The sequence below is a fragment of the Lissotriton helveticus genome, chromosome 2_1 (genome assembly GCF_964261635.1).
Source record: "Lissotriton helveticus chromosome 2_1, aLisHel1.1, whole genome shotgun sequence".
Lineage (NCBI taxonomy): Eukaryota > Metazoa > Chordata > Amphibia > Caudata > Salamandridae > Lissotriton > Lissotriton helveticus.
Genome location: NC_136059.1, coordinates 359,825,190 through 359,897,278, shown reverse-complemented (window position 1 = coordinate 359,897,278; position 72,089 = coordinate 359,825,190).

The window sequence follows — 72,089 nt, the reverse complement described above, 5'->3', positions numbered from 1 at the left end:
CTCATCTTCATTTATCAATCCTTTAGCTTGCCAGGTTTGTAGCTGTTCTTTTAAGTCCGACATCATTCTCACTATCGGATTGGTTTTCAATTTGCTGTAATGTTCTGGAATCTTTAACTGCCGTTCAGCTTCTAGGATATAATCCTTGGTGTCCAGGATAACGATATTTCCCCCTTTGTCGGCGGGTTTTATCGTTATGGTTGCATTGTTCGTCAGATTTTGAATTGCCTTTCTTTCCTTGATCGATAAATTTTGTTTCTTGTTGTCTTTAACCTTTATCAGGTTGTCTAGCTCTTCCATCATGGCATCCGAGAAAACGTCAATTTTATTTCCTGGCGATAGAACTGGACAGTATCGAGATTTATTCTTTAATCCAGTGCTTTTACTTAGATTTGTTTGAATGTCCATTTGTTCCAGCATTTCTAAATCCGTTATGATGTTGCAATCGGGATTAAACATCGCTTCAAAAGTCTCTCTTAGGTCAGGCAGTTGTTCCATAGTAGTGGTGCAGCTCTCCTCGATTGCTTGTACAGTTGGATCATTGTCATGGTTTGATGTCACTTTGTTGGCATGAATTTGAGCCAATTTTAATTTTCTCACGAACTTGTACAGATCAATTTTCGTCTGTGGATAATCGAAATGGGCTTCTGGGCAAAAGGATAAGCCTTTATTAAGTACGCTTTGTTCTTCCTGTGTTAGTTGATATTGCGATAAGTTCACGATTAAATTGGTCACTTCCTGTTGCGTAGAGGGTATTGCCTTCTTTCGTTGCTTGGACCTTCGGGTTTTGCGGGTGCTGGTGAGGGATTTGGTTGGTTTTGTGCACCTCTTCCACTCCCTCTGGTCTGAAAGTGCATTCTCCCTCTTCCTCTCCCTCTGGTAATATTTTTCTCTAAATTCACCATTTTTACCTCGTCTAAAATATTGACGTTTTTTGACTGTTCGCCTGTCATTTCTATTAGGCTTGCGTCTGATTCACTTCCACTGGATGGTTGTGTGATGGGAGGAAAGCTCTTTTTTAAGTTATCGTAGCGTCTCGCAAAAGTCAGGATTCGACCATGCAAATAATCCAATTCGTCTCTCTTGAACTTTCGCTCCTTGCGTTCTTGTATTTCTAATTCATATGCATCTAATCTCGCTTCCATTTCTAGTCTTAACTTGGTAATTTCCTCCTGTTTTATTTCTTTGGAAACAAGTTCTTCAAGTTCTTTTATTTTTATTGTGATGTCATCAATGTCCATTTTGGCATGTTTGATGAGAATGCGCATCATATTTAAAGAACATATCGTGTTGTTTTCTAACCATTCCAAAATCAAGTCCTCCTTAGTATCTGGGTGTGTTGGCATAGTGAATATCCTCAGTCCTCGTGGAATTCGTTTGACTTCCACATAGTTTTCAAGCGTTATGATTTCCCAGCTTTTGTTCACTTCCTTTTTATATAAACGTTCCAATGCATTCATTTGTTGTTTTAGCGTGACATTGCCGTTTTCAGGTGCCTTTGTTTTGCGTGTCACGTCTACCCCTGTAGCTCCTGATTTAAACATTGTGGACGCCGTTGTGGTCCGTTTTGCAACTCGCGCTTCCATTTTTGTAGTTCTTTCACAGTCTTTAATCAGAGCACACCTTTACTGCAAGAGTGCTCTATTTTGGGTGTTTTTCTTAAATAACGCTTCTCTTTATCCAGTTTGCTTCACAATAACCCGCCTTGCGTATTGTATACGCTATGACACATTTACCGTTATCGTTTAGCAACCACTTCGATTACCCGCTAGCTCACTCATTCATTGTTGAACGGGATCGCTCACCTCGTAGTGGATTCCTTTGACAGCCGCAGCCGAGCCCGCCGCCTCATCCACAAAATCCGAGGGCGTATCCTTCGGGTTCCAGCAGGTTTGCTTCTCGCAGGTAATCGGGCGCTTCTCGTAGCAACGTATTATCACAAGATGATCCTTAAGCCTGAGTTCGCTCGACAGTGTGTGCTCGGCCCAGGGGCTGGATCGTAGCCCAATAATTAATTATGAACACAAAGAGGGCGGCACAACTGGATACTATTCAGAAGCTTTTATTTCACAGACACTCCACCGACGCGTTTTAGCCTCACGGCTTTTCTCACGGTCAGCAAGTCCTTTTTTACTTTTGGTTTATATACTGCCCCATCATAGCCATAAGGTGGCATTGTGGGATACGTGGTCTGTCAACCAAAATAATACATTAAAAACAGGCAAAGGACTGGTGTGCTCTGATTGTACAAGTATAGTACTTAGCGCCCTTAGTTAATTTCCGTATATAGTATTTTTGCTTAAAGAAGCCCCTATTGAAATTAACTAAGGACGCTAAGTACTATACTTGTACAATCAGAGCACACCAGTCCTTTGCCTGTTTTTAATGTATTATTTTGGTTGACAGACTACGTATCCCACAATGCCACCTTATGGCTATGATGGGGCAGTATATAAACCAAAAGTAAAAAAGGACTTGCTGACCGTGAGAAAAGCCGTGAGGCTGAAACGCGTCGGTGGAGTGTCTGTGAAATAAAAGCTTCTGAATAGTATCCAGTTGTGCCGCCCTCTTTGTGTTCATAATTAATTATTGGGCTACGATCCAGCCCCTGGGCCGAGCACACACTGTCGAGCAATCTCAGGCTTAAGGATCATCTTGTGATAATACGTTGCTACGAGAAGCGCCCGATTACCTGCGAGAAGCAAACCTGCTGGAACCCGAAGGATACGCCCTCGGATTTTGTGGATGAGGCGGCGGGCTCGGCTGCGGCTGTCAAAGGAATCCACTACGAGGTGAGCGATCCCGTTCAACAATGAATGAGTGAGCTAGCGGGTAATCGAAGTGGTTGCTAAACGATAACGGTAAATGTGTCATAGCGTATACAATACGCAAGGCGGGTTATTGTGAAGCAAACTGGATAAAGAGAAGCGTTATTTAAGAAAACCACCCAAAATTCAGCACTCTTGCAGTAAAGGTGTGCTCTGATTAAAGACTGTGAAAGAACTACAAAAATGGAAGCGCGAGTTGCAAAACGCGCCACAACGGCGTCCACAATGTTTAAATCAGGAGCTACAGGGGTAGACGTGACACGCAAAACAAAGGCACCTGAAAAAGGCAATGTCACGCTAAAACAACAAATGAATGCATTGGAACGTTTATATAAAAAGGAAGTGAACAAAAGCTGGGAAATCATAACGCTTGAAAACTATGTGGAAGTCAAACGAATTCCACGAGGACTGAGGATATTCACTATGCCAACACACCCAGATACTAAGGAGGAATTGATTTTGGAATGGTTAGAAAACAACACGATATGTTCTTTAAATATGATGCGCATTCTCATCAAACATGCCAAAATGGACATTGATGACATCACAATAAAAATAAAAGAACTTGAAGAACTTGTTTCCAAAGAAATAAAACAGGAGGAAATTACCAAGTTAAGACTAGAAATGGAAGCGAGATTAGATGCATATGAATTAGAAATACAAGAACGCAAGGAGCGAAAGTTCAAGAGAGACGAATTGGATTATTTGCATGGTCGAATCCTGACTTTTGCGAGACGCTACGATAACTTAAAAAAGAGCTTTCCTCCCATCACACAACCATCCAGTGGAAGTGAATCAGACGCAAGCCTAATAGAAATGACAGGCGAACAGTCAAAAAACTTCAATATTTTAGACGAGGTAAAAATGGTGAATTTAGAGAAAAATATTACCAGAGGGAGAGGAAGAGGGAGAATGCACTTTCAGACCAGAGGGAGAGGAAGAGGTGCACAAAACCAACCAAATCCCTCACCAGCACCCGCAAAACCCGAAGGTCCAAGCAACGAAAGAAGGCAATACCCTCTACGCAACAGGAAGTGACCAATTTAATCGTGAACTTATCGCAATATCAACTAACACAGGAAGAACAAAGCGTACTTAATAAAGGCTTATCCTTTTGCCCAGAAGCCCATTTCGATTATCCACAGACGAAAATTGATCTGTACAAGTTCGTGAGAAAATTAAAATTGGCTAAAATTCATGCCAACAAAGTGACATCAAACCATGACAATGATCCAACTGTACAAGCAATCAAGGAGAGCTGCACCACTACTATGGAACAACTGCCTGACCTAAGAGAGACTTTTGAAGCGATGTTTAATCCCGATGGCAACATCATAACGGATTTAGAAATGCTGGAACAAATGTACATTCAAACAAATCTAAGTAAAAGCACTGGATTAAAGAATAAATCTCGATACTGTCCAGTTCTATCGCCAGGAAATAAAATTGACGTTTTCTCGGATGCCATGATAGAAGAGCTAGACAACCTGATAAAGGTTAAAGACAACAAGAAACAAAATTTATCGATCAAGGAAAGAAAGGCAATTCAAAATCTGACGAACAATGCAACCATAACGATAAAACCCGCCGACAAACGGGGAAATATCGTTATCCTGGACACCAAGGATTATATCCTAGAAGCTGAACGGCAGTTAAAGATTCCAGAACATTACAGCAAATTGAAAACCAATCCGATAGTGAGAATGATGTCGGACTTAAAAGAACAGCTACAAACCTGGCAAGCTAAAAGATTGATAAATGAAGATGAGAGAAAATATATGACAACGGAATACCCGATCACCCCATGTGTCTATTTTCTACCCAAAATTCATAAAACACTAAACAATCCACCAGGGAGACCTATTGTGTCATCGTGCAATTCACTATATGAAAAGGTCTCGAGGTATGTTGATACTTTTCTCGCTCCGATTGCCCAAAGTATGCCATCCTACTTGAAGGACACTGGAGACTTTTTGAGAATCCTAATGGATATACCATGGAATTCAAGTTATCTTTTAGTGACAATAGATGCCGTGTCACTCTATACGTCAATAAGACACGAAGTGGGTCTGAAAGCATGCAAATATTTTTTGCAACAGCGCAGCATCAAAGAAATGCAACACACAGCTATGCTTCTGAAGATGATAGAGCTATGTCTGACCAATAATGTATTTCTTTTTAACACTGATCTGTACAAGCAAGAGTGTGGCACAGCCATGGGAATATCTTTCTCTCCCAACTACGCCAATATCACCATGGGGTATTGGGAAAAAATGATAGTGTGGAACAACAGTGAACAGGAAGATCTTGATCGAATAATTCTTTGGGTCAGATACATTGACGATCTCTTTCTGATCTGGAATGGGACCAATGATCAATTCCAGAAATTTTTCAGCATACTGAATCATAACGAAATTGGACTCAAATTTACAAGTACAACCCACAAGAAAGAAATAGACTTCTTAGATACTAAGGTCTACATTTCAGAAGGAAAATTGGAAACCACTTTGTTCCGAAAAAAGACTGCAACTAATAGTGTTCTCCACAGCACAAGTTTCCATCCGAAATCGCTACTAAAAAGCATTCCGTATGGGGAATACATACGACTAAAGAGAAATTGCTCAAAATCTGAAGATGCAGAAAAAATGATACTAGAAAGCAAAATCAGATTCCAATCTAGAGGATACAAAGACTATGTATTGAAAGACTGTAAAAAGAAAGTTGACAAAATCAACAGAGCTGAGACTCTGACCGAAAAGAAAAAACCCCCACAAGACAAGGATCCTCCAAGATTCATAACCACTTACAACAAAGAAAGTGGACTAATTGCAAAAAAAAAAATGAAAAAGCACTGGCATTTGATCACCAGCGATCCAGATATTGGGCCATTAGCAGGCAAACAACCTTCCATCACGTACAAAAAAAATACATCCCTTCAAAACCTATTAGTCAAAAGCCACTTTCAGATCAACCAACAACCGAAATGGTGGACGGAACAAAATGTAGGCTTTAAACCATGTACAAAATGTAAAGCATGCAAAATAGGTAAAAAAATGAAGAGTGTATTAGAACCAAATGGAAAATACATGATGATCAAGCAATATATCACATGCACATCCAAAAACGTAGTGTATGTGATTGAATGCAAATGTGGGATGAAATATATAGGGTCCAGCACATGTATGCTAAAGAAAAGAATATTGGAGCATATCCGGGCTGTTAAAAATTCGAACATGCTATATGCCACAGCCAAACATCTGAATATCTGTCAAAATGGGGACTGGCGAGCCATGAATTTCTATGGATTAAAAATGTTGACCAAACAAGAGAGAGGAGGAGATACAGTCCGTCTCCTACGACAGATGGAATCACGTTTCATAATCCAATTCCGAACAAAACACCCTAGAGGCATGAACTTTGGAGAGGATCTCCACATACACCTCGAGTGAACTTGAACTCAGCAAAATTTGAACTGACTGTAATCGGGTACTATACCCAACACTGCAGTATTTTTGCATAAAGAAGCCCCTAGTGAAATTAACTAAGGACGCTAAGTACTATACTTGTACAATCAGAGCACACCAGTCCTTTGCCTGTTTTTACTGTATTATTTTGGTTGACAGACTACGTATCCCACAATGCCACCTTATGGCTATGATGGGGCAGTATATAAACCAAAAGTAAAAAAGGACTTGCTGACCGTGAGAAAAGCCGCGAGGCTGAAACGCGTCGGTGGAGTGTCTGTGAAATAAAAGCTTCTGAATAGTATCCAGTTGTGCCGCCCTCTTTGTGTTCATAAATATATATATATATATAGCTATATATATGTTTTCACATATATTTTTTTATATTTTCCAGGGTCCCCGCACATGGGTGGAAATATTCAAGTGCTTATGACTTTGATGAGGATACCCCTGGAAGAGAACTAGGATTACAGGTAAGTAACTTATCATTTTTGGTCCTACAGTCAAAGTTTCAGATCAACCTAATAGGTCCTACCTCTTGTAGGAAATGATGCAGGAATTCTTGTGAGATGAAGGGTTTTGCGTTGGGCTGACCTCCTGATCCAGAGAAGAGCTGCATGATCTTAGATGCCCTACTTCCCTTCTGCTCCGTTTGTTAGTCATGTATGTAGAATTAATAAGATTAACCTTATCGGTATGCTCTGTATCACATACCAAGGGGGCCATATCAATGTTGACAAGGTCCAGATGTCCCTAGAGAGAGCCTGGCACCCGAGATATTAACTCACTGAGGAGCCTTCCTTCACTTCCGGTCACATTTCATTGACTTCATCGCAATTGTCATTTTGGGATATCCTGTGCTTCAACTTGTTTTACTAAATTTCAAGGTTTCATCCGGCTCTAGCTCATTTGATGTTCACTTCACTTGCAATACAAGTCACCAGTCGAGGATGATATCATCTCACGTAACAGCTTTTTTGATTCCTGGAGCAGAACTACACTGGCTTCAGATGAGCTATGTATCTATACACTGACAATCTCCAATCAATTAAGTCCACACCTAGCTGTGTTAGTACTGGAAGTCCCTAATCGGTACCTGACCAGCTTTTATTGTTTTTTAGCATCACAGCAACTCTAATTGGATCTAGGAGCTAAGCTGCACAGTTGCGCCTCTACGTTAGGCCTCGGTATTTCACTCCTATCCTGAGGCCTCTACGGTGCTCCAGGTGTGGTGCCTCGTGACACCTCTTTCAGGGGCGTGTGCGGGCCAGAGCTTGGCTAAGCCACATCTCTGTACCATACCACAGGTCAGCCCAATTCTCCTCACCTCCCGGCCAGACCTCGCACATACGATTTCTGTGCCAACATTGTCTATTCTGGACTCTTTTTTTCTTTGAGCTGCCACTGGGACTGCATTCACTCTTCCACAATCATGATGCGTGATTTTGCACCTGATCCAGTCTCCAATCCTTCTCTATACCGGTGATTCATGATGGCAGACGTCAGATGACTTTGTAGTTTCAGGACTCCAATGCAGGATTGTGGAGTGCAGAACTTCAAACTGACAACAGGGCTCTACTAAGAGTTAGTGGTGCCACTACTCTGACATGGCAGGAGGCCTCACCGACACCCAGGTGACCCTCCTTGCAAGAGTTTGCTCCAATTTCGATGGAGGAATCTGCTCAGTCCCTCAGTATATTCAAATCCGTGTCTCCAGATGATCAGTGTCCCCCGCCCAACACCTTCTCGTTTCCAACTGCGCAGCAATAAACCCCACCCTAAACCAACTGTTAAATCGGTTGTTAAAGACTGCCATTGTTCCTAGATATTGGAAACAGGCAAAATTAATTCCTCTCCTAAAAAAGCAGTCAGCTGAACAATCCAATCTGTCTAACTTCAGACCCATTTATTTGCTGTCGGTTTTTGTCACGATATTGGCGAAACATATTAATTAGCAATTCTCTGGCATTTTAGAGGGAATAATCTGATTCTCCTCTGCCCTTCAGGCTTCAGCCCTGGATTTAGCACTGAGCAGTGGCGTAACAAAAGTTGAGGGGGCCCCCCGGCAAAGTACATGGAGGGGGCCCCCTCCCCGGGCCACCACCTACCACTTTTGAAGAGGAGGCCCCCTGGAGCTTGAGGGCCCACCCTGCACCGAGGGGGCTGTGGGGGTTTATTTTACAACACTGTGAAGATGCCAGAAATGCCTCTTATTTCAGTTATGGAGTAATCTCATTAGAAAAACAACAGACCTACCACTTCGGGCCATAAGTCCACTTTAACACTGGGTAAAAAAGAGAACAAATTCATTTTGCATTGACATAGCAACAATAATTAGCCCATAGTAAGCTTATTCTATTTTGGCCACAGCACAAACATAGAAAAACGTTCTCATGTGCCCCGGCGGTGAGGTCTGTGGGACTGGCAGGTTTCTGTGCTTGGGGAGGTCTGTGGGACTGGCTGGTTTCTGTGCTTGGGGAGGTCTGTGGGGCTGGCAGTATTCTGTGCTTGGGGAGGTCTGTGGGACTGGCAGGTTTCTGTGCTTGGGGAGGTCTGTGGGACTGGCAGGTTTCCGTGCTTAGGGAGGTCTGTTGGGCTGGCAGGTTTCTGTGTTTGGGGAGGTCTGTGGGACTGGCAGGTTTCTGTGCTTGGGGAGGTCTGTGGGGCTGGCAGGTTTCTGTGCTTGGGGAGGTCTGTGGGACTGGCAGGTTTCTGTGCTTGGGGAGGTCTGTGGGGCTGGCAGTATTCTGTGCTTGGGGAGGTCTGTGGGACTGGCAGGTTTCTGTGCTTGGGGAGGTCTGTGGGGCTGGCAGGTTTCTGTGCTTGGGGAGGTCTGCCGCGTTGGCAGGTTTCTCTGCCTGGGGAGGTCTGTGGGGCTGGCAGGATTCTATGCTTGGGAAGGTCTGTGGCGTTGGCAGGTTTCTCTTCTTGGAGAGGTCTGTGGGGCTGGCAGGTTTCTATGCTTGGGAGGTCTGTGGGACTAGCAGGTTTCTGTGCTTGGGGAGGTCTGTGGGACTGGCAGGATTCTATGCTTGGGAGGTCTGTGGCATTGGCAGGTTTCTCTTCTTGGAGAGGTCTGTGGGGCTGGCAGGTTTCTCTGCCTGGGGAGGTCTGTGGGACTGGCAGGTTTCTATGCTTGGGGAGGTCTGTGGCGTTGGCAGGTTTCTCTTCTTGGAGAGGTCTGTGGGGCTGGCAGGTTTCTGTGCTTGGGTAGGTCTGTGGGACTGGCAGGTTTCTGTGTTTAGGGAGGTCTGTGGCGTTGGCAGGTTTCTGTGCTTGGGGAGGTCTGTGGGACTGGCAGGTTTCTGTGCTTGGGGAGGTCTGTGGGGCTGGCAGGTTTCTATGCTTGGGGAGGTCTGTGGGACTGGCAGGTTTCTCTGCCTGGGGAGGTCTGTGGGGCTGGCAGGATTCTATGCTTGGGGAGGTCTGTGGGACTGGCAGGTTTCTGTGCCCGGGGAGGTCTGTGGGGCTGGCAGGTTTCTGTGCTTGGGGAGGTCTGTGGGACTGGCAGGTTTCTCTGCTGGGGAGGTCTGTGGGGCTGGCAGGATTCTATGCTTGGGGAGGTCTGTGGCGTTGGCAGGTTTCTCTTCTTGGAGAGGTCTGTGGGGCTGGCAGGTTTCTGTGCTTGGGGAGGACTGTGAGACTGGCAGGTTTCTCTGCCTGGGGAGGTCCGTGGGGTTGGCAGGATTCTATGCTTGGGGAGGTCTGTGGCATTGGCAGGTTTCCCTTCTTGGAGAGGTCTGTGGGGCTGGCTGGTTTCTGTGCTTGGGGAGGTCTGTGGGACTGGCAGCTTTCTGTGCCCAGAGAGGTCTGTGGGACTGGCAGGATTCTGTGCTTGGGGAGGTCTGTGGGTCTGGCAGGGTACTGTGCTTGGGGAGGTCTGTGGGACTGGCAGATTTCTATGCTTGGGGAGGTCTGTGGCGTTGGCAGGTTTCTCTTCTTGGAGAGGTCTGTGGGGATGCCAGGTTTCTGTGCCCGGAGAGGTCTGTGGGGCTGGCAGGTTTCTGTGCCTGGGGAGATCTGTGGGGCTGGCTGGTTTCTCTGCCTGGGGAGGTCTGTGAGGTCTGTGAGGCTGGCAGGTATCTAAGCCCGAGAGGTCTTTGGAACTGGCAGGTTTCTCTGCCTCAAGAGGTCTGTGGGTCTGGCTGGTTTCTGTGCCTGGGGAGGTCTGTGGGGCTGGCAGGTTTCTGGGGCAGGATGCTGGGTGATCTTGTTACACCCACAGGGTCAGGGATTTGGAGACATTTATGGACCAGAAACATTGATCCTTTTACTGGTACTGAGCGGAGTACAATGGCTTCAGGGCGGAACAGTGCACGGAGCGCCCCACAGTTCAAAGGTCGCAAGTGAGGTAGATTGTGCTGGTGTTAAAAAAAAAAGTCCAGAAAGAGAAGAGAGTTACACGCGCTGGAGCCTGTTTCCACGCAAGTCACGAGCAACCTCTGGTAGAACATGCTTCGTAACGTAGAAAGGCTGTAAATGTTATTTTTTTCCTTTCCTATCAATGGGGTAGTATTGGTGACTCTTAGTGACAGCAGTAAACAAAGGGGAATTACATGGTATGCAGTGCCATGAGAATTATGATGCAGGTACTCATTTATGCAGCAGGAAAAGGCAAATTATGCGGTCTAATGCTGCACATTTTGTGATACTAATACTTAATTGTTTGTAATTTTTACACCTTTTAACCCCTTCGCCGTGGGGCTAATTCCCCCCCGGCGCTGGGTGTGAGGGGGCGCGCGCAGCGCCACGGTGCTTAGCACCGTGGCGCTGTGCTCATGACGAGCTGAGCTCGTCATGACCACGCCCGTTTCCGTGGAAGGTTCAGCACAGCAAATTCATAGGTAAAGGGTACATTTTCTTGCGCCCACAAATTTCAATAACGATTTTTGAGTTTTCTGTAAAATCCACAAATCAACATAAATCGCAGGTGAAACTGATGACACGCACTTTTAATCTTTAATGTGTAACATAAACCCCCCTCTTTTCCAAACAACCTTCATGTACCAAAGGTGCCTTTCTTTTACTAAATGACTTCACTCTAAACTGGAGACCTTACGCACACAAGTGGTCGTCGCAATGAATTTTGGGTGGAGTGCACTTGTCTGCGGGGGGTGGCATAGACTGGGGGAACAGACAGACTCACCTGCGTGGGCAGCAGAAGACAGGGCAAACAAGGCTAGCCAGAGAAATAATTAAATTACCGTTAACTCTCAATTGTCTCCACTCTGGCCTCTGGGATGCCTCCTCGCTTCACCAGTCAGCAATGCGCATGACAATTGGTCACCAGCCCCACCCTAAGGGTGAAGAGTAAGACCGCGCAGACGTGGCGGTGGAGACATATGCACGCTGCGCAGTGTGCACCATTACCATTTTGTTACATTTTACCATTTAATTACTACCTATATTAATTAATTACCTATCCCAGACGGTCACTGATGTGTAGTGCTTGCTGGCACCGATTAGGGGGCCCCTGGAGCACAGGGGTCCCCCACAACACGGGGGCGGCGGGGGCCTGTGTTACGCCCCTGAGGCCTGTGTTACGCCCCTGCTTATAATTCCACGCCACACAATTCAACTATAAATAATTTAACCCTACAACATTCCATACCACATAACTATAATCCTAAAAATACACATATTACCACTTCACTCCATACCACATAATTCCACATCACAGAATAACATTCCACACAACTTAATACCACTCCCAACCACATAATTACACTCCACACAACTCAACTACACATATTTCAACTTCTATCTATATAATTACACTTCACACAAAATATTTACACTCAACTCTAAAACACATCACTCTCCACAAAATACAACTCTGCAACATGTTGCATAATTCCACTCCGCATAATTATACACCACGCCACATAATTCCACAGGTGACACAATTCCACAATTCATCCACATGCCATTTATCAGATAGCATAATAACACTCCATATTTACCACTCAGTTCCACATAATTATGCTCTCCTCCCTGCTGCATACATACAGTCCACATAAATCCAGCCTATGCCACGTATCAACACTCCACATAGCTACACTTCCCCCATGCCTCATACCACTCAATATAATTTCACTCAACACCGCAACTTCCACGTCACACAATTCAACTCTACACATTTCCATTCCACACCACATAATTCACAACAAACTACATAATTCAGACTAACACCACAAATGCACAACACACCACATACATCCAATCTACACCACAAAATTCCACATCATGCTGCAATATTTACCAGCACGCCACATAAGTAAACTCTACTACATACCACTCCACAACACAAAATACCATTCCAGATAATACCATTCCAAGACACACAATCCCACTCCACTCAATACGACATAATTACACTGCACACCATGCCACATTATTTCACTACACAGATCCAATCAACGCAACACAATTCCACAACTAACAATGTCAATCCAAACCATATATGTCCACTTGTCACTACACACATTCCCTCTACTCTAAACAGAAAACGAATAGGTAAAACGCATAGGTAAAATGCATTGTCCCTTACAACATTAATAGCTCTAACTCTCACCTTCAAATGCCTCCCAGCAGATCCTGTTTCTGGAGCTGCAAACTTTCTGGCCAAAGTCAGCTCTGTGCTGCCTCAGAGGAGCAGAGCCCTGTGGAGAATGCTGTCTCTGGGGCTCCCACCCCCATCCTTTCTCCTGTCAGCTCTCCTCTGTGCTGCCTCCTGCACTGTCTCTGTGCCCCCCTTCCTTTCTCCTGTGAGCTCTCCTCTGGGCGGCCTCCTGCTCTCTCTGGGGCCCCCATCCTTTCTCCTGTCAGCTCTCCTCTGCGCTGCCTCCTGCGCTGTCTCTGGGGCCCCCACCCCCATCCTTTCTCCTGTCAGCTCTCCTCTGTGCTGCCTCTTGCGCTGTCTCTGGGGCCCCCACCCCCATCCTTTCTCCTGTCAGCTCTCCTCTGTGCTGCCTCTTGCGCTGTCTCTGGGGCCCCCACCCCCATCCTTTCTCCTGTCAGCTCTCCTCTGCGCTGCCTCCTGCGCTGTCTCTGGGGCCCCCACCCCCATCCTTTCTCCTGTCAGCTCTCCTCTGCACTGCCTCCTGCGCTGTCTCTGGGGTCCCCACCCCATCCTTTCTCCTGTCAGCTCTCCTCTGTGCTGCCTCTTGCGCTGTCTCTGGGGCCCCCACCCCCATCCTTTCTCCTGTGAGCTCTCCTTTGCGCTGCCTCCTGCGCTGTCTCTGCGGCCCCCACCCTCATCCTTTGTCCTATCAGCTCTCCTCTGCGCTGCCTCCTGCGCTGTCTCTGGGGCCCCATCCCATCCTTTCTCCTGTGAGCTCTCCTCTGCGCTGCCTCCTGCTCTCTCTGGGGCCCCCACCCCCATCCTTTCTCCTGTCAGCTCTCCGGCGCTGCCTCCTGCGCTGTCTCTGGGGCCCCCACCCCCATCCTTTCTCCTGTCAGCTCCCCTCCGCGCTGCCTCCTGTGCTGTCTCTGGGCCCCCCACCCCCATCCTTTCTCCTGTGAGCTCTCCTCTGCGCTGCCTCGTGCCCTGCCTCTGGGGCCCCAACCCCATCCTTTCCGCTGTGCGCTATCCTCTGCGCTGCTTCCTGCCCTGTCTCTGGGGCTCCCACCCCCATTCTTTCTCCTGTCAGCTCTCCTCTGCGCTGACTCCTGCGCTGTCTCTGGGGCCCCCACCCCCATCTTTACTCCTGTAAGCTCTCTTCTGCGCTGCCTCTTGCGCTGTCTCTGGGTCCCCCACCCCCATCCTTTCTCCTGTCAGCTCTCCTCTGCGCTGTCTTCTGCGCTGTCACTGGGGCCCCCACACCCATCCTTTCGCCTGTCAGCTCTCCTCTGCGCTGCCTCCTGCGCGGTCTCTGGGGCCCCCACCCCCATCCTTTCTCCTGTCAACTCTCTTCTGCGCTGCCTCCTGCGCTGTCTCAGGGGCCCCCACCCCCACCCTTTCTCCTGTCAGGTCTCCTCTGCGCTGCCTTCTGCGCTGTCTCTGGGGCCCCCACCCCCATCCTTTCCCCTATCAGCTCTCCTCTGCGCTGCCTCCTGCGCTGTCTCTGGGGCCCCCACCCCCACCCTTTCTCCTGTCAGGTCTCCTCTGCGCTGCCTCCTGCGCTGTCTCTGGAGCTCCCACCCTCATCCTTTCCCCTATCAGCTCTCCTCTGCGCTGCCTCCTGCGCTGTCTCTGGGGCTCCCACCCCCACCCTTTCTCCTATCAGCTCTCCTATGCGCTGCCTCCTGCGCTGTCTCTGGGGCCCCACCCCCATCCTGTCCCCTATCAGCTCTCCTCTATGCTGCCTCCTGCGCTGTCTCTGGGGCCCCCACCCCCATCCTTTCCCCTATCAGCTCTCCTCTATGCTGCCTCTTGCTCTCTCTGGGGCCCCCACCCCCAACCCCATCCTTGTCCTCTTCCCTCTCAGAGGTTGTGCCCTGTGGGGAATGCTGTCTGAGGGCCCTCACTCCCACCCTTGTCAGGGTCCTCCTGAGCAGTGCTCTGTGCTGCCTCCTGCTCTCTGCCCCCCCCCATCCTCTTTCCGGGCTCTGACTGAAGAGAAACGATTTAACTTGAAACATTGTTTCTCTTCAGCCCTGGGTCAGAGTGGAGGGGCTCAGAGCAGGCTGCAGACACTGCAGCTGCTTCAGAGCCTCACAGATCTCGACCAATGTGCTGAGGGGCCCCCATCACCTATTGAACCCTGGGGGCCCCCGCACTGCGGGGGCTGCGGGGGTGTTTGTTATGCTCCTGGCACTGAGACCACTTTGCTGGAGGTTGCTGACACTATTAAGCTGCCAGTGGATCAGGTGGTCCCGATTCTCCTCGATCTATCCTCCGCTATCAACACTGCTTTGCACCCTGTATTATCACAGCGTCTAGCCGACATCGGTGTGAGTGGCCCTGCACTGGCCTGGTTCTGTTCATTCCTTTCTTTCAGGCAGACATCAATTTGTATGGATGGATGGCTCCACTCACTTCAGAACTGAAGACTCTGGATTTTTCGGGTCTGCATTGAGTCCCACACTCTTCATTCTTTATGTGACCCCACTGGTGACCCTTCTAGAGTCCTATGGAGTACAAATAGTTCTGTTCGCGGATGATACCCAACTGCTTCTCACTCTACATAAAAAAAAAACACATGCGCTGAGCAATTTCAAAGCTTGCATTGCTGCATTGTTTATCTGAATGAGCGCCAGTAACTTGCAATGCAATGCCAGTAAAATCGAAATATTGCTCTTTGGGATTCCACACCCAGATTGGAATAATAACATCTGGCCTAATGGGGTCCCGCCTCCACCACCCCCTTCTCCAGTGGTCCACAATCGGGGAGTGAAATATGATAACTCTGACACCTGCGCCTCGTGGGAGAGGATGTAGCCTAACGGTTAGGGCAGAGGACCTCAAATCTGGGGAACCAGGTTCGAGTCTTGGCAACAACGCTCAGCATGGGTAAATCACTTAATCTCCCCATGCCTAACAAAAAAGACTGTGTCTTCATGTAACACAACTGGTGCTCATGTAAAGCGCTCTGATACCTGATTTCGGGTCAAGTTTGCGCTATATGAAATTTCAAGAAAAAAACATAGCCAGTGTAGTTGCCTCCTGTTATGATTACTAAAAAGTATAAAAAGTTTCCCTACCATCTCCCGCTACAGCAGCAAAAAACAGTGATCCAGGCCCTGATCACCTCAAGGCTAGATTACACCAATGCCCATTATTTGGGCCTACTGAGAAGACTTCAGCTGGTGCAGAATGCTGCAGCACTGTTTCTGCTGAGACTTTCTAGGAGGACAAGCATCCCACCGTACCTGAAAGAACTTCACTGGCTTCCCATTAAGGAAGAGGTAAGGATTAAAGGACAAAGCCTTTTACCACTGGCCCTCAATACCTGTCCAAGAGAATCATCCCTTTGCACCCACCAAGACCACAAGCTTCTTCTAGTTTCCTGCTGGTATTAGTTCCCAAATTTAGAAGGAAAAAGTCGGACGGCTGCTCCTTTTCCTACCTGGCTACTAAAGACTGGAACACCCTGCCACAACAGCTTCACGTTACAGATGATATATTGGTCTTCAGGCACCTTCTCAAAACTTGGCTTTTCAGTTTTGCATTCTAAACTCCAGGACACTCAGGATTGTTATATTCCATATAGGTACATTATATAGGCGCATGTAACGCTGCAACCTTTCACCTATATCCCTCCCTACATTTCATACATAACTGTTCATAGGGACTTACCTTTTACCTAGATATGACACTGTATTCAGAACGTAGGTTTATCCCTGGTTCGATACTCATATATTGTGCATGAGGGTTCTTGGAAGCACAGCAGGACTCACAAAAGGATGAACATCTCCTGTTTAATATCTATGTGAAAGTTCAAACCCGACGTCGTCCTTTAGGCAGACACAGTAACACAGCAAGGTAGGACCCCCATAGGAGACCTGTGGGTATATATACATCATGTGTTGCTTAGACAGACAGAGGAGATCGTGACTTCCTGGCTGACACACTGACCAGAGACGCTGAAGCTCCTGCATGCAGAGGCTCCAGCTAGCAGTGGTTTAACATCCTTTGTGGGGTGTCTAACTCGAGACCAGGACGGGGTCCCATATTCTCTCCTTACTCAGGTAATGGGGTTGATTAGACCTTAGAGGGATTCTTGGCACAGTGCATAACACCTACTCCGATTCTAGGTACATCTAGTTAGGGAGACATTGTACGCACTTTCTTATCATGTGTTTTATGTACTTGTATATATTCATGATTACTGCAAGATGGTAGAACTGTACCATCCCTTTACTTTTGTAGTACTGCTCATTATATATCTCTGCTACTGTTCAATGGTTGTTACAGCAAATCTATTCTACATTAGAATAACAACTGTTCAATAAATTCTTATTGAAACACCCAGACTGTTTATTCTGTGTATCTCTGAGACAAACGAAGTGAGCACGAGTGACTGAGCGAAAAGTAGTAAATTGTTTCCACGATCCTGAGGGATCAGGGTTGTCATGTTCTGAGGTTGCCAGAAACTATTCTCTCCCCAATAAGAGGAGATTCTAGTGGCACTGTGAGCTAGCTAATGCAAACAGGCTAACATATCCTGTGGGGGTGCTCAGAGCCAGTCTGCCACCAAACCCACAGTTTATGTTATCCGAACTTGCAGATCCTGTATAGGTTATATAGGAACTACACAAAAGGATCAGCTCTTACAAATAGCACCTGAACACTCAACGAGTAGCTATTGCACTCTACAAATCCCTAGCTAGCTAGATAGTTAGATAGTTAGATAGATAGATAGATAGATAGATAGATAGATAGATAGATAGATAGATAGATAGATAGATAGATAGATAGATAGATAGATAGATAGAGCAAAAGACTACTTTTGATAAATTAAAAGGAGCCTTTACCGCTAAGCCTGTCCTCTGCCATCCTGATACGCAGTTTCCTTTTATTATGCAGATATACACTTTATATGTATCCATTGTTGCAGTCTTGTCAAAAAGAGATCCTAAAAATAAAGAACTTCATCTGGTAGCAATCTATTCTCATACTCACCAATACAGAACATAACAACACCATATATGACCAAATTGTTAGCCATTAAGGAGGCATTTACCCACTGGCAGCACTATTAAAAAAGAGCTGCTCACATGTTAACATTTTGGATGGATCATAAGAACTTACTCCATCAAAACATCTTTGAAGTTTGATGATGCTAGGCATGCCCATTGGTTACTGTTCTCCATTTTCCATTATGAAATAATTACTGGCCATGCTAGACAATGGAAATCAGCGGCACTATCAAGGAAGGATGAGGAAGAAGAAAGAGTGTTTTCCCCACTTCCAGGGATGGTAGCGTTGGGTTCAGTTGTTAATTCTCCTTGGAATCAGTTCTTGAATAATACCATGCAAGCGCAACTATCCTTTTATGGTAAGGAGTAGTTACAAAAAGACTATGTAAGACAACAAAGAGGAAGGAAAATGTACTTATCCTTTAAGCATCTGTTCGTGGCATGTGGTGCTGTAGATTCACATGCGGTGCATATTCCTGCCATTTAGTGTTGGGCCTGGATGTGTTCAAGTTGTTTATCTTCAAAGAAGTATTTTGAGTCACAAGGTACTGGGATAACTTGGCAAAAATGTGCATGGTGATCGACTCCATTGCTAGATTGTTTTCCCGCATGGCGAGTGAGGATAAAATGTGAAGTAAAGCGATATATAAAAAGATGTCAGTGCATAAGAGGAAAAAGAGAAAGTAAGATGGCACTGCAACGACCACAGGTGTCTGGGGAGGAGGGTGGACGCACACAAATTTACAGAACTACATGCCAAAAACAGTTGCTTAGGTTTGGTGCGGATGATAGTCATACCCGTGTGCCTGAAAAATACGTTCTTCCAGGGTTAATGCCTGAAGCTCCCTGACACGTCTAAGTGAGGTGAACGCAACTAAAAATGCCACCTTCCAAGAAAGTAACTGAAGGGGGCAGGTGTGGAGTGCTCACAACCCATGAGTCGTGTAAGTATAATATTGAGATTCCAAGAGGGTACCAGTGGGACCCGGGGAGGAATCACCCGTTTGGGACCCTTCATGAAAGCTTTAATGACAGGTATCCTGAAGTGAAAGATAAGTTGCCTATTCTGAAGGTAGGCAGCCAGGGCAGCTAGATGTTGTAGAATGGAGGTGAAGGCCAGCCCAAAAACTTGCAAGTGAAGTAAGTAATAGACAATGTCTTGTACTGTGGCTTTGAATGGGTCGGTTTCTTTTGAGTGACAGTAACAGACAAATCTCTTCTTCTTGGCAGCGTAGCAGGCATGGGTGGTAGGTCGGTACAAAAGGGGGTGGTAATGGACGGAGCATCTGAACCAATCAAACACTCACACCCAGTCAAAAGATCTGGGTTTAATCCATTACCGTTCTTTAGCCCACTGTGCCACCCCAGTTCAGACATGACTATATGCAAATTAGTCTGACGCTGTGCCTCATGGGAACAGTCCAGCCCGAACTGCCAAGCCATGCCTTCCCTGGACCGGAAACAAGCTTCCGAGGACCGGTTTCTGGCATTACAGCCGTCTTCAGCCCGGCTTGCTTGAATCCAGTGGCAAAGTGAGCAAGGGACTCACGTCTGAGCATACCCTGCCACACTTATGGCGGCCAAAAGCAGTACAAAAGGGGGTGGTAATGGACGGAGCATCTGAACCAATCAAACACTCACACCCAGTCAAAAGATCTGGGTTTAATCCATCACCGTTCTTTAGCCCACTGTGCCACCCCAGGTCAGACATGGCTATATGCAAATCAGTCTGACCCTGTGCCTCATGGGAACAGTCCAGCCCGAACTGCCAAGCCATGCCTTCCCTGGACCGGAAACAAGCTTCCGAGGACCGGTTTCTGGCATTACAGCCGTCTTCAGCCCGGCTTGCTTGAATCCAGTGGCAACGTGAGCAAGGGACTCAGGTCTGAGCATACCCTGCCACACTTATGGCGGCCAAAAGCGGTACAAAAGGGGGTGGTAATGGACGGAGCATCTGAACCAATCAAACACTCACACCCAGTCAAAAGATCTGGGTTTAATCCATCACCGTTCTTTAGCCCACTGTGCCACCCCAGTTCAGACATGGCTGTATGCAAATCAGTCTGACCCTGTGCCTCATGGGAACAGTCCAGCCCGAACTGCCAAGCCATGCCTTCCCTGGACCGGAAACAAGCTTACGAGGACCGGTTTCTGGCATTACAGCCGTCTTCAGCCCGGCTTGCTTGAATCCAGTGGCAAAGTGAGCAAGGGACTCACGTCTGAGCATACCCTGCCACACTTATGGCGGCCAAAAGCGGTACAAAAGGGGGTGGTAATGGACGGAGCATCTGAACCAATCAAACACTCACACCCAGTCAAAAGATCTGGGTTTAATCCATCACCATTCTTTAGCCCACTGTGCCACCCCAGTTCAGACATGGCTATATGCAAATCAGTCTGACCCTGTGCCTCATGGGAACAGTCCAGCCCGAACTGCCAAGCCATGCCTTCCCTGGACCGGAAACAAGCTTCCGGGGACCGGTTTCTGGCATTACAGCCGTCTTCAGCCCGGCTTGCTTGAATCCAGTGGCAAAGTGAGCAAGGGACTCATGTCTGAGCATACCCTGCCACACTTATGGCGGCCAAAAGCGGTACAAAAGGGGGTGGTAATGGACGGAGCATCTGAACCAATCAAACACTCACACCCAGTCAAAAGATCTGGGTTTAATCCATCACCGTTCTTTAGCCCACTGTGCCACCCCAGTTCAGACATGGCTATATGCAAATCAGTCTGACCCTGTGCCTCATGGGAACAGTCCAGCCCGAACTGCCAAGCCATGCCTTCCCTGGACCGGAAACAAGCTTCCGAGGACCGGTTTCTGGCATTACAGCCGTCTTCAGCCCGGCTTGCTTGAAATGGAAGACATGGCTTGGCAGTTCGGGCTGGACTGTTCCCATGAGGCACAGGGTCAGACTGATTTGCATATAGCCATGTCTGAAATGGGGTGGCTGAGTGGGCTAAAGAATGGTGATGGATTAAACCCAGATCAGTTGACTGGGGGTGAGTGTTTGATTTGCTCAAACGCTCCGTCCCTCATCCTCTTTTGTATCGCTTTCTTCGCCCTAAGTGTGGCAGGGTATGCTCAGAGTGAGTCCCTTGCTCACTTGGCCACTGGATTCAAGATAGCCTGGCTGATGAGGATTTTGAATCCGAAACCGGTCCCAGGATGCTTGTTTCCGGTCCATGGAAGACATGGCTTGGCAGTTCGGGCTGGACTGTTCCCATGAGGCACAGGGTCAGACTGATTTGCATATTGCCATGTCTGAAATGGGGTGGCTGAGTGGGCTAAAGAATGGTGATGGATTAAACCCAGATCAGTTGACTGGGGGTGAGTGTTTGATTTGCTCAAACGCTCCGTCCCTCATCCTCTTTTGTATCGCTTTCTTCGCCCTAAGTGTGGCAGGGTATGCTCAGACGTGAGTCCCTTGCTCACTTGGCCACTGGATTCAAGATAGCCTGGCTGATGAGGATTTTGAATCCGAAACCGGTCCCAGGATGCTTGTTTCCAGTCCATGGAAGACATGGCTTGGCAGTTCGGGCTGGACTGTTCCCATGAGGCACAGGGTCAGACTGATTTGCATATAGCCATGTCTGAAATGGGGTGGCTGAGTGGGCTAAAGAATGGTGATGGATTAAACCCAGATCAGTTGACTGGGGGTGAGTGTTTGATTTGCTCAAACGCTCCGTCCCTCATCCTCTTTTGTATCGCTTTGTTCGTCCTAAGTGTGGCAGGGTATGCTCAGACATGAGTCCCTTGCTCACTTGGCCACTGGATTCAAGATAGCCTGGCTGATGAGGATTTTGAATCCGAAACCGGTCCCAGGATGCTTGTTTCCGGTCCATGGAAGACATGGCTTGGCAGTTCGGGCTGGACTGTTCCCATGAGGCACAGGGTCAGGCTGATTTGCATATAGCCATGTCTGAAATGGGGTGGCTGAGTGGGCTAAAGAATGGTGATGGAGTAAACCCAGATCAGTTGACTGGGGGGTGAGTGTTTGATTTGCTCAAACGCTCCGTCCCTCATCCTCTTTTGTATCGCTTTGTTCGCCCTAAGTGTGGCCGGGTATGCTCAGACGTGAGTCCCTTGCTCACTTGCCCACTGGATTCAAGATAGCCTGGCTGATGAGGATTTTGAATCCGAAACCGGTCCCAGGATGCTTGTTTCCGGTCCATGGAAGACATGGCTTGGCAGTTCGGGCTGGACTGTTCCCATGAGGCACAGGGTCAGACTGATTTGCATATAGCCATGTCTGAAATGGGGTGGCTGAGTGGGCTAAAGAATGGTGATGGATTAAACCCAGATCAGTTGACTGGGGGTGAGTGTTTGATTTGCTCAAACGCTCCGTCCCTCATCCTCTTTTGTATCGCTTTGTTCGCCCTAAGTGTGGCAGGGTATGCTCAGACGTGAGTCCCTTGCTCACTTGGCCACTGGATTCAAGATAGCCTGGCTGATGAGGATTTTGAATCCGAAACCGGTCCCAGGATGCTTGTTTCCGGTCCATGGAAGACATGGCTTGGCAGTTTGGGCTGGACTGTTCCCATGAGGCACAGGGTCAGACTTATTTGCATATAGCCATGTCTGAAATGGGGTGGCTGAGTGGGCTAAAGAATGGTGATGGATTAAACCCAGATCAGTTGACTGGGGGTGAGTGTTTGATTTGCTCAAACACTCCGTCCCTCATCCTCTTTTGTATCGCTTTGTTCGCCCTAAGTGTGGCAGGGTATGCTCATACGTGAGTCCCTTGCTCACTTGGCCACTGGATTCAAGATAGCCTGGCTGATGAGGATTTTGAATCCGAAACCGGTCCCAGGATGCTTGTTTCCGGTCCATGGAAGACATGGCTTGGCAGTTCGGGCTGGACAGTTCCCATGAGGCACAGGGTCAGACTGATTTGCATATAGCCATGTCTGAAATGGGGTGGCTGAGTGGGCTAAAGAATGGTGATGGATTAAACCCAGATCAGTTGACTGGGGGTGAGTGTTTGATTTGCTCAAACGCTCTGTCCCTCATCCTCTTTTGTATCGCATGGGTGGTAGGTCTGCGCACTTCCTTGAGAATGCTTATGCTTTGGTGGAAGATTAAGGTATCCAAATTCTATGACCTGAGGAGCCAGATCGCAAGGTTGAGGGACCTGGGTGTCTGAATTCTCAATCATTCTGCGTGAGAAGGTCCTGCTTGTTGGGGAGCCTCTTGTGCAGAACAGTGTGAATTCGAGCAGAGTCCATGTGGGTGTCACCAGGATGCGGGAGAGGAACATCTGCTGAAGCCTTGAAACCACAAATCGAAGAAAAGAAGAGGGAGAGGAGGAAAAGCATAGGCAAATATCCCTGGCCAGTTCGCCCATAGGGCATTGCCGTTGAACTGTGCATGGGAACCTGGAGGAAAAGTTTGAGTATCTGATGTATTCTGCTGTAGTGAACAGGTCTATCAGTGGGAACCCCATACATAAATGTAACGGAGGAGGACTTGCAGATGGAGTTCCCACTCGAGGACGTGTTGCCAGATCCTGCTGAGGTTGGCAAAATCTTTCTCCATCCCTGGAAGTTACTCCGCTAACAAATTTATTTTGTGGCAGAAAGCCCAACACTAAATGGTCTGGGATAGCCGAGAAAGCTGTGGAGAACGTCCCACTCCTCTGTTTCTGAAGGTAATACATGGCTGTCATATTGTCCATCCAGGCAAGAACAACCTTGCCTATTAGGTTAGGTAGGAAAGCCTTTGATGCTAGGTGAATGGCTAGAAGTTTCAGGTAGTAGATTTAGTGATCCTGGTACTTGGTTCCCCACTGACCTTGTTCAGTCAGATCCTGCAAGTGTGCACCCCACCCCGCACAGAGGTGTCCGTTGTAACAATCCTCTGCAGCTCTAGTTTGAGGAAAGGCCAGCCCTGTAGTAGGTCAATCAATCAATCAATCAATCATATAATTTGTAAAGCGCACTACATACCCGCAAGGGTTTCAAGGCGCTGAGGGTAGGGAGGAAGGGGGGTGCTGTAGCTACTGGTCGAACGACCAGGTCTTGAGTTGTCTCCTGAAGGTTAGAAGGTCTTTGGTTTGTAACAAGCCAAGGGCACAGGGCACAAGCGCTGGTGGAGCTGCAGTGGGGCGACCTACCTGGCAAGGTCAAGGGTCGCAAGTAGGTTCTTAGTTTCCCCCAATGCAGAGAGCACTGAGTGTGGGGGCCGATCAACACTAGATCTTCCCAATAACCCTCTGCCTGAGACCACTGTTGCGCTAAACATTACTGCAACAGATGCATGTGTAGCCTGGCATGAGGTACTATGGCAGTGCAGGAGCCCATAATTCCCAGGAGGTGCATTACTGGTCTGACTGTAAGTTGTTGATTTGGTTGAAAGAAGGGACGCAGTACCTCAAAGGACTGGATCCTGGCAGGATTTGGAAGGCTATGCCTACATTCAAATTGAGAATATCCCCTAAGGGGGGCTGGATATGTAGGGCTTGGAGGTGGGATTTTGTGGCATTGATGGTAAACCCTAAGTGATGAATCGGGTATATTGTGACCTGTGTGTGTTTGCAGCACTTCTGTCGGGTGGCACTTTTGAGAAGCAAATCGTCCAGATATGGGAACATGTGGATGCCCTGTCTGTGCAGGTGTGTTACCAAAGTGGGGGAGTGATTCAATTCAGGAATACAGAGGCTGTAATCAATTACGTACTAACAATACAAAAATTACCTCTGTAACCATAAATAAAACATTACTAATACCACAGTAGTCCTTTTTATTGACTCCGGGCTTCATTCACTTATATCCTCTTTTGTTTTTTCAATTATTTTTTTTCCATATTATAAATTCAAACATACAACTCTGAATCTTTTTCAATATTCACAAAAACAGTGTCAAAGGAACAATATTTACATGATGTATGTACATTTAGTCAATCACTAATACTCTTTTCACAAACAGAGACAACATCAAACGGTATTGTGAATTTTGCTCTATTTTTAAACCTACAAACATTTCCACATGGACTTCACGTCCTACATACTTATGTCTGGTATCCAACCTGTTGTGTATATGTCCTCAATATTTTCAAGTTTTGAGGTCCTGGAGAGGTCAGAATCCTATTCTAAAACTCTATATCTGAGCGTGTGCAATGAAGCTCAGAAAGTCTACTGTTCAGTAGGTTATTCTTCCTTTTGGTTCCTCTTGGCCTCAAGGAAAGAAAAGCCTAAGCGTTTCGACCTTCATGTTGGGACCAGACCGATGTGTTGAAAGAAGGTTTTTATCAGGGCAGCCAGGACAGGATTCACGTAAGACAGATGTTTCCAATTGTAGTTTTCTTAATGTGCCAGCGATAGCATGGGTGCAGTTGTGAAGGAACACTGGGGCTCATCAGTTCAAGATGCTTCTTAGGGCTTTCCTTCCATCAGCCTTTTCGCTTTCTTCAATGGAACACGGACGTCCGTCCTTTTCGAGTTACAGCTTCTTCGTGTACGGGGCCGTACAGTGATTGACTAAATGTACGTACGTCATGTAAATATTGTTCCTTTCACACTGTTTTTGTGAATATTGAAAAAGATTCAGACGTGTATGTTTGAATTTATAATATGGGGAAAAACATTTGAAAAAAACAAAAGAGAATATTAGAGAATGAAACCTGGAGTCAATAAAAAGGACTATTATGGTATTAGTAATGTTTTATTTATGGTTACAGAAGTCATTTTTGTATTGTCTGTGCAGGTGAGCAACCATCATGGCAAGGCACTAAATGAACACCTGAGTAGCAGTAGTGACCCCGAAGAAGAACACTTTGAACTGGTAATGCCTTCCACTGACCACAAATCTGAGATACGAGTGATGAGCTGGATGTATTGGTATGTGAAACTAGGCATCCTTTAGGTCGAGTGCGGCCATAAAGTCAACTTGCTGGAGAAGAGGAATGACACCCTGAAGGGTTAGCATGTGAAAATGCTATGAGAGGATGTATTTTTTAGGTTTAAATCTTTTTATTGAATATATTAAACCAACGCATATGTTGACAAGTCATATGACTGGAAGTATTTTGTAAAACCTTTGAAATACCAATCTTAAATCCCAACCCTCCCTCCTCACTCCCCTCCCATACCCTCCCCATCCCTTTGCTGGTACCCTCGCTGCTCTGGTTCAGACTCATCAACGTGGCTCTAGGCTGTATCAGAAGGGTGCTCTGTGAGCCGTAGAAGACGTAAGTACCTGGGGACGGGTGAGCTCCTGTAACTCCGTGCTCAATAAGCAATGGGCGCCATAGATCTGTAAAGGTAGATCTGTTTCCCTGTAGTGCGAAGGATATGCGTTCCATACCCAACACATGCCATATTTTATATAGCCACCTCTGGTAAGTAGGGGTGCGGTCCGTGCCCCAATGGGATAGTACGTTTTGCAATTCCGCTCCCAATGCTAAGCCTATTTGTCTACCTTTGCGCAATTTAAGTTGAAATATAAGTGTGCTGGAGAGGCCTAAGATGACATATGCTGAAAAACGAGGCAAACGAGTGTTTGTCTATGTCATTGAGGACCTGCGTCCAGAAAGGTGCAAGGATGGGGCAATCCCACAACAGATGTGTTAATGTGCCTAGGGATCTGCAATTTCGCCAGCAGTCAGGGTTGCGATCTGGATGGCTTTAGTGTAATGTGGGAGGTGTGAGTTATCAATAAGTGGCGATCTTGGTTGCCTTTTTGATGCTAGAAACATTGCGGGATATGTGTTGCGCGCATTGGAATATATCACCCTACTCACTCTGAGTAAGTGTATGTCCCAGTTCTAACTCCTAGAGTCTTTGCCCTGGGGATTTAGACGTCAGTTCCTATGGGTGTAGGAGGTTGTAGAGCTTGGTAATGAGGCTTGTGTTCAAGGTTTTGGTAAGCAACCATTTCTCGGAGGAGGTGAGGGGTCTCTGGGCATTAGGTCGTACTGAAGGGTGCATGACCCAATGTCGCACCTCTTGGAAGCGGTAGCGCACGGAATCAGGCATAGTCATATCGGAATGAAGGCTCTCAAAGGTCAGCGGGCCCTCCTCATCAGCGAGGTGGCCAATCAATCTGCACCCCTCTCGGGCCCATCGGTTGAAGGCCGTTGTGTCAAGACCTGGAGTGAAATCCAGGTTATTGATGATCAGTGTCAGGGGCGACGGCAATGAGGTAAGCCCATATCTTTCGGCAGTTGAGACCCAAGCTTTCAATGTAGCGCTTGTGACAGGAGATTTATATAGGCTTTTGAGTCGCTGGGTTTTGTGATGGAAAGGGATCTTCCACAGTGATTGGCCGGCTATAGCTGTGTCCATGAAAAGCCAGTCCTTTTCAGATTTACTACGAGACCACTCTACCAGTGTTCGAAGCTGTGTGGCTTGATAGTAGCAGTGGATATCTGGTATCCCAAAGCCACCCTCCCGCAGGGTGGCAAAGTTCTCAGCGATTCCTAGGTCTCCTGTCCGCCCAGATGAAAGAGAGGAACTCTTGCTGAAGCGACTGAAGAACACTGGGTGGGGGCTCCCCAGGAAGTGCTTGAAATAGATATGATATCTTTGGCAGCACATTCATTTTAAGGGCCACTATGTGGCCTACCAGTAGAGACCAAATGGCCTCCAGTAGTGTAGATTGTAACTGGTTTGAAGAAGTATGTGTTTATAATTAAGGGAGTCAGTGTCTTGGGTGGAGGTCATCAGAATGAGTCCTAAATATGGGATCGAATCTTTCGCCCACTGTACTGGGCACGAGTGCTGTGTAGGGCCTCCAGAGTGGAGGGGCGGAGAGAAACCCCAAGGGCTTGTGATTTCTGAACATTGACTTCAAAGCCCGCCGCTTGGTAGAAGGATTCAAGTTCTGAAAGGAATGCAGGTATTAAGGTCTGGCGGTATTCCAAGGTTGCAATGACATTGTCTACATAGAGACTGATTGTGTATCTATCCCCTTCAAACTGGACCCCTCTGAACAAGGGATTATCCCCACACCCTTTGTACCGTGGGCTCCATGAGTAGAGCGAATAGGAGGGGGGAAAGTGTGCATCCCTGCCTCGTGCCTTTGGTGATCTGGAAGGGGGTAGATGAGTTTCTATTCACCCGTACCACTGCTGTTGGGTGGGTATAGCTGCTGAATATCCATTTACAGAAGCGGTCCCCGATTCCAAATCGTTTGAGGGTGGCTGCTAAGTATGGCCTGTGCACCCTGTTGAACGCCTATTGGACGTCAACAGAGAGCAATGTGTGTTCTATATCCTGGTGTTGGGCCTTATCAATGAGGTGAAACAGTCTCGTGTGGTGTCACTACATTGTCGGGCTGCAACAAAACCGGCATGGTCTGGGTCCGCCAATCCCGGCAGCATCAGCCCTAATCTGGCTGCCAAGATTCCAGCGAAGAGCTTCAAGTCCACATTTAGGAGTGATATTGGTCAGTAAGAGGCGCATTGCCTTCTAACCTTGCCAGGTACAACAATGGAAGCCAGAAACATCGTAGAAGAATGTTAGAGGTGTCGCCTATCGCGTTGAACAGTGTATTCGATGTAGGCACTAAGATATTACAGATGGTTTTTATAAAATATGCCCGAATACCAATTCGGACCAGGGGATTTGAGAGGTTTAAGACGGGCAATGGCGAAGATCACCTCTTCTGTGCGGATCGGGCTGTCCAAACTGGTTGCCTGGTCCGAAGTCAATTTGGCATGGGTTGTCCCTTGGAGGTATTTCAGCGATTCCTCTTCCGGGAGTTATTGTGCCATGTAGAGGTCAGCATAGAAATTACGGAACACCTTTGCTATCTTGTCATCGTGTATTCAGAGCCGGTCTCGCCTAGTGCCATCTGAACAGTAGCCAATTGGCGTTGCGCTCGCAATTTGTTTGCTAAGACACATCCACATCTGTCTCCCCCCATGTAAATGGAATGCAGCAATCGTAGGCCACCATATTCCGCTCTATCCAGGTCCAGGCCAGCGAGCTACGATTGTGCTGCTTCTAGCTGATGCCAGACCCATGGCGCACCCGTTCTCTTGTGGACATGCTTCAGCTCATGCACCTGTTTGGTGAATCCATCTCTCTTGTCCCTACGTAGCTTGTTATCCACAGAGGAAATAGCAATGAGAGCCTCTCACACAACTAAGTTTGAGTGTCTCCCGTAAAGTGGTGATTGATGTGTCGGGGTGTCATTGAAAGCTAGGAGTTCCTCTAGTGTCTTTGAGAGCTGCTGTACCCAGGCAGGGCGGTGGAGTAATGTGTCGCGTAGCCGCCATGAATGTGAGGGTCTGCCCGTGGGAGGGGCACCTAACATGAGGGTCCCTTCAGCGTGGTCCGAGAGTGAGCAGGGCTAAATCTCTGAGGATGTGATGAGAGGAATCAGATCTCAGGCCCCTATGAAGTAATCAGCATTTATATTTTTTAGGGGCCAGAGGGATCTATCTTTTTTGGGTATTAGGAAGTGCAGCGAGTACACTCTTGTCCCTCGCTGATAGCAGGGGAATGGGTTCTATAGTCCATTTGAGGAGGGGGGCTTGGACCTCTTCCGTGAGCAGCTGTTGACGTTCTGGTGAGTGTCTGTGTTTGCAAGGTGGAATGGTGGGAGACATGGGGGGAACTAAAGACAATAATCATGTTGGATAAAGTCCAACACCCACTGCTCTGAGGTGACACTTTGCCATGTGGAAAAGAAGCCTAGTAAGCGCCCCTCGACAGGTGTTGTGTGGTCAGGGGGAAGAAGTAGCAAGTCAGGGTTTGGTGGCAGGTGTAGGTCTGTTTAAGGAGCTACCCTTGCCTCTGGAATTGTTGCCCTTATAGTACCCTCTAAAACAGTAGTTTCCAACCCTTTCTGCAATAAGAGCTACTTATGTTCAATGAAAATCCGCCAGAGCTACTAATAATATTAGAGGTGTAATAGTTACTGCATCAGAAAAGACTAAAGTAGTGGCCACAAAATGCAAAGACTACCAGCAGCAATCATTTCATGGCATCAGGCATGGTTGCTAGCAGTAATGCGGAATCCCTCTACATAACAATCAGGGCTGCGGTGCCCCTAATACCAAGTCAATAATATTTGTAATAAATCTCCCCAAACCTGTTTTATTTTTATCACTCATATCAGTTATAAATATATTTTGGAAATGCAACCATTTTTCTTCAAACATCAGTGGATAAATTCTGAAAATGTACACATTTTTATCTAAAAAACATGCTTTTCAAATTTGGATTTAATTCAACCAAGCTATAACTTTTAATTAAGATGACTCTGTTGCACACAAGGGAGCTACTTATAGGTAGCTGGAGAGCTACCAGTACCTCATGAGCTACTCATTAGAGAAGCCTGCTCTTAAATAACCCCTGGGAGAGGACTGCTGGCCCTGGGTATGCTGATAGGAGGTGGAGGTCTGTGAGCCTCCACCTCGGCAAAATGAGCTACAGGCTGCGGTGTTTGTAGTGCCCCCATTGCCAGATGACAGAGAGAGAGAGACATAAGGCTGTCTCTATCCCTTTTTCGATTTTTTTCTAAAGGTTGGTCCACTTGTAGACCAAAGAGGTGCTCACCATCAAAGCACATGTTCAACAGGTTCTGCTGAACTTCCTGCTTACAGCCAGAGATACGGAGCCATGCATGTCTGTGTAGCAGAACGATAGCAAGTTACCCTATAGCAGTGGTGTTTGCTGAGTTGAGGGCACAACAAATAGAGATGTTGGAAATCAGCTTGCCCTCAAACTCTCTCCTAACCTCATTTTCTATGGCCTTTAGAAGGTATTGGAGGAGCTCCTCCATTTTGTTGAGTATGATCATATCTAGCAAGTAGGCCAACAAAATTAGCAATGTATCAATAGTTGTCTGATTACATGGCCAACTGTTTCCCTGTCACATCTCTTTCCTTATGTGTTTGCGGGGAATCCCCGCTGGCCTGGGCGTTGGCTCACTTACGTGCGTGATTATCAGAGTAGGGTGGAAGCTGACCGCAAATATAGAAGGGGTCAGAAGTGGTGGCTTTATATTTTTTATCCACCCTAGATTATATAAAAATAGCCTGAACTGGGTCTTTAAAAAAGTCAGGGTGTGACGTAGCATGTCCTTGAGCATTACATGGAGTGGAGCGGTGAGAGGAGGAGAGGGCAGGGATGTGAAACTCCTATAGGCTGACACCCAGGACATAGTGTTTGGGGTCAAGGGCAACAGGTTTTCATGTGTATTTTGTCCATGGGACAAGTAGGCCCAACCCCCTGCAGCACAAACCCTCTGGCTGCCACTTTGCAGTACCACATTATGGATCATATAAGGGCACTGTCTGCAATTAAGGTAATTATTAGGGTGAGCGCTCTAAGTAAAAGTTTTAAGCTCGGGCTGCACTACTGTGCTTCCTGTATAAAAAAACACGTTTTCAAAGTTTAGCAATATGAGGCTATATATAATGCTCCCAAAATGCTCTCTGATTTGATGCAAATATTTGCAGAAGCTTGAAAGCAAGATTGATGATTCTTTGCTTTCAAAATAAAATGTTCATAAAAAAATGAAAGCAGGAAAAAAAAACATTTTGCCAAACCACTGTATAATGTTTGGTACCATTTCTTTCCAGCATCATTTTGTAACGTGTTGATGCATGCTGGTATTTCCCAAAAATATTCATAATGGAAAGTCAGTGTAACCAGTTTCAATAAGATTATGGGAAACAAAAATAAACAAGCATTTGCAAAGCCAGTTGGTCTGAAATTGGTAGTCAGCTTTTTAGTTTTGTCAATGTGTGACTTCTTTTGGCATGGTTTTTGTAAAACCTTATTGGTGTGGGAGCTGATGGGACCTCGCCATCAAAAAGCACACACTGCCACAGTAGTTACTGGCACTGAACAAAACTACTTTGTGTCCCGATATGCTCCTTGAGAAAGAGCAGAATGGTGTCACTCACAATGAAGCCAGATGACACAGAGAGAGAGAGACAGAATTTTAATACACTCAAAATGTCAAGGTCACCTCCAGACCAAATTAGGGGCCCAATTATTAAAGAAAGTCTCAAAAGTGCACCCATGGTATATGTACTTGCATTAAGTGCAGCTATATGGCTTTCATGAATTCTCAAGAATTTACAGTCGTATGACAAGAAATAGTACTCCTAGAAAATATTTGTGAACTGCATTTTAGCATGAGCAAATATGCATGTGTAGATTTGCTCATGCGAAAAGAGTTTGCACGTTCACTTTCCCTCTAACCACTTTTTCCCCAACTATGGAAGAAGGCTTACGTCTGCCATTGTAAGGAATAAATTGCCAACATTTCTTAGTATGGGAACAGATTAGGGAAGAGGTGCTGAAAACCCCTAAAACTTGCAAGTTAGTAGGTTTGCACAGATTCAAAAAGGCATTCTAACCCTGGATCTATTGCTTACCACTACCTTCTGCCCCAGTATGGTGATCTGCGGAAACATGGCAACAAAGGGGATTGCAAGTTTATTTTTATTTATTTAAAAAGTTTTATATAGTGCTTGCCTGACCCGAGGGTATCTGAGCGCTTTACAACAGTTACAATGCAGAGAATCACAAAATACAATAATAGTGTAAGTCGATTAGCGGCGTGTTCAGTTATGAGGCTTGCACCCATAGAGTTGAAGCTGTGAGAGGTGTCGGCTTCCACGCTCTGGTTGCTCCTATTGGTTCCCTAGGTAACGGTCGAGGAACAGGACTTTGAGCTGGCTTTTGAATTTTGCAAAAGAGGTAGTCATTCTGATGTGGGAGGGAATAGAGTTCCAGATTTTGGGCTCGCTCCCAGCGAAGGATCGAGCCGCAGTTTTTTGTTTTAGAGTTTTCAGCGGAATGAGTAGAAGAGAGTTCGAGCTTCTGAGGTTCATGGTCTGACTGACTTTTTTGAGTTTGGCCGCCAAATATTCGGGTTTGCCGGTGTGCAAGGCTTTGTGTGTGAGGCAGGCTGTTCTGGAGCTAGCCCGCATTTCCACTGGGAGCCACTTAAGTTCTCTGATTGCCAGAGAAATGTGATCAGATATCTTGATTCTGGTGACTATTCTGGCTGCCACGTTGAGCGCTGTTTTGAGGGGAGCAAGATGTGATTTTGCTAATCCTGTGAGGACTGCATTCCCATAGTCTAGTCTTGACAAGACCAATGTTTGGGTGGCCTGTTTGAGAGTACTGCGCAGGATGAAAGGCTTTATTTTGTTCAGTAGTTTTAGGTTATGGAAGGCGCTCTTAGCTGAGTTCTTGATGTGTGAGGTCATGTTCAGTTTCGGGTCTAGCGTGATACCTAGTGATTTGACAGAGTCGGCCAGGGTGAGGTTCCCGTTGAGCGCATCAATAGCTTTTAGCCATTCAGCAATTTGGGGGTTCTCCTCTTTGTTCAAGATGAGGAGAATTTTGGTTTTATCAGGATTTAGTTTAAGGTGGTTGCTAGACAGCCAGTGTTGGACGTCTGTCAGGATGTCATTGAGTCTTTGGATGTCCTTGATGGAGGAGGTTTCCAGGTAGATCTGCGTATCATCTGCATAAAGATGGATGCGGATTTTGGCTTTTTTGAGTAGTTTGGTGAGGGGTTCCATGTAAATGTTGAAAAGTTGCGGGGAGAGCACTGAACCTTGCGGGACTCCGTTACTATGGTATGAGCCCTGGCATAATCAGAGAGGCTATATCAGAGCTCGTATATAATGAGATTGCTGCCATAATTTGTCACTGCACTACATGGTACCAAAGGGACAAGTGGATTTTGTTACAGGACAAGTAGATTTATGAAGCAACCTGCCCCATAGACAAGTAGATATTATATTAAATTCCATACCCCGAGAGGGTTTTGAAGAAAAAGTCCTCTTCTAAGGCTTAATGTGAAGTTTCACCTTTTGAAAGAAGGCAGTCCTACCAATAAGTTCCTAAAAGGATGTAGAATCATCCTGAAGAGAGGGAAAGGGTGGGCAGGGTAAAGTACTGGATCTGTATCTACTGGTAATTACGGACAAGTACAGATTACCGGAGGCAGATACCCCGTGGAACATATGTTTACTTGGATACAGATCCTTCTTTTGGGACTGTTTTTTACCTAGGCGCTGGATTGTAGCAGACCGCATAGTTTGGAGGAACGAAATCTAAAGACTTGATATCTCCTATGGTTCCAGGGGACTTCATCGTATTACAGTGATGGCTAAGCTCATAGTGGACAGCGCAGGAAAGTGTCGTCTCGTGCCATATTGGTTGTAGGTATTGGTATTTCCAGGACCGGTTGGCAGCTTTACCTGGAGGCTTTTTGCGCCCTGGCTGTACAGATTATAATATTGTAATTCGGAATTAATGTTGTTTTCCTGAAGAAGGTGATGGCCATATACTAGTGCCCACCGAAACGCGTTGATGCTTATAGAAGAGAAAACGTTGTAAAATCTGTGGGGACAATTGTATTGGATAAAATACCTGGAATAATATCTACAGTGATTACAATTGATTTGCGTTTGATTTAGTAGTTTCTCTCTGGAAACAGGAATTATTTTTTCTTCTTGTGTTCCCAACTGTGTAGTAAATTAGTCTTTTGTGCAAATTCTTGTATAAATGCAACTAGATTTGTGGCCTTTTTGTCCTTCTGCTGATGTTTTTAATGTGTTCATGCAGTTCGGGTACGGACTGTTAGATTTTCATGAAATGTATTGTGTATTGTGATTTATATGGTACCTATGATTTTCTGAATACAATTGCATCTTTTTAATCCATGTTTATATTTGTTTGATTACATTTCCTCCTTGTTCATTGTCATCCTACTGGTGTACAGAGGCTGTACGTGTATAAGTGGTGTGGTGAGTGAGAATTTACCCAAAGGGGATTCTTTTTGTGACTTAGGTCTACTTGTGGGTCTACAATGGGTCACTCTGTGAGGGAGTGTCAAATGTGTCATCACGTCAAGCATGGGGCCCTTACTAGAAGAATTAGAAAACACTGGGGAGTGGGCGGCATGGAGCCGCGAGCACTAGCCGGATGTAGATATGTTGCACTATCAGCGGGGAGCATCAAGACAATCTCCTGCCTCTACAAGCAATGAGGCAAGACATGCAAAGGTCGCTAGAGCACCAGTGATTACAGTGGGAAGAAGACCCGGGGAAGCAGATCCCAAAGGTGGAATGGGACAAGATCTTAGAGCGCACCCCGAAAGTATCTAGAAATGCGCAATTAAAATTAATCAATTTCTACATACTACATAGAGCGTACCTCACCCCATCCCGCATTAGGAGATATTTTGGGATGGAGACAGCTGCATGCCCAAGATGTGGAGAGAGAGAGGTGCATATAATCCATATGTTTTGGGGCAGCCCAACACTACAGTCCTTTTGGAAGGAGATAAGGCAAGTGATGGGTGATCTAATTGACAAAGAGATCCCACATGCCCCAGAGCACTTCCTGCTGATATGGTTCTCACATACAGCCAAAAACAAGACGACTGGGAAGTTTCAAGACCTGACCTATGTTCTGGCAAAAAGAGAGATAGCCAGGAATTGGAAGGCACCGGAGGGGGGTGGGAAGGTGTTGGGGTGCGGATTGCTTCCTGGAAAAAAGAACTCGAGAAGTGGGCAGGAGCAGAAGGTAGATTACTGCTCAGGGACGCCAGTCGAGGGATAGGTAAAATAGATAGGGCTAGGGCGTGGGAAAATCTAGTGAGTAAACTGACGGCAGATAAACAGGATAATAGTGGGACAGGCACCCCGCAGCGGTGACGCCAGAAAAAGAAAGAGGGAGAGGTGAGCACCCGGAGCAGAAACAATAGACACCACATCATACTGAAACTAAAAGCCTAACTTACGAGAACCTAACAATACCTAGGGATTAAATTACATCCACAGCGCAACTCAAGTGGGAGGGGGGACTGTTATTTCAATAGGGGTGTTAAATTAAGTACACCAGAGAGTAACAATACTGAATAATGTTTATGTATGTCAATGATGTCTTTAAAACCCAATAAAATCTGATTGTAAATAAGAATTGTCTCGTCACCTCCCCCCAAGCCCACCCATGCCAGAGTGTGGGGACCCCTGAAGTGTGCTGCCATGGGGGTTCCCTAAAGATGCAGGTGGAGAACTCAGAGTCTGAGGAACAGGGCAAAGGTGATGGTGGGGAAGGAATAAGGGGCCGGTAACCGTATCCCCTTTCTTGTGTTGTTTTTCAGGAATCGGAATTTCCAAGACCTACTTGAAGGACAGCTGACATTGAGGGTGGAGCAGCAGGACCCGAGGGGCATGGAAGGTTGCAACCTGTGTGGGGGTGGATAACCTGGTGTTTCCGCCCTGAGTCGAGCTGTTCCTGCATCTCGAAGAATCATCTTGACTGCACCAGTGTCTGACTTGCTGGTCGATGCTGAAGTCTTCAACTGTGAGGGTGCTTTGGTTTCGGTCAGTGCCAAGGCAGATTTTGTCGGTGCTGAGGGTCTGCTCAGGGGCCAAGAGTCTAAGTAGTCAGTCTCAAAGGCTTCTTTGGCACCTGCTGGGTAGGCCATTTGAAGAGGTTTGTAGGTGCCGGTCATGACCTGAAGACTGTGCTGGCCCAAAAGCCGGCCTCTGGTGCAGTTTGGCTTAAGGGTGCTCGGTATGAGTGTGGTGTCGAGAGTGAGGGGTTGCCGTACTCACTGACTGCTGAGCTGGTAGAAGGTCCTTGATCTCCAGGTCAGAACTAGAATTTTCTCCAGAGGAGAAGGCCTCTTCATGCGCAGCCGAGGGTTGTGGGTCCTGTTCCCCCTCTACGTCATTGGGACCGAAGAGGTCTGATGTGTCCTCTCTGCCCCTACGTTCCATCTCCCGAGTCGCAAAGATTCTTGTTGGAGCTAATTGAAAGGCAAACCTTGCAGGGGGTCTTGTTTTGTTCCAGCGACTAGCACAGATTTCAGACCTGATGGGTCTGAGGATATCTCATGTGGCAGTGAAGACAGTATTGAAATGGCATCCGTTTCATCACTGTCGAGGCATGGTGGAGAGACGTGTCAGGGAGACGTGAGTAGGCTGTAGGAGAGTAGGGTCTGCTTTCCTATGGTCACCCCATTTTTTGCTTTTTGCTTCACTGGTTTTCGACTTAAAGTGGCTGTGGGCCTGCTAATCAGACCCACAGCCCTGCTGTTCTCTCTCTAAATTTCACACCATGTACTTTAGGTACATCACCAATTGGGATTTGGGTCACTCTTATGAGTCCCTGTACAGTGTACTATAGGTACCCAGGGCATAGGTGCACCCAAGGCCTACCAGGGGCTGCAGCATATCTTATGCCACCCCTGGCTGGCCATCCAAACTGACACAACTGGCTGATCACTCAGCTGGGGCAAGGTCGTGTAATCACCCCTTGCTTAGGTATAGTAGTCCTATACCTACCCTTATATATAGACACATATACACCTATAAGTCACTCCTATGGCAGGCCTTAACAATCCTGGAGGCAGAGTGCTTGGTTTTATGTGATATGGTGCTCTAGCATGAGCTGAGCATGTCTGCAGCTTTCGGAACCATGTCCTTATAGCTGTTCTATGATATAGCCATACCATATACTCTTACGTGCATTATGAACCTCGCGGTTAAATGCAATCTTTGGTTTGGCTTTATCAAAACATGTCGTGTAAGGTGTCATAGGCTTTGGAATACTACCCCCTCACCAGTTCTGGCGACGGGGGTAGCATTCCACCCTTCTAGAGGGAGAAGACATGTTACTTCAATTAATCCCGGTTAAAATTAACCAGAGCCTCAGCATCACAAAATGGATGCTGCTGCCACAGACACAAGTCTGACCTCCTGCTGCTGGGAGTCCTTCCAGCAAGGGAGGCTTGGACAATAGGTTTCCTGTCACAGGGAGGTGCTAGCACCACCCCAGACAGGCTATAGTGTAAGGGGGCAGGGAGGGCTGAATGAAATGAGACACTGCCTGGGGCACACAAGGTGTCCCGTGCATAGTCCAGTTCAAACCGGTGCTGGGGCACTCCAGCCCCAGCTCCGGCGCGAAACTGGACAAAGGGAAAGGGGTGTAACCACCCCCTTCCTAGGTCCCACCCATAGGAGGGACCTAGCAGGTAATCCAGCCCCTTGATTTGGTATATAGGTAGGAGCTGAGTCCCAAGACTTTAGATTTATCCTGACTGAAACTCTGACATGAAACTCTGGACCTTCGACATCCTACTCGACGTAGAAGACTGAAGAATCTCCCTTGTGGTAAAGGAGTGACCACCCTGCACAAGCAGGCACCATCAAGCGATCAACGGTTTGCTTTGTCGACACTCCTGCCGGAGCCCGAGCACAGAGCCTGACAAGACCCGGACTTCCAGACTTCCAACAGCCCGATCCACAGTCATAGCAGAGCTGAGACCTGTGGAGGCGACGAGAGACCTGGGACCGGCCATCTTGGAAAGCAAGCAAATTGCTTTCCATGGAACTTCTGAGGCACCCTCGAAGTTGTGCATTGGGGATTGAGAAGCCCCAGCCCCGAGCACCAAATGCACCGAAGATCAGCCCTCCACACTCCACGAGTTCTGCGTGGGGCCCTTCTGCATTTTCCTGCTCGACGCATCTGTCCGGTCACTTGCCCGTTGGCTAGTGGCCTCTGTGACAACGAACCTTTGAATTTCCAATGCTGGTCTGGTTGCTCCAGACTGGCCCTTGCTCCCCTGAAAAGGAGCAGCCTATCAGACCTTGCTGGTCTGATTAAGAAGCCATCATCCTTTTCTGCATGAGTTGCCTTTGCCGAGGCTTGTTGACTCCAATCCGGAAGCTGACACCGCCGACAGCGAGAACCTTCGTTGGACAGTCCGTATCCAGCTCCTGGTCGTCGTCGACACCTCCTGGTCCACGTGGCTGTAGAGACAAGCTTCGCAAAATCACCTGATTGCTTCACGACATCGCCTGGTTCCTTCCTGGTTCCATCCTGGTCACTGGCTAGTGACCCAGACTCTGTCCCCTCTGCTTTCAGGTACTCTTCATCCTCGATCCGCCCTTGGATCCACCCGGACACTTCTCTCCTGGTCACCTGCAGCATCTTTCTCCAAGGCTCCATAGGAATCAGCGATGAAACCCGACACACTTTGACACCTATGCACCCGCTTCCGGTGGTTGAGGTAATGCGAGTATTTCGGTACTCCTGTGGGTATTGACTATCCTAGTGTCCTAGTTTCAAGTAGCTTTTCCCTAGTCCATCCGGAAGTGTCCTAAAAGAACTAGTTTCCATTTCTTTCGTTCCCATTCTAACCCTATGGTAACTTGCATGTGTGTAGAGACACTGCACGCTCATCCCGTGGGCCTCCTGCTCTCCAACCATTGGTAGTACAGTGTAGCCCCAGCGATCCTTCAGGCCCTAGGCCTTTCCTTTGTTCGTGACGTGGTTCTTATCGCACTATTTTAGTATATGGTTCGAAGTGCCCCTAGGGCATTACTGTATTTTGTGCAACTTATTGTATTTTAATTAAGTATCTTGTATTGTGCTGGTGCCTCTGACCTCATAAAGAGTTCAGAGGATTGTCTTAGAAATAAATACATATATATTTTGATAATACAACCTGTGTGGTGTCCTTTCACTTGGTATTAAAGGGATTGCATATGGTAAAACAGCTGGCTTCACATGCCCTCTTGAGTTTAGCCTAAGACTGCTTTGTCCATGCTACCACTAGGATAGCTGGTCTATAAGGTTGACTTTACAACCATCACCATAAGGGTTGTTTGGACTCCACCCCCTCATATATATTGTAGAAGGAACCCTCGGGATGTAGCACACAAGCAAGCAAGACTGGTGAGGGACACTCCAGGTTAGTAATATGGAGGACGCTCCACCTAACTGTGAGGTAGGGGTGTTCCTGGTGGGTATAACCACCCGTCTAAGGGCTTGCAAGATATTGGGGGGGGGGGGTAGAGTGGAGAAGAGGCGTAGTAGGATGCGCTACAGAGCTCCTAGTCGCTCATAATTGTTGCATGAGGATAGACATGAGATGGTGGTTGTTGGGAGGAGGGAGGTTGTTTGGGAGAGGTTGTTTAAAAAATGGAAAAGCGGACACAAGATCTTCCTACTAGACGGCTGCAATGGGCTCTAGTTGCAAGATATTTAATTCCTCATGGGTATCACCGCCCGACCTCCGGGATGTGGGCACGCGAGCTGTGTGATGGGATTCTAAGAGTCTGGTACGATGCAGCCGCCAGGTTTGGAAGGTGGACTGTGGAACATGTGATTTTTATTATTATACTGTCTGCAATAAAAGAAATTAAAAAAACAAAAATAAGGGTTGTTTGGACTGGTGCAAGGTGCTCACTAGAATAGTGAACATCATATACCAGGCCAACTTCTCACATAGGCCCTGACACATGAGGCCCAAGAGGGGCTGTGGCTGCCCCGGACCCTGCTTTAGTTAGGTAATCAGAGGTTGGCCTGAGATGGATAGTAAGGGAGACGCAATTGAAGTACAATACCGACAGGGTAGGATCCCTTTGAAATGAAAAGAGCACTGCAACAGTGTCGAACGAGAGCATAGGAGCACACGTCCAAACCAGACAGTGGAAAGAAAACAATCTAACAATGGACCATGCATATTATTGCCAAGAGGAGCAGTCACAGTACCTCGTGACTCAAAAGAAGTCTTCAAAGAAAAACAACTTGCCCAACACTAGATGGTAAGAGTGTGTACAGCATGTGTAGCGTGACCAGGCGTCCCCGTTTTGCCAGGATGGTCCCTGTTTTTAACCAGCTGTCCCAGTAAATTTCAAGAAATTTAGCTCATGTCCCAGTTTTTAGAGAGGGTCGACTGAAAACGGTGGGAGGTGTTTTGTATGTTTTACAAAGCAGGGATAGTAGGCAGTTGTTTCAAGAAAGCAATTTAATTAACAGGCAAGCTACTGGGCTTAAAAATTGCATTTTATGTATGTTCTACTGCCTGTGCTGTAATTCTCTGCTGAGGAGCACTCTCATCGCTTGAAGTAAAATTGTAGTCCTTCTATTTTTCTGAAATGTCCCGGATTTTGGCTTTAAAATTCTGGTCACCCTAAGCATGTGCATCTACAGCCACACATGCCTCGAACATGACAATGGTCATTATATAAAGAACAAGGTTGTATTGGTGTCATGATTCTAATGTAAGTTATCACCCAGGACAATGAAATCGACACAAACTGAGTGTAAGATATTTTTGCGGGCCCCATGTGAATAAGACTGTCTAGCATTATGTTTTATAAATGTGCAGTTTGCCCATAGACCAAGACTTCTCACATTCTACCATCAGGGTTTCTTCAACTCAACAACCCTGGTCCAATATTTTCATGGACTTCATAATGGATTCACCTCCCTCTCGAGAATGCACCTCTCGATTAGTTGTTATATAATATTTCTCCAAATTGGGTCACTTCATTGCCTTATGCAAACTCCCTACTACTATTGCGCTGGCACAGATCTTCCTTGATCACTACCTTATGCTCCTTTATTTTTTTTTTTTTAATTATTTTTTATTGCAGGAAACGACAGAAACCAAAGTGATACATAAATACAATTGCCAACGGGCTTAATAAACATATATTTACAATAAGTATAATTACGGGACGAAAAAGAAAGATATAAATTAGTGAAGGAGAGAAATAAAGGCAGTTCAATTATTAAACAACATAAGGAGATAAAAAGAAAGAGAAGAAAGAAAGACGGGGAAACATTTAATAGGAATATTACTTAGTGAAAAATAAACCTTTAACAGTCCCCATTTTATACTTCAAAAAATTGTTTCCAAATCTTTTCTTTTCTAACGAGGGCTTTTGGTCCTCTATATTTGGCAAGTGTAAGTTCCATAGTTCTAATTTCTGTAACCAATGCTAACCACTCAGCTACAGCTGGAGGATCCTTAGAGATCCATGCCCTTGCTATGATTAGTCTTGCACAAGCCAACAAAATTGTTATAAGGTCCTGGTTGGGACAGTTGATCTCAAAGATGTCTAGTAAGACCAACTGTGGAGAAAGTTCAGGTATCAATATCTGATTAGTTTTGAGAAGGTCTGTTATTCCATTCCAATAACTAGAGAGTGCAGGACAGGAAAATAGCATATGTTCTATACCAGCAGCATATGTGTTGCACTTCACACATTTAGATTTATCAGATAGTGAGTTCCCTTGCGTCCATGAGGCAATTCTCTGTGGTGTGTAATATAACTCAGTGATTGTCCTATACAATTGCATTCTTAGGTTAGAGGAGTGCACAACATCGCTTAAGTGAGTTAGAGCATTTCCGATCTGCCTTGAATTTATGTCAAGGTTTAGTCTGCGAGACCACTTAGTTGCAATTTTAGTAGTATTTTCGTATTTATCTTTAATTAGAAGTTGGTATCCCAATTTTATGAGTGATTTGGTTTTATCAGAATATATACAGTCCAAAATATCAGATTGAGTAACTTCCGTTATTTTCATTTTGTTATAAAAAAAGTCTCTTAACTGCCGATATTTGAAGTGCATATCATTCGTTAAGCCATTTATTATTTTCAAAGTTTCAAAATCTAGGATACCATTAATTCCAAATATATCTCCTAATGTGCTAATACCACAACTAATCCATCGATTCGCTGTCCCACCCGAGAAAATACCCGGGAGACTTGGATTGTTCCATAATCTAAGTTCGGCATTATAAAATGAACTCTTACTGATATGCAAGGTTTTATTCCAAATTTTGATAGCATGTTTTGCAGTCTTAAATTTGACCCGCTTGAAATAGTTTGGGTCGTGTGTACGAAGCAAGAATTGGTTAGATTCAGCGCCCAGCATATACTGATGGAAAAATAGGGAAGGCTCATTTTTTAGTAAGCTCCTTATTCGAGAAAAAAAGGTAGCCAAAAAGTATAGGTTAAAATCCGGAAAAGCAAGTCCCCCTTTAGATATTGGCAATGTCAAGAATTTGATAGCCCTGCGTGCCTTTTTATACCCCCAGATAAAGTTACTACATATACCGTCTAGCCTTTTGAAAAAGAGTTGATTCGGTTGTAATGGTATGGCCCTGAACAAATAGAGTAATTTAGGTAATATTTTCATTTTAATCAAATTAAGTCGGCCTAATAAACTAAGAGGGATTTTATGCCACTTTTTAAGAGTTATAGTAGTTTCTTTTAAAAATGTCTCGTAGTTCGTTTCCAAGATTTTCCCCACTTTGGCCGCTAATTTAATACCTAGATAGATGGCTTCTCTACAAGTGTCGTAAATGTGAATATCCGGAGTATAGTTAACTATAATTTGGGTTTTACTCACATTCAATTTGTAACCCGAGATTATACCATATTTTTGTGCTTCATTGATGATTTCTGGCATAGCTTTATTAATGTCGGTTGTATATATTGCTATGTCATCAGCAAAAGCGGTTAATTTAAGAGCTAAGCCCCCATGATTCACTGGAATAATATTAGTTTGTTCATTTAGTGCATTTAAAAAAGGTTCTAAAGAAAGAGCAAAAAGTAATGGGGAAAGGGGGAAACCTTGTCTTGTGCCTCTTGCTATCTTAAAATTAGCTGAGGTTTTATCTCCGTAGCTTATCAAAGCCAGAGGTTCGTCATAAAGGGACCTTACCCAATCTAAATAAGACCCAGAGAGTCCCAATTTCTTTAATACTTCCCACAGATATTCCCACCCCACTCGGTCAAATGCCTTTTCCGCATCTAACATAATCATACCGAGCGGGGTGTGAGTAGCTTCAGCGACATCAAAGGCTGTTATTGATGTATTTACATGCGTGGTAGTGTCCCTGCCCATTACAAAACCGTGCTGTTGGAGATTAACAATATATGGCATGGTGGGGGCTAACCGATTTGCAAGGATTTTAGCAAAGATTTTAACATCAGAGTTAAGTAAAGAAATCGGCCGGTATGATCCGCATTCTTTTTCCGGTTTCCCCTTTTTCAAAAAAAAAATAATTTTCGCTATTTTCCATGATGGGGGTGCATGTTTGGAAACGCTAATTGAGTTTATCACTTTCTCTAATAAGGGCAATAATTCTTGGGCGCAGAGTTTATAGAGTTCCACAGGTAGACAGTCTTCTCCAACCGCCTTCCCTAAGGGTAGGTTATCTATTGCTCGTTTTATTTCATCCAATGTTACTTCTGAATTGAGTTGTTGAAGTATTTCTATATTTAACACCCGAGGTGGAGTTAAATATTTATCTAGATATTGTATTATATCTGATTTAGTTGGTGAAGCCTCCGGTGTATAGAGTTGTTGGTAGAATTTAACAAACTGATTCAATATTTCATCAGTTCGATCGTAAGAGTTTGAATCTAATCCAACTATTTCTTTAATTTTTGTTTTAGCTTTCCTATCCGCTGTTTTGAAGGCTAATAATTTCCCAATACGATCGCCGCCATCATATTGATCGAATTTATACTTTTGTAATTTGGTAATGTATCTTTCTCTCAAAGCTTTTTTTAGTCCTGCTTGTAGTTCCGCCAACTTTAGCCTAATCCCATCAATATTGTTTTTAGAGTCACATGATCATGCCTCAAGGCATATTTCCATATTCCGTATATTGGAAATTATTTGTTTGTTATTTTTACGACTCTCGATATTTTGCCTAAGTATATATTGTTGGGCAAATCCTCTAATGCTGCATTTACATGCATCCCACACCATATTTAAATTAGCCGAGTTGATATTGATTGAAATAAACTCTTGTATATGTTGTTTGAGTAGGGTAGTAAATCTTATATCTGCGAGTAAATGTCTAGGGAAAGTAAATTTTCGTGGTTCTTTTTTTTTGATCTTTAAGTGTAACTTCTAATAGCAAGGGGTTGTGGTCAGAAGTGACTTTAGGGCAGATATCAATCACACAATTGTCTATAATTAGTTCAGAGGCCCAGATCAAATCTATTCTTGAGCAAGATCTATGTGGTATAGAATAATAGGTAAAACCTGCCAGCAAAGGGTATTTTGATCGCCATACATCTCTGACATTGTTCAATCTTACTAATTCTAAGATTGCTGCTCTAACTTTATGCATTCTTTTATGTGTACTTTGCCCAGTGGAGTCTACTTTATAATCCATAGTGCAATTAAAATCCCCTGCTATGATGGTTTCTCCCTCCCATTCCAATAGCTCTAAGCTTAACTCTTCGAAAACTTTGGGATCATCAATATTTGGTCCATATACTACACATAGTACCATTTTAACATTATCACACTGTATCTGCGCAATTGCCCACCTACCCCGTGCATCTGAAGCGGTTTCCATAGTTTCTAGTCGAGCACCTCTTTGTTTTAAAATAGCTACCCCCCTAATGGTCTCATTTAAGGTAGAACATACAACCAAATCATAATTCAATTGTGAAAGTAACTTGCGATCTTGGTATTTTACATGTGTCTCTGAGAGCAAAACTATATTCGGATTATACATTTTAATCTCTTCTTGTACTAAATTCCTTTTGTTTTTACTATTTAAGCCATCTACATTCCAACTTAGAATTCTTAGTTTAGACATTTTAGTATCATGTTGGTCTTCCAATACATATTTCTCTCCACTATCTTTGCCCTTTTCATATTGATTAGATTTTTTCCACTAAATTTAAAAAAATAGTCGAATCCTGCAATCCATTTTTTCCCCACATTTATTCCCCACCCCCGACCGAAAGGGTCGTACCCTCCCCTGCAAGGGCCCCAGCCTCGCCCTTGCAGCCTCCCGTCCCTTAGGGGGGAGTGCCCCTCTATCTTAAGCTGCCGCTGAGGTGGCAGCAGAGTGAGGGTGCTAACATGAAAATCTGCTCATGCCACATCCTAAGTTGCTCATTGTTAACTCATACCTAAAGTATAGAACCATTTTGAACCCATCTAAAAAAAAAAAAACATTAGTGTCAAAAAACTAATACATATCATGCATAAAAGATGGGATTCAAAATAAAGAACTCAGAAAAGCCAAAGGCTAAATATTGCAATTAGTATACTCCAATTTTTTCATCACATTAATTTTCTTATTCTTTCTCTTTTTCATTTTGTTTTTCCCTTTCATTTTCCCTAGAGAATTTTTCCAAAGCTTGTTCTGCGGCTTCAAAGTCAGTAAAGAAAACCACATGTCCGTTCCGTATGACCTTAAGGCGAGCAGGCTCTTGAAGATAGGCCATACATCCTAAATTTTTGAAAGCATCTATCATCTTCCTGAGCTCCCAACGTTTGTCCATTGTGCCTTTACTTAGGTCAGATTTCACAAAAAAAGTTAAGTTGTCCACAGTCACAGGATTATTAGGCCTAGCTTTCAGCGATACAGCTTGCCGCAGCAGAAAGTTGCCGAAATAAATCAAGAATGGTCGAGGAAATTTACTGCTTGTGTTTCTTTGAATCAATGGCAATCTGTGTACTCTCTGTAACTGAGAATCCCAGTCCCAATCAGCAAGATCCGCGAAGGCTCTCTGAAGAAGTTTCACCATAAATGCCCTCGGATCGGACCCCTCCATTCCTTCTGGTATACCAAATAATCTGAGGTTTTGTCTTCGTGCACGATTTTCCAAGTCCTCCACTTTATCCTCTAGCTTAGAGACTCTTGATGTATTCTGTTTGACTGTTACTGAAGTCTTATTTGCGTCTCCTTCCACTTCAGCAATACGTTGTTTTATGTCTTCTATCTCCTTAGTCACTCCTCCCAGGCCTTGACAGATGTCTCTCATAGTTTCTTGTATCTTAGTATTGTCTTCTCTTAGTTGCAGATATTGTTGTTGAATCTCCGCTCTTTGCTCTAGGAGAGTCTGCATAATTGATTCCATAGATATCTTTGTTGGGTCTGAGGAATTAGAGGAATTAAAGGAATTAGAGGAGTCATGTGAGACCCTTTGTGGAAGTCTTAGTCCAGATAGCGACCTAGGACCTGTTGAAGTTTCTTGACTTTTAGTAATTGAGTCGTCAGACCTCAGCTCTATAAATTCTTGTTCAGGATTCTCGCCTATATTTTCAGCAGGGATTCCAGTTAGCAGTATCTGGGTTTTTCTCAAACTTGGTATTATGGATTCGGTGCTTTCTTTGGGTTGATCAGAGTTGAGGACAATGTTTTCAAGACCCTGATCTTCAGATTCATTCGACTCTTTATTGTATGTAGCAGGGTTAGAAGAGGTGTTGAGAATATGAGTGGGAGAGGTAATTATGTTTATTAGGGAAACCCCTTTCGCCGACTCTATATCGGTCAATGCCTCGTACTGAGATGTCTCTTGATTTATAGGTACCCCATCTAGATTGCAGTCACCAGTGGAGTCACCAGAGGAGTCTATAAGATTAGTTAAGTTAGCCCCATGCGTGCTGTGCCCTTCTTCGAGGCTAGCGCCTGATAATCTTAGAGCCATGCTCTTAACACCTCCTTTGGCCTCCATCCATCTTCTCAGAGGGCTATCATCAATTAATCGGCTTTTTTTATTTCCTAGAGGTTCCTTATTAACTGTCTTTAGTAAAAGATTTTTTTGTTTAGTTTTAACTTTCATCTTAATTTTCCTCGAAGCAGTTTTCTTGTTAATTAGAATTTTAGGCGCTTCATCAACTCCCTCCTCATCTGTCAATTCCTCATACTCTAAATTAGAGTCTTCATCAGTTACAGCCATAGAATCATAAGGTAATCCATCTCCGCTTTTCTGCTCCCATATTCCGTTTTGATCAGTCTTTGATCGGGAGTTGGGATTAATGTTGGTAGTCTTATCCGCCTGTTTATTTTGATTTTGAGCCATATTTTGAGCCATATTTTGCGATCCCTCGGTTTCATCTGTAATCCGCGTGGCCATATTGCCATCGCTGGGTATGCCTTCTCTACTCATTAGCTGAGTATCCACAGCTAGGTTTACAGGATCTGAGCGTGGATCAGTGTTTACACTGGGTATCTTATCCAGACTTTGCATCCCGCAATTCTTAAGCTTAGTCCCAGATTTATCAGTTTTCCCGCTAGATTTCTCTGCCATTGCTGAGCTCTTTACAGAAAAAATGACCGCATCTTCATCCTTATTATTCAATTTCTTTTTGATTTTGGGCTCAATCAATCGGGCTAAGCCAAGTTTAGGCTCAGTACAGCCACTCCCCTTAATAGAAGGAGCATTTTCCCCCTCACAACGTATATTTTCATCGGTTAAATCATCCGGTTTAGTGTTTCTCTCTTTCATTCTCCCGCTGTTACCATTACAGCTAATGCCTTGTGAAAGTTGGGGTTCCTTGTTATTGCCCGATGCCCCGGCTGCCGCCACCCCAGCAATCGCTGCCGCCATCGTACCTGCGTTTGGTTGTCTTTCTGCCAGGGCGGTCTTCCGGCTCCGTGTGGTCCTCGTCTGCCGCGCGGACATCGACTTTTCCGTTAACTCCGTCTCCAATCTCCGCAGCGCTCTCTGTGTTCTCGATGAGATTGGGTGCGGATTCAGGTGAGCAGCCAGCTGCGGTGAACACGCCCAGCTGGCTTTCCCTACTGGCGTGCAAGCAGGGCGAACCGCCGCGTAGATCCAAGAGCGAGGCAGAGTCCCGCTGCAGAATTGAAGCAGAGCCCGTATCATTGAGGCCGTTTAGGATTCCGGCAAACGGTCATACAACCTAAAAAGAGCAGGATCGGGATCCAAAGAGATGGTGCCAGCAATCTCAAACTGCAACTTATCGTTTGCAGCCGTAAGTGCGGTTATGGGTTTATTCGTTGGAGCTCACTGCTAGAACTTACTGCTCGACTTGGCTGACTTTTCTGAATTGCCGGTTAGGTATAAGAGAGAGTGCTTGTCCGTATCGCTATATTAAGTGGTTCTCGGGCAGAGCAGCTCCATGCAGCAACCTTCACTCGGCGGAGTCAGCCCGCCATCTTGACTCCTCCCCTCTGATGACTCCACTACCTTATGCTCCAAGGTCTTTTCAACAGACTGATGGATTGGTCCAAGTTAATAAAGATAGTGGGGTTAGCACATTTTAAGCCAACAAGTTTTTACCCTCAGACTGACAGGCAAACAAATTGTGTTAATCAACCAATAATGCAATGCTTAAGATGCTTTCTTATGAATCAATCATACTGGGTCAAATGGATTTCTCTAGCCTAATTTGCCTGCAATAACTTTTTGCAGTTCCATAGGGATATTTACTATTTTCTGTACATTTGGCTACCATCCTAAGATGTTTTCCTCCATGTTGTCTGGGTCTAAGGTATCTTCTGTCTGATATTGTAAAACATCAGGGACATACATTACTGCAACACATACAGCAACATATTTTCAAAGCTAACATTTCATATAAGAAACAGACTGACCTACATAGATAAGGTGTGGCTTTCCACTAAATTCCTTTCTATGCATGGTCTCGCCCAAAGTTCAAGCCTAGGATCGCAGGCCCCTTTAACATCTTAGAGAAATGTGGGACAGCAGCAATTAGAATTAAATTACCATCTAGATGGCTGATCCATCCTGTTATATATATCCACAATAAAATCTGCCCGGTCAGAGACAGGAACTCCTCTACCAGCTACTATTATAGATGGGTCACCTGAAATAAAGGTGAGGCAATTGTGGATTCCAGGGTTCATTGTGAACGGTTGCTACACATGGTGGCAAGGAAAGGGTTACATTTAGGAGAGAACTTGGGAACCAGCTGATTCCTTTCATGCTCCCAGATTGCTCATTACATTTAACAAGTCAAATGATAATTGGGAAAGCGGGTATTTTGTCTTGGCTTAAGAGTGCTAATTTAATTAGTCTGTCAGGATTTGGCATAGTTTCAAATTTTTGTATCTAAAGGAAAATAAATAAAATTCAGTTTAACGTTAATATTAAATCGGATCTGAAGCTTAGCCTTACAAGGTCAACATCACTTCTGTTTGTTTCATTTGGAGAGAAAAAAATGCTCAGTTGCTGCATTACACGCTGGCCACAAACTAGACTAGCATTTATGTTTTTAAACTGTGAACTTCAGATGGCAACTTACCATTCACTGAAGATTTGAGTAGTAGATAATGAGAAAGGTTTACAGAATCAGTGGTTCTGTACAGTTGATGAAATGTTATATCTTAATCAGCAATGTTTTATCACAGTTTAGTTTTAGGTTGCCGATAAATCAATCCACTTTTCCAAGGAGGCTATGTAAACCTAAAATAAACTTAAAAAATAGATGCATATAGCAGACTCCAAAAATTACATGTATTTTGTGTTAGAAAATCAAATAAGTGTTCTTCCATTTGTTTATTCAGATAGTTCCAGAATATATAAGGATGTCAGGAACCACAGGAGCACCTAACCTCCCCTCAAGCTGGTGGACAGCAGCATTAAAAATTATGTTTAATGCTGTGAAGAAAGAAATTGTTAATTTCTCCAAGCCACCCAGTGTCCTTGCAACTTCCATGTCTTAGAAATCCCTATTCAAGTGCTGGGGTTTTTATCTTGTCCTAGGCTCATAAGATTTGGTGCAACTAATGGGCATGACTACAATGTTCCATCCACGGCAGAATAAATGTTGCAATTTTCATAACAACAAAAGTTAAAACTCTTGAGTCAGTGTGGGAAAGTGCCTCTTTTGAACATGGTTAGCCCCCATTTTTCACCTGGATAATGATGCAAATTAGGCTGGAAGTGCACAGGGTACCTGCCAACCAGGTCCCCTGTGCCTGAAGCTCTTTCACTAAACTGTACCTTTTGTTTCCTAATTGGCACAGCTTCAGTATTCCTCGTAAGTCCCTAGTAAATGGTTTCTGAAGTGCATTGGCACTGAAGATGGACCCCAAGAGTAGCAGCACGAATTGTGCCACCTCAGGGCACCCTCACCAAGGTCATGCACAATGCCATTGCAGAATGCGTGTCTGGGTTCAGACAAAACTGAAGAGTCAAAATGTCACACATCCCTGAGTGCCATGCCCACAGATACTACATGGGATATAGGTAACACACCCCTCTAGCAGGCCTTATAGTCCTGCGGCAGGGTGCACTATGTAGGAAGCTGGCACTGTATATATTATACCAAAATGAGGTATAGTGTGCACAAAGTCCAGTTGATCCCTAGAGGCTTTACAGAGGCTCAAGTAGATAATAATAATAATGCTCTCTTTTGTGGTAGTGTGTGTGAGCAGTAGGGCTCATCAGAGAGCAGTGCTAAGCATTTGTTGTACAAACAAATGATACACACACTCAATAACTAAATCAGAGACCAATGGTTTATAAGAATAATACTTTTAGTATATTTATTTCATAGAACCAAAGAAACTTTGTTTCATGTAAATACATTTTGCAATATCCATGCTTTCCAATGTAAAGGCCAAGCAGAGGCTGCAGTTGTCGACTTGGAGTCCAGCAGGGGTCAGCCCACTGTTGACTGTTGCTCAGAAACACTGGGAAACCTTTGCTGGACTAGTGGGCCCATGGGTTTCAGGCCGTGGACGTTGGGTGCAGATGTAATTGGTTTCGCGGTGCCGCAGGCAGAGCTTTTGTCTTTGAAAGTTGTTTTTCTTTTGGACAAGTTTGCTGTCCACAGGAGGTCAGGAGTCTTTATGGAAGGCAGGCCAACCTCCCAGGGTTTTGGAGATCGCAGGTCTGCGGGACAACTCATGAGAGCTTGCAAAGTTCGGAGCTTGCAGACAGGCATGGGACCAAGTCAGTGGCTGAAGCTTCTTGTCGTGCAGGGATAGACTCTTCTTTGTCCTCTTCATCGTAGGTTGTTAGTGATATGAGAATTAAGGCTCCGTGGTACCCCTGAATATTAACTTCATGGGTGTTACAGGGCTCATACTGTAGTAGGGGCTACTTACCTTTAGGGTGTCTATGCCCTTTGTTTGTCCAATCCCTCTGGGGAGGGCGCATATCCATAACCCTATTGGCTAGAATCCTCCAAAACAATATGGAGGATTCTGAAAAGAGGGGGTCACTTCAGCTCAGGTCACCTTAGGGGTGGCCTTGGCTGAGAGGGGATATACCTCTCTGCTTACTAATTTTCCTGCCGACTTTGCAGCCAAAATGTGGCTTGGTCAGGGGAGACGGGCATCTTCACTAGCTAGAGAGGCCCTGGTCAGCATAACAAAGGATGGGACGCCTTTGAGGCTCACTGCATTTCTATGCTGTTCCTGCTTGGGGTGGGAGGCACCTCCACCCACACAGTCTTTGTTTCCGACGCATGAGAGCAAAAGGCTACCACCTCAAGGGTCAGAAACATGTCTAGAGTTATCAGGCTGGTGGGGACCAGTCAGGCACACACTAGCGAGTTGGTAAGATTTCAGGGAGCACCTCTAAGGTGCCCTCTGGGTGCATTTCTTAATAAATCCAACACTGGCATCAGCCTGGGTTTATTAAGCTGAGATGTTTGGTACCAAACATCTTGAATTCAGTGAAGCCATCATGGAGCTGTGAAATTATGGAGCTGTGGAACTCGTAGTGACAAGTTTCCAGCGCATGTAGTCATTATGGCTTCATTGTGCACTTATAATGTCTAACAATGGACTTGGACAATATAGTGGCATATCTACTCATGCTGTTATGCCCTCACATGAGGTATAGTGCACCCTGCCTTAGAGCGTTAAGGACTACTGTTAGGTTGACTTACCTATGCCTCCTGCAGTGCTGGTAGACCTTGCACACAGGAATGTGCGCCAGGTCGACTCTTCACTTTTATCTGCTGTGGCAGTATGCCTATGTTTGGTGAGGGATCTATTAAGGTGGCATAATACATGCTGCAGCACTTGGAGACCCTCTATGGTACCAAGGCCCTTGTTACAACTGATACCGTTTTAGAAGGGACTAATATCTGAGCCAGAAATGTGTTGATTGTGGTTAAAAAGTAGGTGACCTCGCTTTTCTTTTCAAGGATAGGGTAAGGACTACTCTATTTTTCTTGGAGGGCCCTTGGTGCAACAGGCTTCAAACCCCATACGTTCTGCCCTGGCTGGAACTTCACCAGTGCAGCCTTTTGGTCATACCAAAGCTTCTGGGGCTCTTGGCCGGCCTCAAGGTTTTTGAATGCTTTTTCCATGTACTCTGCCATCCTGGAACTTAGACCTAGGACACAGTCCACAATATCCTGCTTAGGTTCGTGGAGAAGCTTCTCCCAGCCTTCCTTCAGAAGTCAAAGTGGTCTCCTAACAGTATGAGCAAACAGACGTTCAAAGGGGGAAACACCTTCTCCCTTCATTGAGTGTGTGTATCATTTATTGCCTCTGTGAGTACAACAAATGCTTAGCACTACCCTCTGATAAGCCTAACTTCTCACCCACACTACCACAAAATATATAGTACTATCTACTTTTGCCTCTGTAAACCAATAAGGGTCTCCTCGACCTCTATGCACAGTGTACCCCATTGTGGTGCACCATATAATGAGGTGGGCTCCCTACATTGGTGGATCAATGGTGGGTTCTACTACTTTGCATTTGCTGAACCACTCTGATAATAAAGTGATCACACGATTGAAGTCACAAATTCCCTTTAGTTGAATTGTGTGTTTCAAATTGACTATTTTGGAAAATTTTAAAATAATTGTTTGGGCCTTGGTTAGGTCCTTTTTAGTACAACTGTTCTAAAAATACAAATATAACTGTAGTTAGGGAACCAGTGTTGTTATTTTTTTTATTTTTCTACCTCTCCAAAAAGGTTCTCAACTTAGTAAACAAAATGAGTTCTAGAAAAAGTACATCAGAAGATGGTACAGGTGGACTAACTCGAACGCACATCTTACCTGTCTCTGCCAATGAGACAACTTAGGGGCATATCATCAAGGGACGGCGATAAATAACGCAAAGCGCGTTCAGCGCTTTTTATTTATTGCCGTCTATCTCTGGAATTTATCTCCCTGGTAGCGCGTTATTAACAACGTGTTTCTCCAGGGCAATAAAAATTCCAGCGATGGCAGGGAAATCGCAGTTTTGCAGGGAACATCGCTGGTTTTCCAGCGAAGTTCCCTGCCCCTGCCCAGTGACGCCCACTTTGCATCTCATTAGAGATACAAAGGGAGGCGTCGGGTAAAAGGGTGCTAACATGCGCTAAGGCATGTTAGCACCCATTTGTAAATAGGACGAAAAGATTATCTCCGCTTTTTTGGCTTTCAAAGCCAAAAAAGTGGATATAATGCCCTTGTTAATATGCCCATTAGAGGCTTGTTTAAAACTTATGGCCTCAAGACTCTGTCAAACCCTAGCAAATCCCAGCTCCAGGGGCTTTTGGCAGAGTATGACAGAGAGTACCCAGATGATGACACTGAAATTGCAGAAGATTAGAATACAGAAAATTGGAGTGATGATTTAACACACCAGCACAGAGGAGCACTTACAGATGAAGAGCTTGCTCTGGATAGATTAGCCATAAGGGCAGCTATAGAAGCTCAACTCCTAGGTTTAGAAAAAGAGATAAAAAAGTTGGGCCTATGAACCATCTCTGGTGGCAGCACAATAATAAAACGGGAGACAAGTCATTCTTTTGTCCCTAATATCCCAAAAGGGACTGTCCCAAAATTATTTGAGGGTGATGATATCGCCAAGTGGTTCATTGCTTTTTAGAGGGCCTGCCTTAGCAGACAGGTCAACATCAAGCTGTGGAGTGCTATCCTGTGGGAAATGTTCTCAGGAAAGTGTAGGGATAGACTCTTGACACTCCATGAGAAAGATGCTGAAAAATATGCTCTCATGAAGGGTACACTGATTGAGGCCTTTGTATTCACAAAGAGTACAGAATCTGGTTCAGGGAGGCTCGAAAAACTCAGAGCCAGGCCTGGGTAGCTTTTGTAGACTAGTCAGTGAAATCACTAGGAGGTTGGTTAGCTGGTAACAATGTGCATGACCATGACATAGGGCTTTATAATTTGACAATGAAAGAGCATCTTCAAAGTAGTTGTTACCAAGAGAAGTTACATCAATTCGTGGTAGACCTATGTCCACTTTCTCCTCAAGAGTTGGGAAAGAAGGCAGACCACTGGGTCAAACAAGGGTGACCAAGACTACCACTGGTGGGGGAGACCAAAAGAAAGAGGCCTACAAGCCCCCCGTCCCCAATGAGAACAAGGGTAACCCAAAAAACAGTCTTCTCCAGGCCCCCAAAAACCTGTTCAGGAGGGTAGGACCCCGAGACGCTTCACAGCCAAAGGGTAGGTACCATCGAAAGAACTGGGATCCCACGAAAGCTTGATGCCATGATTGTAGAACCATAGGGCTAGAAACTGAAGACACTGGCTGTAAAAACAAGAAAAATGTCTATAGTACACCTGCAGTAAATGCAGTTGCTATCTCTGAATGGGATTTCAGGAGAGTACTGACTAAGTCAGTGTGCTCACTAAGGAAACTCTAGAGGGAGATGTGGACATAGCCACCTCAGCTGTCTGGCCCACTAATATGCAAAAATAAAGACAGCATTCTGTTATTAATGGCGTTAGGATGAAGGTATTGAGAGACGCTGGAGCTAGTGTCACCATGGTGGCTGAGCAGCTAGTGTCCTCTGAACAGTATCTGGCTGGAAGGAGCTACCCAGTCACCAATGCTGACAGTGTGACAAAACTCCATCCCATGGCTATGGTGTCCTTTGACTGGGGGTAGCATTTTCTTCATCAATCGCTCCGGCTTGCGAATTTATCGCGTATGCTAGGGCCAGAGGTTCCTTGGGGGGGGGGGGGGGGGTAGGATGTCTGTTCTCATGGTCTGAGATGTCTTAGCGCAGGGACACTCCCTCGGAGTAACCGTTGCGCTTTATAAGTTTAATCTAATCTCAAATCCCATTAATGTGTTTGCTTGGTAATGATTTGGAGTCCTTAGCCTGGGCTGTGGCAGAACTGATAATACATGCAGAAATGCTTGGAATCCCACACTGGGGTGTGTGTGAAAAGCAGAGCGCAGAGCCCAGGAAAATAGGTGCTGGAGTCTGGAATAATGGCTCAGCCCTCCAAGACAAAAAAAGGAAGGAAGACTGGGGGACCAGCCTCTAGCGAAGATCTGTGCCAGAGGCACAGAACCTGTCCTACTCCTGAAAACCTGCAACAGCAAGCTGTTGCACAGGAAGGAGGTGATGTCAGTGGTTCCCATAGGACCTATTGGAGGAGGGAGTCCTTAACACTGAGGCCAGAGACCCTACCCCTGGTGCCACTAGGAGAATGGTAGTGCCTCAGGTGTTTTGGGAACTACTAACATTGGCCCATGACACATCCCCCTAGCTGCACACCTTGGTCAGACCAAGACTTGGAGTAGGTTAGTCAGCCACTTCTATTGGCCAGGGATGCACTAGAAGGTGAACACATTTTGTAACTGGTACAACCTTGATGTCTGGCTACCTGAAACACGTGGAAAGAGTGTGGAGTGACCTACAGGTTCACTACCCCCTACCTACCATCACCAGTGTATTGGCCCTGTTGAACGATTCAACAATACCATGAAAGGTAAGATTGGTGGACTCCCTGAAAAACTCAGAAGGAGTTGGGATGTCTTACTTTCATGCTGGCTTTTTGCCTACAGGGATGTGCCACAGAAGTGAGTGGAGTTCGCCCCCTATGAACTTCTGTTTGTCCATCCTGTTTGGGGACCATTGTGCCTAGTAAAGGGAGGATGGGAGAAACAGCTTGTTGAGCCTAAACAAGATGTAGTGGGCTATGTGCTTGGCCTTCACTCCAGGAAGGCTGATCACAAGGAGGAAGCAAATAAAAACCTTGAGGCCAGCCAGGAGCTCCAGAACCAACGGTATGACCAATGATATGGAGAAACAGCACAGACGGCCTGTGCCTGAGCAAGCGTTAAACCAGCCCGCCCAGGTCAATCCCTGCGCTGCACATGCAGCATGAGAGCAGCACGGGGACTGGATGGGAAGTCTCTGATGGTGGGCAGGAAGCAGAGGAGCACTGAGGCAGCCAACAGCATCAGGTATTTTTTTTTATATGTAATTCCCCTCTCCCTCTGCTGCTGCCCTGCCGCCCACCACTTTTTATTGCCAGCAGCCACCACTGAAGGGGAGGTAACCTATTTGGTGGACCATGGCATTTGCAGGAACCCCAAGAGGGTCATCCCTGTTAATCGCCTTAAACCCTACTATGACAGGGCAGATGTGACTATGCTCATGGTTACAGATAAGGATCAGGAAGCAGAGACTGAATCTCTCCCTGATCCCCTGTCCAATAATCCAAAAGATGGGTCAGTGGAAGGAGTGGTCTTGTCAGACACCCTCGCTGCCCAACAGCAGACTGATTGCAGGCAAGTCCTAAATCAGTTTGCTGAGCCCTTCTCTTTGAACCCTGGTCAGACTAGCTGATGTACCCATGATGTGGACACTGGTGAAAGCGTACCTTTCACTAATAAAATATAAAGGCAGTCGAATCATGTGAAAGAGAGCATCAAAGCTGAAGTAAGCCAAATGCTTGAATTGGCAGTCATAGATCCATCTGAGAGCCCCTGGGTTAGCCCAGTTGTTCTCGTCCCCAAACCTCATAACCAGGGTGGTAAGAAAGAAACTAGATTTTGTGTTGACTATAGGGGCCTCAATGCTATGACCAAAACTGATGCACACCCAGTTGCTAGGGCAGATGAACTGATTGACAGGTTGGGAGCTTCCAGATACCAGTACCCTTGATCTCACATCAGGGTACTGGCATATAGGACTGACTCCAGGAGCAAAGGAAAGATCTGCATTTTCAACCCCAGATGGGCATTATCATTCACTGTGATACCCTTTGGGACTCCATGAGCAAAAGAAAGATCTGCATTTTCAACCCCAGATGGGCATTATCAGTTCACTGTGATACCCTTTGGTTTGAAAAATGCACCTGCCGCTTTTCAAAGGTTGGTGAATAAATCCTTGCCGGATTGGAATCTTTTAGTGTAGCTTAACTGGAGGATGTTGCTGTCTTTAGCTCTACCTGGCTGGATCACCTGTTCCACCTTGAAAAAATACTTGAGGCTCTGAGAAACGCAGGCCTCACTATCAAGGAACGCAGGCCTCACTATCAAAGCAAGCAAGTGCCAGATAGGACAGGGAAAGGTTGTATACTTGGGCCACCTTGTTGGGAGGCCAGGTTCAACCCTTGCAACCCAAGATCTAGACCATTCTGGACTGGGTTGCTTCAAAAGCTAAGACCCAAGTGAGGGCCTTCCTTGGCTTGACAGGGTACTAAAGGTGGCTTGTGTTGCATTATGGCACAGAACTGACTTCCAAAAGAATGCCCAATAAGATTGACTGGACAGTGAGCTATCAAAAGGTTTTGACACTAAAAGAAGCAATGTGCTCAGCACCTGTTCTAAATGCTCCAGATGATGCCAAGCGATTCATTGTGAAGACAGATGCCTCTGACGATGCGATAGGAATGATTCTATCCCAAATAAATGACTAAAGTCAAGACCAGCCAGTGGCTTTCAGCAGTAGAAGGATTCTCCCCAGGGAACAGTGTTGGTGCTCCATTGAGAGGAAAGCCTATGCTGTGGTCTGGTCCCTGAAGAAGCTGAGATCATACCTGTTTGGCTCTCACTTCCTTTTTCAAACCGACCACAGGCCTCTCTGCTGGTTAGTGCAAATGAAAGGCAAAAATCCAAAACTGCTTCGGTGGTCTATATCCCTACAGGGAACAGACATTAGGAGGAACACAGACCTGGGACTGCCAATTCTGATGGCCTTACCAGGTTCTTCCACTTAGATGGGGAAGGTTAATCTCATCCCCTTCTGTTTGGGGGGGTCATGAAGGAAAGTGCTTCTTGTCGACATAGTTAGCCCCCACTTTTTGCCTGGAAAATTATGTAATTTCAACTGGAAGTGCACAGCGTCCCTGCCAATCAGGGCCCTTGTACCAGAAGCTAGCCTGTACCTTTTGTTTTCCAATTGGCCTATTTTCAGTACCCGTTGTAAGTACCTAGTAAATTGTACCCCTGGCACATATGGCATTGGCAGTCAAGAGGGACACCAAGGGTAGCAGTCAAAATTATGCCACCCTAGGGACCTCTCACCATGCCCATGCACACTGCCATTGCAGACTGCGTTCCTTGGTGCCAAAAGATCAAAGAGTCGACATGGCACACATCGCTGTGTGCCATGCCCACGATCACTGAATGGGATATAGGTAAGACACCCCTCTGCCAGGCCTTATGGTCCTAAGGCAGGGTGCACTATATTTCCTGTGAGGACATATCTGTATGAGCAGATATGCCTCTGCAATATCCATGTAGATTCTTGGATATTGCAATTGAACAGGTAAGCCACAGAGTGTACATGGGCTGAGTACCTGTCATTACGAGTTCCGGCTTCACTGTATTTTGGGATATTGGTATCAAACATCTCGCCTTAATAAACATTCAGATTTCAGTGTCAGATTTATTAAAAATTGCACACAGAGGTCCCATTAGAGGGGTCACCTGACACCAACGAACCTTTAGTGTGGTTACCGACAGGTCTAGGCTAGCCTGTCACCGCCAGACAGAGTTTTGACCTCATGGGGTGAGCGCCAGCACGCTTGTAGGTCGAGAACAAAGCCTGTCCTGGTGTGGTAAATAAATAAATAATACCCTATTTTTGACTAGACATATATCATAACAGATAGCTCAATAAATAAGAGTCAAGATTCGAGGTAGTAGGAGTTTTGCAGGTTTAATACAGCATAAGGACAAGAACAGGACAACCTGCATAGGAATAGGATGGCAGGGCCCAGCAGCTGCTGGGGCTGGGTCTGGGATGAGCGCGCTGACTTTTAATAACAATACATGAGCATATATACATAACGCAAACACATAGCATTACATTGCAGTAGGCGTAGCAGTGGGTGGAGCAGAAGGCGTGACGCGTAGCAGTCGCGAAAGATAAGGGGGAAAAGAGGTGTAACAGGGCGTATACATAGACATGTGATGCAAACGTAACAGAATATGTCATGAATGGGGCGGAAACCATGGAGGGGGCTACCTAAGGAGCCGGGACCTCTAACCTGATGGTGCGCGCAAACTAGCAATGACGTATCACTAGGAGAAGCTGGGGGCTATGAACTCTGTGCTAGGAGCAGAGACTGAAGTCTGGAGAGTCAGGGCGGCATGTACCTAAACAGTATCTAGTATCTGATGTTTAGAGAACATGTTGATATAAACTAGAAGTCAGGAGAGGAAAGGCTGACTTGATTCGAAGACTGGACCATGCATTATTCTACATGTAGTGCGTGATGAAGAATATTAAATGACCATTAAATGCAGTATTTCTCTAACGTGGAGACATGAAGGCTAGACAATGACGGAAACTATTGATGCAGTTCAGTAGCTTAGGAATGCAGAGAAGGAGGACTGAACTGATAACTGGAATCATAACATATTCTTGGCAGACTCAGAGGCTGAGCCAGGCTGGACCGGGCACTGCGAGGCAGGAAGTAAGTGAAGGGTCGAGGATACAGGTGGGGGCTGTATCGCTCCTCAGCGAGGCTTCAGGAGACAGGAGCTGAATCTGGTGTCCAGGCCCTTTTGAGGCCTAGAAACGGGGACTTTATAATAGAATAACGTGCACACTGAGAAACGTGGCAACGTAGCTTTACATAGGCCTGATATTCGTAGTATTCACGAGAACTGGAAACTGACATACTAGAGGTGGACACAACTGTAATTGCGTCATTAATCGAACATGGGGAATGCATATGCATATTTAATCATGCACACATAACATATGATGGATGACACGTAGGGACACAGAACATGGCAAAATTCACTTTTCCACATTCCCTCCTTGTCACTACGTTTCCATCAGGAAACATCAATTTTCATGATACCATCTATCATTTCATACAGTATCATTTGCTCGTCTCGAATTATCCTGGAACGGGATTTAGAACGGGGCTTGGGACTAGAAATACAAGAGGTAGCACAAATGCCGCAAATCGCAGGGCCACATTGTATACAGAGGCAGCAGCTGAATATGATCGCTGCTGCAATACCTAGAAAGGACAATATTTTCCATCCCCAGGCGGAAATTATATTCCAGAACCAACCGGACCATGTCCAGGTGCCTGGATCTTGGTGTATCAGATGGGCAATTTTATGGAGTCTGGTTATAGCTGAATAAACAGACGGCGCGTTATTTGGAATGAAAATGCAGCAACTAGATCCGATGACTCTACAGGCCCCGCCCCTATCGGCCAGTATGACGTCAAGGACGAGACGATTCTGTAAAACGACAAATCTCATAGCAGATTGCTCTTCGGTTAAGTTACCTAGAGCAGAGGCAGTCTCATTTACTACAGCTTCGAGGGTTCTGGTTAACCTACGGATTAGCTTACTATTCTGGATAGGTCCTATAAAGAAAAAGAAACCTTTGTTGAAATCTGTATACTGTTCTAGAGCAGTTTCAGTATAATCGACAATTGGGGACTCCCTTCTATGTCTAACGTGTACTAGATGTGTGTTTCTATGATAATCAGGTGGGGCTAGGAAAACTGGTGGCAGTAGGAAGGCAATGTAACAGGTTCCCTCCCAATCGAGGGGCAGACGGACATATGCGGTTTGACCACAAATAAAATAAGAATGACGTGAAGGTTTAAAGATAGATTTCCCACTGTCACTATACTTGACAATAGTAGTACAATCACTGTGTCCTACGTGTATGGAACCCTTATTTCGGACACATAATTCGCCTTTGACTGGTAGTACTGAAATAGCAGGTAAGTCTGGAGTAGTATCAGACTGAACATTCAAGACCATGAAATTCGACGAATAATTACCTAAATTATACACTTCATTTTCTAGATCTAAACCTGTTCTGTGGGGAAGACCTTGCTTGTCTGGAAAACATGTACTGTTAAGAAAAGACATATCTGTTAAGGATGACGTTAACGTGGACCATGCTCCACACGAACCATTATGTGAAAATGGATAAGGAAAAAGTGGCAGAACTCCCTTCGGTGTCTGGAAAGGGGGGAGTCGACCACACACCCAACAATTAGTGGCATTGCTGGTCTGGTGTGAGTAATGTAACATGCGGATAAATGAGTTATTTCGCATAGCGAGGCGGTAAGAGAGTTCATGAGGAGGCAGATCACTAAACGTGTGTTCTGCTGTAGTATTAGCAGACTTATTTACATGAAGAACTGGGAAATACAAGTAAAATGCATAACTGGTGCAGGAAATCATAAGGCTGAGAAACAATATGAAACATAGAAAAACGATACATCGGATTGAGTTTTGACTAACTCTCTCACTATGGGGGTCTATTTTATACATGTCAGAAACAGTCTAACCGTTTCACCTAGGGGAGGACTTAGACAATCAAACTGACTGACTTATTTTACTAGACCGGAGTTTTAGTTTATACTCCTGTTGTGGAGTTTTCTCTATCAGGGGAGGGGTTGTAGCAATGTCTTTTGCGGGACAGTCCTTGAGAACAATGCTTTGGCAATCCTTCAAATCCTGGGAAATGTTCTTTAAGACGGGTTTCAGTCCATTAAAAAGTTTAATATGAGAAAGGTGCACCCAGCCTTTGCGTCCTTCCAACTTCACGGCTGTACGGGTGGTGAGGAGGACCTGTCGGGGCTCTTTCCAACGAGGCTCCAGCGGACTTGATCTGTCAAAGTTGCGGACCATCACCATGGATCCTGGAACGATTTCATGCGGTGCCACCTCGGTATTGTCTGGAAATGCGGCGGCAACCTGTGAACGACATGAGTTGAGGGCAGACATCAAGGAAGCTAGGTAATCTGTCAGCATATTACTTGAAACATCGGTAATACTTCGGGGTCTAGGAGTACCCCACATGTTAGGGGGGCGGCCGAAAACGACCTCATACGGGGACAGACCTGATCTGGAATGTGCGACCATGCGCATATAAAATAAAGCAACTGGCAGAGCTACTAGCCAGTCCACACCCTTTTCTTTACATATTTTGGCGATACGGATTTTCAGAGTCTGATTATGTCTCTCTACGAGACCGGCTGCTTCAGGATGGCGTACACAATGGAACTTCCACTGGTACCCTAACAAAAGGGAAACATGCTTCATGAGTTCAGATGAGAATGGCTGGCCGTTGTCAGAATATACGACTCTAGGGAGTCCATAACGAGGGAAGAACTCACGAACCAACTGCTTGGCAGTGGTCGCGGCTGTGTAATCTGGGACTGGATATGCTTCTGTCCACCTGGACAAAGCGCATACAACTACAAGGACATACTTGAAACCTCGACATCGCTCCATCTGAATATAATCCATCTGGAGGACTTCAAAAGGGTGGTCAGGGGGCTGGAATCCGCCTTGTTCCACCGGGACACTTTTACCTGGATTAAACTGACAACATATCATACAGGTACGGACTTTCTGCTTGGCTGCAGCTCGTAAATGCTTGTTGAACCAAATGTTCTGGATACTGTCTAACATGGCTTTTTCTCCTAAATGTGCTGGACTATGTGCAGTATTAATAATGACTTGAACCATAGAGTCGGGGAGAAACCATGTGGCTCTACCCTTTGTTAACCATCCTTGATCTGTCTGGACCCCTCCTTGTTCGGACCATTTCTTGATTTCTTCGGGAGTAGCATGTAACTGGATATCTATGACATCTTGTGTAGGGTCCTTAACTGTCATGCATGTAATCGGATCTGGAGTATGTGTCTGATTAACTTGAATGTCTGGAGTCTGTGCTGTAAGCTTGGCTGTGCGATCTGCTAGATCATTACCTTGAGAAATAATGTCAGTAACTTTCGTATGTGCTTTGCACTTCATGATAGCAATAGATGTCGGCAAGTGTATGGCATCTAACAGAGCTTGAATAAGGAGACCATGCTGAATCTTGGTTCCATGAGAAGTCATGAAACCTCTCTCCTGCCAGAGCACTCCGAAGTCGTGTACGACTCCAAATGCGTAACGTGAATCTGTGTAAACATTAACTCTCTGGTTCTTGGCATGTATACAGGCTTGTGTCAGAGCAACTAGCTCTGCTGCTTGAGCGGACAGGGTATCAATACGGTGTGTTTCAATAACTTCGGTGTCAGTAGTCACTGCATACGCGGCGACTAGTTCTCCTGTACTAGTTCTCATACATGAACCATCCACATAAAGTGTCAGGTCGGGATCTAATAACGGAATATCTGTCAGATCTTGTCTTGGCTTAGTCATAATGTTAACTACTTCCACACAGTCGTGTGTGGCAGGATTTGAATTAACTGATGGTAACAGTGTAGCAGGATTCAGGATGTTGCAGCGTCTGATTTCTATGTGTGGCTGGAACAGTGTCAATTCATAACCTGTTAAACGTGCAATTGTCAAGTGCTGAGTTTGTGTTCGGTTTAAAAGAACTTCCACAGAATGTGGAACTTGTACTGTCAAGGTATGTCCTAAGACTATGGAATCACTTTGTCTGATAGCTAGTGCTGTGGCTGCAACTGACTTGAGGCACGCAGGCAGAGCCTGGGCTACAGGATCTAATGTGCTCGAAAAATAAGCACAGGGCTTGTATTGTCCTGCTTGATCTTGTGTGAGAACAGATAATGCTGTACCTTCACGTTCAGTAACGAAAAGTGTAAAAGGCTTACTGTAGTTCGGTGTCGCTAGAACTGGAGCTTGACATAGGGCTTTCTTTAACTCATTGAAACTAAGTGTATGTTAAGAGGTCCAAGGGAGGACAGTCGATACGGCTGCCTCCTGTGTCGTTAACTGTATCAGTGGCTTGGCTAGAAATGCATACTGGGGAATCCATTGTCTGCAATAAGAAGTGAGGCCGATAAAAGCACGTACCTCCTTCTGTGTCTTGGGCTGAGGAAGACTCGCTATTAACTGGATACGGTCTGGTGTCAACTGCCTACCCCTCTTGGACAGTAAGTGTCCTAAGTAGACCACTTGCTGGACACAGAATTGAAGCTTAGAAGGGGACACCTTGTGCCCCATCTCGGCTAGGAAATACAAAACTGTAAGGGATGCTCGCTCGCAAGCACGTTCAGAACGGGCTGTGATCAGTAGATCATCGACATACTGGAGCAGGGCAGTGTCAGTTGGCATGTGAATGTTGTCTAGTTGTCTCTTAAGTGCTTGACTGTAAATACTAGGACTTTCTGTGAAACCTTGAGGAGCTCGTGTAAACATATAGCTCCTTCCATTTAAACAAAATCCGAAAAGAAACTGGCTGTCTGGATGAATAGGGACACTGAAAAATGCGTTCTTGAGGTCTATGACAGTGAAGAACGTGGCTTCGGAATCAATGGCCGTTAATAGGGAAGAGATGTCTGGGACAACTGGGTACTGCGGAACAATACATTTATTAAGCTCTCGTAGGTCAATCACTAATCGATATACTGGGGGTGCATTTGGATCAGTACGTTTCATGACTGGAATGATCGGAGAATTACATACATTGGAGTCAGTTTCTACAACCACTCCTTGAGCCATGAGCTCGTCAATAATTTTGGATAAGGCTGCTACAGCCTCAGGTGGCAATCTGTACTGTCTGATTCGTGGTAACACTACACCTGGCTTGAGAGTCACACGATAGGGTGTGATTTGCATGTAACCTACATCAGTTGGACCTTGCGCCCATAAGTGCTGCGGAACATTAGACAGTCTGGAATCAAAATCTCGTAATACATAGTGACCCTTGAAGTCACGTAGGAACAATCGTATTCCCTCTGGGGAACAGCATATAACTGCACCTAACTCTTTCAGTGTCTTAATGCCTAATAGATTTTCTGGACATGACTTAGTAAGTAACAGATCAGTAGTTCGGGACAATGGACCTACTTCTAGAGAAACTGGCTTTGAGATCTCATTTACGATAGGCTTTCCTGAAAATCCAAGGGAAACATTTCTTGAGCCTGAGAGCGGAGCCCCTGGAACTTCGGCGTGACTAATTGTGGTCCTACTTGCCCCTGTATCAATCAAAAACTTTCTGTCTTTCCCTAATACTTGACTGTGAACATAGGGACCTTCTTGATCTACAGGTATCTCGATGAGAGGCAAGCCTACCTCCCTCTCTAGGCTGTTTCATGAATACTGCTGGTACTCTGGATACTCAGACTGTGCATACTGGTACATCTGCGATGTAACGTGCTGTGTTGCAGCGATAGGCTGTGGTGCGGTAACTGTCTGTGGTGCATTCTGTGGCTGAGGAATCTGTGAAACTTGTTCTTGTCTAGGCGGACGTGGTCTTTCTTTAGTCTTACCGGTAGCTATGTTGTGTTTCAGAACTGCACACTCATTTATGAAATGACCTGGCTGTTTACAATAATTGCAGTTCCCTTTAACGGGAGCTGCAGGATGACTGGCTTGATTCGGACCCCTCTTCTGACTGTCTTGAGGAACAGATTGTGCAACTAGTACTTTCATTTTCGTGTCTTTCATACGTTTTCTTTCGTGTTCTTGTTCTTCTCTGATTCTATTCTGGTGGTATTGAAGCATTTGCAACATCTGGGACGGGGTATTAGCTTGCCAGGTACTTTCGACTTTCAAAACTCGATTTTTAATTGGTGGGCTTGAATTCTCGACTAATTTGGTAACAAAAAGGTGAGGGTATGACTCACTACTTGTCTTGAGGCCACTGTTAATACTAAAACACTTTTCAAATCTAGAATAAAAATCACTAATATCCTCATCTTGCTTTTGTTTACAGGCTGAGATTGCATCCCAGTCTTCTTTTCTCGTTGTCAATAATCTAGGTAAAACTTGTATTAATAATTCTGGTAATTCTTTACATTTATCTCCAAGACCGGTACCTGGTACTCGTGCCTTATCTTCAGCTTCTAGAACTGCCCAATCGATCTTTTTCTCTCCCACCTCCCATTCTTTTTCCTTGAGCTTTTCATACACCCCTGCGGGCAGCAGAACCTTTAACATTTTAATTATATCTGGGTATGTGTATTCTCCCATACGGAGCATGTCTTTTAATTCTCTATGGAACCCTGCTGGATCTTTGTCATGACAGGGAATTAATTTCTTCATCTCGAGGAGTTCCATCTTTGTTATTGGAGTGTAAACAAACACTCGCTGCATTTCGCCACCCGTTCCTTTAACTGGGTGGACTTCTCGTAACGGATTCTGTCTTTCCATGTAAAATGGTTTACCTTCTGGAGGTGAGGCATGAACAAAATGCGGGTTCAGAAACGTTCTATATTTGTGACGCTGTTCTAGAATGACACTAATTAAATCGGTACCTAGACCTTTCCATCTATACTGGAGTAACTCGTTCAGGATATCATGTAACGGACCTGGATCAGAGTGTTGACCCTCATACAATGTGATGAGGTGCTGGATCATATACATACCCGCCAGTCGTTGTTCGGCTGGGGGCATTTTCAGAAACATTTGTGCCACTATTTCGTCTGGAAAAGTGGTAGAATCAGTAATCCATCGGACTGCTGATCGGGCTAGTTCTTGTTCATGCATAGTACTTAATTCACTGTAACCGATTCGTGATTTCAGAATGTGATCGGTAGCTTGGAACACTTGTTCTAGAGAACCTTGTTCTGGTGCTGGATGATGGAAAGTAGACTTGTGTTCTAGGCGTAAATGGCGATCTGGAAATCTAGGTTTTCCTACATACGCTATTCTGGCGGGATTCTCGTCCTCTACCTCTTCAGTATCAGAGTTACTTTCTTTCTCGCTTACTTGTGCTGCTTTACGCTGTTCGTGTATCTTTATTATTTCTCTACGGATTTTCTTGTACATACTCTCCATAGCACCGACGGTCTTGTGCTTACCCTCGGCTATATTATCACTCCACCTTGTCAGGATTTTCATTTCGGCCGGATCTTTAGACGGGTAATCTTGTTCTCTTATTAGACAATTGATCAGAAACTTTAATATCATGAGCTGGATCTCGGCTTTCCTTTGAGACATGGCCTCGCTAATACTTTCTGGATCATCCCCTGTACGGATGAAACGATATATTCTGTCTAGATCTTCTTTCATATTCGGTAAGGTGACTAGATACTCGGCCACCTTTCTTACGCGGAATGAATATAAAACCATATTATCCTCGCCTGGGACTGGATCATAGCCGCATTCGGCAAGGGATTTTCTTATTTCTGCTACAGTCTGATGTCTGGGCGTACGCTGTGACGCTTGTGCATGTAATTCGGCTAACGTTAAACGCTTGCGTGGCGGCGGGGTTTGAGGAGTACCTCCCCCTGCGGCCCCTAAACTGGAGTCTAGGTCTACTGAGGCTCTTCGTCCTGGCAGAGTGGGAAATGGAAATGTAGGCTGGACTTGTATGACGGACTGGACCGGGGGTACCGTAACAGGTACTCCGGTGTCTGGAGGAGCGGGAAGTGCCTGATTTACAGGGACTGGTGGAGCGCGAACAGGATTTGCATATTCTGGGACTGTGTCGTCCAAATAGGACGAAATAAAAATATCAGCTGCGGTCTGTTTGTGACGTAGCTTGGTCGGAACTAATGGTGGCGGGAAATTACTGGATGCCTCTGGGGTCGCTTTTGGCAGGCCCTCGGCAAGGAGAGGATACATACCCCTAATAAGGGCATGCCTCTGTCTGTCTGACTGTTCGACTTTGACTTGTTCACCTATCTCGATTAGTTCTTTTTCTTGTGCTCGTTCTAAGGATTCTCTACTTAATTCTGACTTTCTGATTTCCTTTTCAGTTCTTTTATGAGATTCTTTACGCCATAACTCGATGGCATCTTTCTGTGACTGTCTGGCTTTCTTTTTCCATAATGCCTCTTCTACTCGCATGATGCACTCGGCATCCCATGTACCCGATACGGGCCATCTATACTTTTCTTCTAACTGTTTGGTATACTCTACCCATAAATCTAGATATAATATGGCGCTTATGCCATGCTTCTGATACATAAAGTGACCTGGACTGTCCCTCGGCGGAACAGGAACTGCTTCTTCTAACAAACCCTTTCTAGTTTTTAGCTGACGTAATCTCGAAAAGAGAGACATTGTAAACTTGAATCGGAACACAATACAATACACGAGGAACAATAACAATTGGGAGAACAATTCAGGCATACCACGACATTGGAAATACATTGAACAACATCATAACATAACAGTTCGGACAGAATATTACCTGGAATACTGAGAACAGAAACACAAGAATTTCTCGAGAACGGAACAGACTAGAGTTACTGGATGCACTGCTGAAACAGTACAGAACATACCGGTCCCATAAAGGGACGCATCAAGACCCGTATCCACCTAGGTGAACACTTCGTTTGTGAGTCTGTGTACCACCAACCCACGGACCAGAGTCAATTTAGATTGACCCTGTCTAGATACTACCCCAGTAATGGTACTCACCGGGCAGCAAGAACGGAAGGCCTCGGATCGGACTGTACTGCTACGACGACGGACGACGAACTTCGGACTTCAGTTACGGGTGGGCCTCCGGATACCTCGGACCTTGAACTCTCGGCTTGGGCTCTGGTCGGGACTCGCCGCGTTCCTCCACCGTCTCGTTTGGATGCTGGACCGCCTCCTCCGTCTCCTCCGTGGGCCTGAGGGATACTTGAAGCAGAAATATCTGCCGGTGCACAGAAGAGTTCCGTCACGACTGCAGAGGGTCAGGGGGTCGGCGTGGCTTCACCGACGCGTGGGGAAGGGGCAAGTCCCTGTTCGGGCGCCATTATGTGGTAAATAAATAAATAATACCCTATTTTTGACTAGACATATATCATAACAGATAGCTCAATAAATAAGAGTCAAGATTCGAGGTAGTAGGAGTTTTGCAGGTTTAATACAGCATAAGGACAAGAACAGGACAACCTGCATAGGAATAGGATGGCAGGGCCCAGCAGCTGCTGGGGCTGGGTCTGGGATGAGCGCGCTGACTTTTAATAACAATACATGAGCATATATACATAACGCAAACACATAGCATTACATTGCAGTAGGCGTAGCAGTGGGTGGAGCAGAAGGCGTGACGCGTAGCAGTCGCGAAAGATAAGGGGGAAAAGAGGTGTAACAGGGCGTATACATAGACATGTGATGCAAACGTAACAGAATATGTCATGAATGGGGCGGAAACCATGGAGGGGGCTACCTAAGGAGCCGGGACCTCTAACCTGATGGTGCGCGCAAACTAGCAATGACGTATCACTAGGAGAAGCTGGGGGCTATGAACTCTGTGCTAGGAGCAGAGACTGAAGTCTGGAGAGTCAGGGCGGCATGTACCTAAACAGTATCTAGTATCTGATGTTTAGAGAACATGTTGATATAAACTAGAAGTCAGGAGAGGAAAGGCTGACTTGATTCGAAGACTGGACCATGCATTATTCTACATGTAGTGCGTGATGAAGAATATTAAATGACCATTAAATGCAGTATTTCTCTAACGTGGAGACATGAAGGCTAGACAATGACGGAAACTATTGATGCAGTTCAGTAGCTTAGGAATGCAGAGAAGGAGGACTGAACTGATAACTGGAATCATAACATATTCTTGGCAGACTCAGAGGCTGAGCCAGGCTGGACCGGGCACTGCGAGGCAGGAAGTAAGTGAAGGGTCGAGGATACAGGTGGGGGCTGTATCGCTCCTCAGCGAGGCTTCAGGAGACAGGAGCTGAATCTGGTGTCCAGGCCCTTTTGAGGCCTAGAAACGGGGACTTTATAATAGAATAACGTGCACACTGAGAAACGTGGCAACGTAGCTTTACATAGGCCTGATATTCGTAGTATTCACGAGAACTGGAAACTGACATACTAGAGGTGGACACAACTGTAATTGCGTCATTAATCGAACATGGGGAATGCATATGCATATTTAATCATGCACACATAACATATGATGGATGACACGTAGGGACACAGAACATGGCAAAATTCACTTTTCCACACTGGGCAGAGGTGTTCACAGCTTCCCCCGGTCAGGAAGAGCCATCTGTGGTGGGAAGCTACAAAGGCCTTGCTGCCTTTGACATGACCCTAGCCTCTCCTGATAGAAGGAGCAGGCCCCCACCCCTCCAGTCCTCATTCCCTGGAGCGGGAAAACTAAGGAAGAATAGGAGGTGTGCCCTCCACTGCCAAATCAACCCCTCAGGTGCTGGAGGTGAGGTGAAGCACATTTTTCAGTGCCCCCCATCTTGAAGATGGTGGGGCGTCTCCAATGAGGGCTAGGACTATGTTCGCTCCTAAAGGAGGTGGGCATAATACAGGGTGTGGACACCTCAGGTAAGGGGCTCATTGGCTACTACTGGTAACTCCCTAGTAAAAGCCCCTAAATTTTGTATTTAGGTGGCATCCCCAGACCCTGAAACTAGTCTAGGACAAAAGAAGACGAATGAAGAAACGCTGTTGGACCGAGAACTGCAGACCTCATGGTGGACTTTGGGTGCACTCCTGCCTGCACCACAGAACTCGACAAGAGCCATCCTCCAGTTTGTCTCGTCGCTGTGTGGCCTCAACAAACCCCGGAGAACCTTCAGCACTTCGCAAATCACCAGATAACTCCCTTGGGCTAGAGGTACTATCTCCCTGCAGCTGCAGGTCTCCAAAACAGCAAAGTCCATTCCAGCGTCATCCAGTTCCCCAGCCTGACTGACGTCTGAGTGCCTGCCAAAGGTACACTTGCTCTGGAGGGTCAGCTCGAACTCTGCACCATGTCTTGGGGCCCCAGGACCCACCAGAGCTGGAAAGTACCAATAACCGGGATACCCCTTGATGCAAAAACCTACAAAACCGAGTCCAGGCGGACTCCAGGACTCCAACTCTACAGCGAGCCAGCACCCAATGGGGGACTTCGGTACTCTGGAGATCCACCTCAGCAGTGGCCCAGCAGCGCCAGAATCGTCGCTCCAAGGTGCAAGCCCTTAACCGCGATGTATCTCTTTGCGCTCCATTGCCCAGCTGCACATCTTCACGGCACCCAGCCGATGGCCGGGCATCTGGTGCTCCCATGGCCCCAGAACCCTTATGACCTCTACTGTCTCTTGATAACCCTTGGACTTGCCTGCAAGTATCCCTGTGTTTTTCCAAGTGGTCCCCTGTTTTCATAGTGCGCCAGCAGCATAGTCCCCTTTTTTGTTGTCGCTCCCAGTGAAATCCGGGAAGCTCCTGAGAACTTGGCTTTGGTACTTAGGACCTTGGCCCCGAACCTTCCGAGTCTAAATCACCTAAAGACACACCAGCCACAAGCCCACAAAATGCTACTCACTCCTTTACAAAACAAAGTCACACTATCTCCAAAGCACATTCCCTAAACTGTCTACTAATAAATGCTAGATCGCTCTCTAAGAATAAACATCACATTCACGACCTTCTCACTGACGCAAAATCAGACATACTATTTATAACTGAATCAAGGTTGGGAGATGATATGGCTCCAGTCCTGCATGAAGCCGTTCCTCAAGGCTATAAAAACGATCACCTAAAATTGTATAGGTAAAAAAGGAGGCGGCCTAGCTTTTGTGTTCAGGCAAACATTACATGTCACAAAAGTTAACAATGTCTTCATAAAAAATTGTAAGGCCCCTTTCACCAGATGTAATCCTATACCATCTTCCTCCTATAACTTCCTGCTCCTTT